Here is a 72089-nt window from a genome sequence, read left to right as displayed (position 1 = left end):
TTGTGTATGAGGCCATTGTATACGAAGCAAAGATAGCATCTCTCCGTAGACATCACCTTTACAGGCACAGAGAGGCCAATGTTCATGTCTAACAGCCCATGAATAGGAGCTCAGCAGCTGGCTGAAAACTCTGCAACCTCTGACAAATCTCTCAACTGTTTCTGTTTTTGTTCCCTTCCAGGCTTTCTCCTGAGTTTACAGTTTACAGCCCAATTAGCTTAAAAACAGCTGACCTCAACACATGCAGAGCCTTACCATGGAGCTCTCCAAATGATTTAATGTCCCTCTTTGCAAGTGAAATGTGCATTAGTTAACAGATTGAGATGCTGCAAATGCTGTAAAAGCAAAAAATTGTTAACATGGTAAATATTACAATGAAAAAGGTAACTAAACCAATGGAATTTGGGATGATTCCCATTTGTCCAGGCGAAAATACATTCTACCACTGAAAGTTCTTAGTTCAGACTGAGGTTTGTCTCTGTGTCATGCTTCAACGGTCTCCCTAATAGTGCATGAGTTTTCTCTGAGTCCTACTGGGTCTTCCATCTATCCAAAGAAATATATGTTATGTTGAATTTTGTTGTTGTTCTTTCAGCTGTTCCCTTGTGCAGGGGTTGCCAAAGCAAGCAAACTCACTCAAGAGATTAGGAATTGTTTTACACCAGATGCCTTTCCTGACACAACCTGGGCTCAAACCTGCTGCCTCAGGATTATGAGCCCTCTGCACTGACCACTAATCTACCAGGATGTCCATGCATTAGATTCAGTTATGCTTTTAAATTACCATAAGTGTGTACTATTTTTTATCTTTGTGTAAGCTTTTGGTGGTCTGTTGAGATGTGTAATGCATGCTCACCACTTGCTTATGTTAGCTGCAATAGGCTCTAGCCCCCACATGCGCCTGAACAGAATAAAGCAGGTACAGAGAAGAGAAGGGTGGATTAACCATGATAAGACATACTTGAAATTCTTCCTGTACAATGGGAGCACCTGACATGGATATTCATTTGTTTCCATGGAAACACCACCCTAGTCAGCTACAGGTCAGGAAAGATGTCTATTAAGATGTCATCGTAAGTGGATGGCAGCTGATGAGGCTGCTGCAGGTGGAAGGAGATGACTGACAAGTAATTTTGTTTGTCAGACTGAGTATACCTTTTTGTTGCTTTTGAGGCCTCTGCTGTGTCATCGAGTAACATAACTGATCATCAGTTTACTCAACAAAACAGTCTCTATATGCAGGAAAATGCACAACAAACAGATCTGAAAATTGATGGTTTGTTTCCCTTATTTCTATGTGAAACAGGGCTTTTAGAACTGGGGACACTGACTGAGATAGGATGCAAAAATGTATTACACTACCTATTTTCTTGTGTTTGATTTTCTTGAGATTTAGTACAAAATATTCTCTTGGCCCCATAAAAAAGTATTCTACAGTTTACTGTCTGTCAGAGCAGAAATGTTTACCCATTTTCTGCCATTCCTCTGGTAATTTCTGAGAATGAGCCCAGCTGTACTCCCCCCCGCCATCCACCCCCATCTTAGTACACTCAAATTACTGCATTCCTTCTCCCCATAACCTGTTTTTTAGAGTTTAAATTGGAATGAAAAAGATGTCTGGGAGAGACATACTATATTGCAGAGCAGTGAACAAACCGTGCACAGAACCACCTATACAAAAATGAAAGGTGTTTGAGATGAGGCGCAACAGCCTACAGATGAAATCTGACAATAAAGTCTTGGTGTAAGCAGGTTCAGTGAGTCACTTTACTGTTTAGACAGCTCACTTAAGTGTTGGCTACTGTATGTAATAGCTATAATACAAAACAAGCATTATTTATCAGAAACCTTGAAGCAGTGCATTGAGTTGTAAACTTAACAGACTGTTAACTTGGGACTTCAGCCCAAAAAAGAAGAACTTGAAGAATTCAGACATTATGATGATACATTTACTTTTATAGCTCAGTTATTTCTACAAATCCAACATATTTTATGTATTGTTTCATTTAGTAATTTTTTTTGTTTTTATTTTTTATATGTGCTGCAAGCTTACAACATTTCAGAACAAGATAGAATAGGTGGTATGACCCAACCCTTGGGTTGCTACCAAAAAAGAAGGGTAAACACACAAGTTAAAAAAAATGATTTATCACAAAACTAAACTATTTTTATAGTAAAAAAAAAAATTAATGAAGAGAAGCTGCAGGTGTAATTTCCCATTTGTGGCTCTAAGTCTATATTGCAGTGTTTGACAAAGTCTTCCCAGAGTAATTCCTTTGGCCGTGTCATTTTTAATAAAGAACTGCTCTGGTGCAATACTGTCTGGGGTCAGAGGTCACAGGTGTGCAGCTCAGGTTTGTAGCCTTGCCTTTTGCACATTAAAATCCTTCAGAATCCTTGAACTGTTTAATATTAATAGAGTGAAACAAGTAAATCCCTTCTAACTTCTCTTTGAGGAACATTGTGTGTGAATATTTCACATAAAATTGTCTCCCACATTTAATGACACACTAAAAGATTTAGCCCATTTTGCTTTTCAAAAAAATGTCCAATGTCAAGTATTTCTGATTGTAGGTATACATTTCTCCATATTATTACTACTTCAAACATGACACATGCTAGTCCAATGGTGTGGTCATTATTATCTTGGCTGGATGCTTTTAGTGTAGAGTTTGCATGTTTTTTTCTCTACGTGTGTAGATACTCTGATTTTGTCTCAAAGTCTGAAATCCTGAATGTCAGGTGAATTGGTGATTCCAAACTAAGTGTTCATGCTTGGTTTTCAGTCTTACCTGTATCTGTATTGGTCAAGGGATAAATTGGTGACCTGTCTAAAAATGTAACCCACCTCTCACCCAATGACTGTGAAAGTATTTTTAATATTAATTTATTGATTGAATATGCACATGGTTCTTTTTAAACTGAAAAAAGTTTGGGTCAAATTGTAATTTTGGCACATCGCATGAATAGGAATAAGGACCTACAACAGTTTCTGAAGAGTAAGATGAGGAACACCTGGCTGGAAAACAAAAAGCTTAAAAATAAGAGTGATGTAGCATCTGTGTCCTTTAGGACTGTTATTCTTCTGAAGACAAATGATCAGTGTGTTTGTGAGGATGAATCTTCTTACAAAGTCTTAAGACAAGTTCTTCACTGTACTTACAGAGGTCCATTGTGCTTTTTTTCTTTTGGCTCCAGTCAGTGTACTCATCTCTGCTAGTTTTTTTTTTTTCCAGGGAGAGTTCCTGTGGACACTTTGAGACTGGTGCAGTTGACAAAATTAAAATCACATACATTCATGCAAACCCAGCTGGACAAGCAGATGTGAAGTGCATGAATTTTCCCTTGAATGCTAAAAGTTTCACTGTGTTGATATTGATACCACATGATGTCATTCCAATAGTACAAAGTACAGGTTATCAGAAACATGAAATAATTAGCTCTTATGAGAGCAAACCATGTCTGCCACAGAGTATGTGATGTTATATCTGAGTATAGACCCACTCACAGATCTCTTATAGGTCCTAACTAAAGGAAGTGTTTTGTTGCTTAAACCTGATTTGAAACAGCATTGTGCAGGAATAAAGAAAAAGTTTTCCTCATTAAGAATAAAACAAATTATTTCTCCAGGATTTTACACACTGACAGCGTCTCTTAGATGGATTGCTCTAACTAATGTGGTTATCCTGTCCCTACCACTTTTATCTCCCATCCAATGTCAGCACACACACTTTTCATGAAAAACATCAACAATTCTGCCCTTCAAGTTTTTCCAGCACTGTGGGCAGCTCCCCGGGATTGAAAAAGGAAAGAGACAAACATCTTCCCCTCAGGAAACAGGATGTCCAGACTCAGACTAGTGCCTTCAGAAAACTTTGACACCCCCCTAAACATAATAAGGTTTTACCAAAACACAATATGCAGCAATCGGAAGCTCACAAGCCACCCAAAGCTTTTTCTTCCTTTTGATCATCCCCTCATCCATGTCTTTCAAATTATTTTAAAAGCCAGTCTTGTTCCAGTGTAAACAGGCTTTCATCAAACTCATTCAGAGCATCAGAGGAATTGTTCGTTGATTTAAAAAAATGTAGATTCTGAACTTCCCAGAATCAGTCTGGTAAAACCCCGAGACATTAAAGGACTTTTGTTTATTTTTTACGTTTCATTTCACATTTTGAACAAGCAAGGCGGAACAGTGCCACAGCTGGTTTGCAATGCTGCCTCACGATCCTCTGGTTTCCTCCCACAGTCCAAAAACACGCATGTCAGGTTAGCTGGTGATTCTAAATTGACTTTAGGTGTGAGTGTACATGGTTGGGTGTCTGTGTTGGTCCTGGATAGACTGACAACCAGTGCACGGTGTATCCACTTCTCACTCATTGACCGCTGGAGATAAACACCAGCAGACTGCAAACATGAACAGGATAAAGCAGGTTCAGAAAATGAATAGACATTATACAAGAGTGTGTATGATTACAAAGCGTATGTAATACTCAGACCAAATTAAAGTCTTGGTCAAAGAGATAAACTGGATTTTTGCAGTGGGTTTTTGTGGAGATGTTATTTGTGGTCAGTATCTTCCCTGCAGTAAACATCAGTCAGAACAATCTTAGTTTGGAGAATCAGGTAGAAATGTTCACGTAAGAGTCAAGCTGGCTCTTCACCCGTTGGCATTCATGTATATTAGTTGTTTTTTATATTGTTTTATATATATGTAAGCATTAAAATAATTTAATATTTACATTTGACACAAATTCAGGAAATTCATTATAATTCATCATGATCACAGTTTTCTTTAACACATCTTCAGTTTCCAATCTTAGTCGACGGACTACTTGGAATTAGGACTGCAAAACATGTCATAGTTAATAAAGCAAACAATTATTCCTATTAAAATGCCAATATTTTTTGTGACCATGATGACTTGATGAAAACCTTTGTGTTTAAAAAAGTGAGTAGACACAGGAAGCTGCCAAACTCTGAACCTTCTATACAGAGAAGCTTAAATGTACTAAAACAGTAAAAAGATGTTTTGTTTTTAAAAGATGAATGACTAAATTACTAATCAATACATTCCTGATTAGTATCCAGTTTGATGTTTATGTTATAAAATTGTTTATCCTTACTTTTTGGATTTCACAGCAAAAAAAAAAAAAAGAAAGAAAGAATTATCACAACCAATGTGAGGATAGATTGAGTAAATAAGACACACAGTTGGTGTTCTGGGGGCATCGTAAGGCTAAAGATTAAATTCAGTTCCCCCAGGCTTCCAAAGCCACATGATCCTTCAGTCCATAAAGGAATAAAGTCTGGTCCTTCATTTCCTCCCTGCTTCATTCTGTGTGCTGTAGATGCCTGATTGATTGTGTGAATATCTAAATGTGACTCACGGCTTGCAGATTCTGATCTGAAGCGGCAGGGACCTCTCACTGTCTGTTGTTTTAGCAGATTTGTTCTGCTTTCGAGATTAGGTAGGAAATGTTTTTTATTACCATAGAAGAAGAATAAATCGTAACTTTGTGTGATGGTTTTCATGGTTATTTTTTAGTTCCCTGCATGACCATCATTACAGCTAGCATCTCAAAACTATGTTTCTCTTATTCAGTGATTTTTCGCATTCATCATAAATTAAATAGGCAATCTTCTTTCTGCGCACCTTAGTCTTTTTTTCCTACCATACAAAGCAAGAAGTATGGGGTAGGACTGATGAAACTTTGATCCAGATGGAGCAAATTGAGAGTATGAGTAAAACCTGAGAGCCAATGTTCAACAAAGAATTCCCAGTCCTTCAGACCGGACATCCTTTTCTGATGAAGGAAGGAAAAAGTCTCCGCTTTCATCTCATTTAATGGAAGTACTCCCACTTGAATTGATATCACTCAGCAATAAATTCAAGATGATAGCTTCCTCTCACTGATGGTGTGATCACGTTTCCAGTGGCATTTTGATATGACGAGAAAGCTAAGAAGCTGATATTAAAAGAATAGTTGGACAGCAATCTTCTGAACGTTATGATAATGTTTAAAAATCAGATTAGTATTAGGATTTAAATACATTATTATGATAGCATCCATTTAATAGACATTTTTTTGACTTTCCACATGCACTTAATTCCACAACCATTAGAGAAAGCACAACCTTAAAGAATAATTAATGATCCTGGATACAAGCAGCTGAAATGAGCTACCTCTGTAGCTCTAAGGCTGGGCTCAGCCTTACAGATGAGGTGAAGAGCTTCATCATCTGGAGCCCCTGGAAGAACCAGAGTGTTCCTGGAGAAAGGAAGTCTGGGTTTTCCTCCTGGATCAGTTACCTGCACAACCCGACCAAAGAAAAACAGCAGAGAATGGATGAATGGATAATTAATGGTCATAATTCTCTGCACGAACAAGTTCTTTTCAGGACAAGCAATCAGTAAAGACTGAACAAAGTTATTGTGTTTGTCAGAAAAAGGTCTAGAGAACAAGCAATCTAACTCACATATTATTTTTTAGATCTGGGCTTTTAGACATGAGTAAATAAAATAGGACATTTTAATATAAAGAGAACTCTTTTATTGTTTCCAACTTTTATGATATTTTAAGCTAGCTAAGCTTCAAACATTAATCTCTTAACAGCAAAGCAAATGAACTTAAATTCCAAAATGGAGTACGGAGTAAAGTTTCTGTTGTGAAGAAAGGACAAAACAAAGATCCAAATGACATTTTTCACCTTCATACATACTTCAGTAGCTTTGAAACGTCATCGCTGGTCAGAGAGGTCACCGAGGCTTGACCTCTAGTTGTGGGAGGGGCTGTAGTATCCAGGGAAACTGCTTGAAGAAACACGATGGGTGCTGAGAGAGGTTAGAGGGAAACAAACAGACCCGAGGTTTAGTTTGTTTGAGATTCTTGAGCGGAGATAGTGGCTAACAAAGCCTTTCTAATGGGAACCAACTGAGCACTAATAAAGCTATAGCTAGGCTGGGGCTGTTGGGTTGGAACTGGAGCTTTGCGTTTGTTGTGAACTTTTTTTGAGAGGGGCTCGTGTTTATTGTGCTTTTCTTTCCCAAGACCTTCAGAAAGTGCAAGGGAAAATCATATAGGGTTAAGGTCACTCTAAATTTATGAGGTTGCTTTAAACAATGTTGAGTTTTCTCAACAGTTGTGCCACAAAATGAAAGCAATAAAATCCACCTGATAGGTTGAACTTGTTTTAAACTTTAAGTTTTAGCTTTTGCAGAAAGCTGAAATTGTTTGTGCTGTAACTTATTTAGCACACATCTTAAATTCATACAACAACAGCTTGATAACATCAGCTTGGTATGAAAAATGCTTTTAAAGCAATTTGCCTGCATTCATTTTTACCAAACGTTTTAACTGTGCTGGTTAAGAGTTGTCACAAAAATGCCTCCATAAAAGTTGAATTACCTTATCAGAACTGTAATGTTTTTTTAAATTAAAGATTGAAACTGCCCCTCATATGAAGCAGCTAACAAATAAGAGACTATTGTTAATATAGAAGTAGAAATACCACTCATACAAAGTTAGGAAAAGACTGCCAAACTATCTGGTATATAATTTTACACTTCCATGTTTTGCATATTATTCAAAATGAAAGACAGGTGAAAATATGAGGTTACACTGACAAAATCAGAATCCAAAGGGGTAAAAGATTTAGACAAGTTTTCAAAAATGTTTGTCATTAGTTTATGTGATATAAAACCTACATTAAGCTTAAGAAACTTATGTTAATAAAACCTCCTCACATGATGCTTGATGACGTGAACAACAGGGAAAGGCTGGAGAGTAGTTTTTCTGACTTTCTGCACAGTTTCCTTCTGACACATGCTTGGAAATCACAAAAGAGTGGAACTATGAGTCCAAGATGAAACTCTGAGAAAAAAGCATAACTTTTACTTTCTAGTTTGAAACATTAAAGGGTTTTAAACTTTAAATGTTCCTGATATATTTAGGGAAGTAAAGTAAGCAGCACAATAGGTTATGATCATCTGTACAAGACAAGTCAATTTGAAATTGCTCAGGTAATCTTGTTTAGATTCTTGTTCAGGCTATTTCAGTGTTTACCAATCAGCACTGCCATCCTCGGTAACCACAACAATGTGAAAGTACTAATACTTGTAATAAATCATGGTAAATAAATACAATATGTACTGGGATTTAGAGACAAAACCCAAGTTAAACTTTTTAAATGCTCCTAATGACTGACCAGAACCCACCACACAGTTTCAAACATAATCAAGGAGAATTTGGTATGAATATTCTCTAGCTGCCAAGAAAAAATAAACATCATTACAGTGTTTCTCTCAGACAATTCACTCACTTCACAAAACTTGGTATACGTCGGCAGTTTAAAGGATAAAAGCAAAATTTTCTGACATTTTGTAAGTGAAATTCTTATCAGATTTCTTGTGCTTCAGTCAATTTGGCTCTAACTATTCATTATACCTGAGCTCTAACCTTCAATAATTTGCCATTATTTATCACATAGTGCAGAATGTTTGTGTGGAAACCAGCCTGTGTTTCTTTTACCAACATTTTGGGAGAAAATCAGCAACGTCCTAACAGACCTGGAAACTAATGTTACATTTAACTTTGCTGCATCCTTCTTGGATGAACCAGGATTGTGTCTTTCACATGTCCAGTTGTAACACAGACTTGTTTTTATGTTGCCTGAAAAGCCTTCACAGTCTGTATGGGGTGAGCACTTCATGATTCAGACGTTTACCTTTCTGGGTGCTGTGTAGTTCCACTTCAAACCACAAAAAGGATTCCACAGGCAGGATGTATAGAGAGCGCTCTGTAGAGACCAGCAGAAAAATGTGCATGAAGTCGAGTATTTGTTTTTAGAAAGATGAAGGTTAAGCACTGAATAAGCCAACTATGAATATACATATATTAAAAACTTCAAAACCTTCTTTGTGAATACAGAATTATTTTAAGTCATTAATGATATTTGGCATTTTAAAAGGGTTACACTCTTTGATATTTTAACAAGATGAACAAAATCATCTATCAGATTTAATGTTGATTTTAAAAAAGTGCAATACCTACAATGACCACTAGGTGTAGACTCCAAAAGAGTCCTAGCTCTTTTCTTCTTCATCATCTTTTTTTTTTTTTGACATTCACCCTTCTGATGCATTATACAATCCAAATACTTTTATTTCTGGCTCAAAAAGAACCAGATGTTGACAACTAACTGTTGAACTTAAGGTAATAAATTACATTTTCAATTATGAGTCTTTCTGTCATTTTATTTACAGTACAGATACAATGCAATGTATCTAATTGTTTGAAGCCATCCATTCATCTACGTATTATCAGTACACAAACAATCAAACTCCACAGAGAAAGGCCCCACCAGAGTTTCAAGACACAACCAAAATATGACAAGACATTTTTGCTCACTGCTTCTGTTTTCAGACTAAATTTCACAGTCTGGTTGTATTTAAAAATACCATAAGATTTAAGATTCTAGACAGCAGACAGCAACTATCCAGAAAACAAAAACTTCAGGGTTTTTTTTTAACATAGAAAATAATTTCAGCACCTGCAGATGTAATCAGCCAACCACACAACTGATCCTTGTCAAGATGCAGCTGAGATGGGTCACAAAAAGCTGCCTTATTTTCATTATTACAAATTTTTAGTCTCAAGTGTAACAGATTATTTAAGCACAACAGCATCAACAATTCATGCAGACTTCACAAGTTGCTGTCTATTATGTCAAATGTATGAACAAAATAGTTTAAAATAAAAACAGAGTTATTTATACAAAAAAACGAAAGAAATAGGGGGAAACTGATGAATCTACATTTTGCCAGTGGCCAACCGTCTAATTTTTTTAATAGTTATGATTTTTGTCTAATAAAACAAATTCATGTTACAAAACGCCATTTGAATGCAGCCAGTGATGGTTTATTTTCATGACCAGAAGTACAACCCACGTCGAACTAACTCCATCAGAATTTGCTGTTTTAGGAAGTGCCTCTGCAAGGAGTCAGTCAATTAAAATAAAGGAATTTGACTCCACACTCTCACAATAAACCAACAGTTATGTTTAATTTTCTGAAATAAAGACAAAATGATCACAACTGGCACTCTTCAGCTGTACTTCCCTCTGTTTCATTGTTTGAAACCATAATGTGAGAAGGATATTTCTGTCATCGCTTCACTCAAGTTTTCCTTTTCCTCCCTTTGAGGAGATGTGAAAATGACCCAGATAAAATCAAAACTGGGACTTTACTAATGCAGAATGTCAGCTGAAGCTCAAACATCCACATCTTTCCTGAATATCATCCATCAGAATAAGTCCTGCACAAAAATAAGTTTTCAGTAGTCTGCTAATGAAAACACTCACATGGCCAGAGGCTGCAGAGATAAATCCTTTATTTGTTCTACTCTTCAAATAAAACTGTTTGTTGGTGGAGCTGCTCTGCTGTAGCTTGACAATTGAAAGATAATAAACCTTGTTAGTTATTGAATTAGTCAACCATAATGAAAATGGCATGTCAACCTACAGACAATAAGGTGAGGGAACACAGTAAGCAACTAAAGGGCATTTATCTGATGCTAAAATTAGTTACAATTAATAATTTAATGTGACTGTATTATAGTTTCTGTATTTTCCCCTTTAATATCAGTGTTTGGTACAGTATGTTTTTGTGCATGTAAACGATTAAGCAAATTACAAAACCTAGTTTTCACCACGGGGAGTTTTTCCTATTCCCCAACAAAACATACTTTTTCCTTCATTTCTATTATAATATATATATATATATGCCTGATGACTGTAGTTGGGACCTGTTACTCTAGAAACAAGTCAAAACTCTGTCTTATTAGAAATCAAGATCAAAATTATGTTTGTTATGATTAGGTTTGCATGTAAAACTAATTTGCTGTAGTGTAAAATGGAAGTTTATTTGTTATCTTTATGACTGAATTAAGAATGTTTTTGTCTGATTTTTTTCAGGTTCTTGTTGGTTTAAACCAGACCTAGAACTGTTCTTTGAGACCACAGTTTAGATTTAAAAGATTGCCTTAGTATTTAAAAGAAAAATCGACAGATATTTTCATCAACAGTCTCTCTGCAACACATTCTTTGTAGAAGAAAGTCCATATTTCTGACCAAAATGGCTATTGAGGACTTTTTTTAGAAAGGTTTATTTACAATAAATGGCAGACTATAATCAGTTAAAGAGCTGATGATATTTTGCTGAGCAAGTTAAAATGTATTTTTTTACCCAACAGAGCATTTGAATGTTTGCAGTCTCACACCCTTCCTCCTCTTTACAGTTCATTACAGATTGTTTTTTAAATTCATGCTAAACACCCACACCCACACACATCCACGGTTTATCGCAAAGCAGATAGACTTCCTTCAAGTAAATTTGAATTACTCTCTTATGCATTAATAGAAACATCAGGTTTCACTTTTTTCATTCCTCAGCTTTCCTTTTTAAAACTGATTCATGAACACAAACACACATTATAAATAACACCAGCCACAAGTCAAATATGCCATGGTATGGTTGGTTTTGCTTTTATCTATTTAGGAGTTATCATAACCATATGCACAGAGCCCAAACTTTGGCTCATCCAGAACACTGTTCTTTTGTCCACCCCTGCAGGTAGTCCTCTCATTTGGCCTAATTTTAATCATAAATCAGTAAAGGAATGCCCAATTCCATTTTGCCCTCTGTCCTCACCATATAGATTTTCACATCAAGTGCTAGGCATATGCAGCTACAATGCCAACATTAATGCAGATGTACAGTTATAAGTAAATATATGATTAAAAAATTCATTTGTTTTTCTAGTTTTATTTGAAGAATGTTTTTCAAATCCAGTATGTTGGATAATCATTAAATACTTAGATTAATATCACAAAGATATATTGTAACTAAATGGGCCTCATTGTCAAGCCTCACTCTTAAATCCCTATCCATTACCTAAACTGAGCCTTTCCCTCCCCAAAACTCATTTTCCTGTCTCTTTTCCACAGGTCTGCCATCTCTCAGCATTCCTCAAGTGCACCACACAGAGCCCCTTTGTATCAGAACATCAGGGAGGGAGCACGGAGTCCAACCTCTTACCGTGTGCTGCTGCTGGACTCACCTTAGGAGACCACAAACCACTGAGCAGGTTTTTCATACACACACATACTGCCTCTTTCTATCTTCATTTCCTCCCTCGTTCCATTCTCCTTCGTCACCCTGCGTCCACTTTTCCTTCTCCCTCACTTCCACTGCTTTTTGGAAACCAGCCATCATCAACAGCTTCCCCCTTCTTTTTTTAAACTCATGTTTGTAACCAAACAAACCTGTTCAAAAAGCCCATTGATGAAATTCTAGGGTTTCAAAGCAGAAGCAGAGGAGAAGGAGGGATTAAAGGAAAGAGGGGAGAGAAGCTGTAGTCTGAGGGGCCATGCAGTCCTGTATAAATTACCTGTGGTGCCAGAATACAAACCTCCACCCTGTCTGTTCATTGGGAGGTTCAGAGCTCTTCAAACAGCGAAGGAATGAAAGGAGCCAAATGAAGGAGGTTCAGATGATTAAAGGATAAACTGTACAGCGATCAGGCTGGCAAATTCTTTAAATTCTAGTACAGTTCAGGTCCTGAAGTTCAATCTAACTTCTCACCTAAAATCAGTCTAAAGTAAAGTTTCTCTCAGTGCGTACTGCTGTTTTTCTGAACACACTTGTCTTTAAAAACCTATTTTCCAACTCATAAATGGAATGTTGGACATGTTTTGGTCAAATTACAACACGACTGAAGTATTTTATATCCCACCACATGCAATCATGTTGTATGTCATGTTTTCTAACAAAAAAAACTACAAAACATTTCAAATCCCAGCTGGCATGGGATGCAGTTTGGAAGTAATAGTTTGACTAAAAACACTGATTTGCAGCTTCAGTTAATTCATTTTTCACTACAAGCAGCATATTGCTGAACTCATAATGATGAAGAAACAAAATAAACAAAATAAGAATTAAGTATTCTTAAAAAGTGAAATTTTAACTAACTGTTAATTTACTGTCACTGATTATTATTTTATTATTTTCATAAATATTGTTTTTCTAATTCCACAGTGAAACTGAAGCTTGTGCAAAGGTTTTGTGTTGAAGGTTTTGACCTACTTTACCAGCCTTGAGGTTAATGAGTTCAAATGGACTCATTGGAAACATTATCACGTGTGACACAATTCTGTAAGACTCTGGGGGTTCAGAAGGGACTGAATTTTGAACATAAATGTTGTTTTAAACCAAACCAAAGGGTTTATACAGTATGTCACACACACAGCCAAATGTATTTATTTCTCTTGTGGATTACAAGAGGTGTACAATCTGAAATCATGTCTGCGTTTCTGTGATTTCAGCCTCAATATTTCATTAAAAGCATTATTATAAATAAGCTTTACATAATTATAAAAATGTCATGAGCATTATATTAAATCCTGAAATAGCTCTGGCAGATACAAGCTATGGCATAAACTCTAATGGTGCACATGCATATTTTGTCTTAGTCTGAGAGTTCAACATTCCTGAGAGACTTAGATGCCGACTGAAAAGAATGAGCAGCCACACAGAGGGATCTCCTCACGAGATTGAAAGCCATGTGGCCTGTTTTCAGACAGATTACAGAGTCAGCTAGAGCCCTGCCCTGACCTGAGGACTGGGGAGACAGAGCAGAAATAGAAACAAGAGAGCAAACAATAGTCAGTCCACAGCTACATCATGACGTTGTGTTTCTCATGCTTGCTTTAATGTTCTGCTTACAGCTGAAACTGAAGAACATAGTTCTCAACGAACTGACTTAAAAGATGTTTAGGCAATTTTAACACATTTAAACTGCCAATGCAAAATCGAAACATAACGTGAAACATCCTAAATGAACATGAAAATGCACACAACAAAGTCACAAATCCTTTTGGTTGATTAAGTTTCCTCTAAATTTTGGAGAAAAGCCATAGTTCAAGTGTGGAATTTACCTCTTGTTTAACTGCCCACCATTTTCTGCATAGTGACGCTGATATCCAAACGTCTTAAATCCAGACTGACTTTCAGTCTATGGCCTTGTAGTTAAAGCCTCCTTTCTAGTGGCTTTTGACTTTTCTTTTTTTATTTTCATCTTTTGGCACACTACTGGTCTTAAAATAAACTTTGATTTCCATTATTAGACTGTAACACCTCATTTAAAAATTCCAACCTAAAAACTTTAATAATTACTTACTTGTTTATCAATTTATTTGGTATTTTAATTTAGATAGTTTCAGCTTCTGCCACTTCAAAAATCCCAAGACGCTCAGTATAAAAGCTATATTATGTATGGTAACAAAAAAAGAAAATATATGAATACACAATACCTATTTCTATGAATTTGAAAGAGTGTCTGAACCTATAAACTGGTATTGTATGTTCATCCTTTGCTTTTAGTTTGTACCACATTAATGGAATATATATACTTTTGTAGCAGGAAGATACAAAGGCTTTCTAAGATAAATATATATATATATATATAAATTAGCTTTTTTTGTTTTGTGTAACAGTAAACATAAATGCTACTGCTTTACATTCTGCAGAGAGGCTATGAAAACAGCATAACGTCATCTAACAGTTTTCAAAGAAAAGGTGATTGGACTCACATAAAAAACCTGTGGATGAGTGACGGGGCACTGAGCCGAGAAAAGAGTTGAGGATTTCATTTGGGTGTGAGGAATGTAAGTGTTTGGAAAACGTCTGGTGTCTCGGATGTGTGCGTGTGTAACAGTGTCTGTGCAGCAGTGCTTGCCTGTATGACTAAGCGAATATCTGTGTGTATTTGTGAAGTTGTGTGTGTGCGTCGGTGTGCATGTCTGTGAGTGGGTCGGGGTCAGGAGTGCACCATTGTGACAGTGCAGGTTTTTATTGATTCAGCTGGAAAGCTGCAAATCTCCGAAATGCAACAAGCCAGTGTCCAAATATTGTCCGTTTACTACAATACTTAGTCCTAGGCAAACACACTCTATCACCCAAATAGTGATATTGGCCAATATCTTGTTTAACAGGAAATAAGAAATGACACATAACTAGGGAAACTGTTAATGTGACTGTATAACATCCTTGCTCAGTAGTAATTTATTGATATGACAACCATTCAGCCAATGAAGCTTACATTGTAAAGGATCATTTCAACTCTTTTCAGACAGCTTGTTTTAACAAAACCATTCTGGCTCAATGGGTCATGCTAACTTTGCACTGTCAGTCCCCGCCGCAGACATTTAAGCACAAATGAGGCAACAAGAATGAGCTTCCAGAGGGTTTCTGAACAACTAGGTCTCTTTTGAGTGTGACTAAAAACAAGCACAGAAATATACGTTTTCAAATTTACATTTACAGTGATTCAATGATTCAGATCAGGCTCAAGTGACAGTTTTTTTTTTTTTTACAGTAACTTTGGCATTTATTGTATTTACAATACATCGATACAGTACATTTAAGAGTATTAGTGCATTGAAATGAAGACAAAACCTTTTTCTGCTTATCCAAGGTTGGGTCATGGAGATAATAGGTCCAGGAGGGAAACCCAGACATCCCTCTCCTCATAGGCACTCACCACCTCATCCTGGGAAAACCCAAAGTGTTCCCAGGCTAAATATGATATATAATTTTACCTGCAAGTTCTTGGTCTGCACCAGGGTCTTCTCCCAGTGGCAAGTGCCTGGAAAACCTCAAGATGGATGGATCCAGGCGGCAACAGATGCCCAAACCACCTCAGCTGACTTCTTTGGATGCGGAGGAGCAGCAGCTTTCAAGAAGAGATTAGACCAACCAATTATTTTGTGCTGTGCTGCTCACATTCTCTGGGAGGACATTTCTGACTGCTCTCATTTTTTAAGGCTGTTTTAACAATTGTGACTTTTAACCTGTAATGTATTGTCAATCCTGAGTCAACAGTTTTGCCCTTTTCCTTTTTTGTTGTACTTATTGATTGCTTTTTTTGTTGTTTTTCCTCAGATCTACAGGGGTACTGCAGCTGTGCTGACAGAAGCAGAGTTAACAGATTGGCTGAGCTGAATTTATTTTAAGAGAATAACTCCAGATGGAGACAACAAAGAGTTGGACTGAGGGGAAATCTTCAAAGCTTTCCAAGATGCATGATAGCTCAGAGTTAAACAGTCCATTTTAAAAGGCTATGAGTATAGACTAAAAAGCAAACTTTTTGTTGTTGTTCTAATTGCGAAGTACTTGCAGGAAATTTGGTGCAAAAACAGATTTCACAAAAAGATAAACAGATCTTGGAACTTTTTTTGTTAACTCTTGAGGTTACTATTTTTCTGTTTTTCACATGAAACACCAGAAACCAGCTCATCTTTCCAGGCCCAAGCACAGCATATTCTCAGAGTATCTTTGTTTTCCAAAGGGAAGTCAGCCTGCTTTTCCCTTCAAATACAAATGTGTTTCTTTTGGACCACTTCACTGTAAAACTCCACTGAGAATCAAAGTCGTCGTGGATGCATCGGAGCCAAAAGTTGATCTCTTTTTCCACAACACCTGTCCCCTCTCTTATTGATGCCTTTTCTTCTTTCCAGTTTGAATTTTTCTTAGCCTTTTATTTCTTCCTGGGTTTGCATCACGCTCATGATTCATGGGTTTTGGCCGAAGGGGGCTGCAGCATGCAGCGGAACATTCCATTTTCAGCAACACATATTTTTGTCCTGAAATTATGTAACTCTGTTGAATTAGACAAAACAGCTTAAAGCAAAATAAAAAAATAAATAAATGTTTTGTATTCCTGACAATTTGGCACAAGTCTACGTGTATTAGTGAGTTTGCTGCAAATGGACAAAAAGTTGCATGAAGCTTTTTGTAGCTCCAGGGGGAGCTCTATAAAGTGAGATAAAGTGACTCATGCTGTTGGACAGAGTCAGTGCAGATCTTTATCTTTGCTTAAGGCGAGTAAATTGAGATTCACAGCTATTAACCTGTTACTCCCAAATTCTGGAAGACACCAATTTAGCGTATTTCCTTAAAGGGTCAAAGTGTTAATTTAAAATCCACAGTAAGAAGTTTCCTATTATCAGGAAACTAACCTTTTTACATCAAAACTGCCTCTGTTTCTAATCTACACAGTTAACAAGAGACAAAACTGTATTTAAAGCTGCTCCTTTTTTTTGGGGGGGGGGGCTCTCAAAGACTGTTAGTTTTAGGTTTTTTGTTGTTGTTTTTTTACCTCTCTTACTTTCATACTTTTACTATAATCTGGCAAAGAAGTAGACATCTGACTCTGGCCAGAGGTCACAGTCTTGCTCAGACCTGCAGCTGGTTCTCTACAAACACAGGAGAAACCAGGCTGGTCTTCTTTGGAGTTTTGATGGTAAAAATGTATGAGCCTATAGAATAAAAGTCCCCAACTGTGTTCCTCAGAGCCTACTGTCCTGCATGTCTGAGATGTTATCCTGCTCCACAACACCTGATTCAAATACTGAATCACTTTCTCTGTATGTTATTAAAATCTGCAGAAGCCTGTTATTGATCCATTGTTTTAACCCAGGTGCGTTAAAGCAGGGAAACATCTAGAAAATATAAAACAGGCTTTGACAGCTGAAGCCCGGGACGTCTGGTACGTATATAAAGCTGGTTTTCTGATGCTGAACGAGTAATAGTCCCTGATTATAGGTTCCAGTCTTTCCTTGTGTGCAGTTTTGATATCTAACTGCAGAGCTGAAATAAATAAATGGTGAAACTGTTAGAAATTCCCAGCTACAAGACTATTTATGTTAGATTTAGATGAGTTTAGATATCGTTAACTTTTCACAAGGGTGTATCTAAAAGTTGCACAGAATAACTGGCAGATCAATCCATAATTTTTGATCCCATGTGTCTCCTTAAACACAGATTCTGTGATTGTAATTCCCTGAATGGGCAAGAAACCCATCAAACTGTGGCACTCCTTCAGATCATAAATCTGTATAGCCTACTGACATGTTCAAACTAGAATATTAAGAAATACGTACATGTACTCAACACTTAACGGCTTCTTCAGGGCAGATTTCTTTTCTACATTTGTCTTTTTAAATTTAACCTACTCTTTCTTTTGAATATGAGAACTCATTGAGCAATAGGTGACCAAGTTTTAGAGCCCAGAGTCTAAAATTTCTTCTGCCCACTAAGGTTAAACATACAAATTACTTTTAATTTCCTTTCAATCTTCACAAAAAAAAGAACAAAGAAAAGAACTTAACATCCTGCTCTTTGGAAACTTGTCCATATACTTCTCATGCAGACATTACTTTTATTATTGTCGCCTGGGAACTCACTGTCCACCCTCATACTGACAAACCTAAAGTTATTTTTTTCTTTTCTCCACCCTGGAGACCACCTTCTGGTTTCATCCACAAGACTTCTCAAGCCTCCATAAAGAGCTTCATTCATGTGCCTAACTTTGACTGATCTGCTACAGGAAATGAGCTCCATACGTACAGACGACACCCAACTCTCCTCTCACACATGGCCTCCAATGTTTTCACTATGTCCCAACCATCAATTATAAAACCAACACCATCCAGGGCATGTTTTTTGATTAAATTTATTCTAATTAAAGATAATACCGAGGAGGTGGAAGCTTGGAAGCTGTGACTAGCTCTTTTTATTTATGTTATAAATCAACATATTACCCTAATTCTATCTGATTGTGTGAAAACACATTTTCAGTTACCAGTTTGTTTGAGAAGAACAATCGTAAAATTATTTCACTGTTTTGTTGTACAGTAAACAACCTAAATTTGCACAGAAAGAACCATTTATGAAGTATTATGATACAATAATAACAGCATTTAGTAACAAAAATAAAGAAGAAGAAACAAAGAGCCACATTTCCAACATCCATTTAAATCAGAAAGAGAAAATCCTTCCCAGATGACATAGAGGAAGTTTGTTATGCTCCTGTCATTGTTCTGATTGTTTATTTTTGGTGATTATAACACATCTTTGCTTGGCTCCCCCTGATTTCACTTGAAACCTACAGAATATATTCCCAGTGTGAGAAAAGTGATCGAGCATAAGGAACTTTGGTAAAATCACCCGTTCAAGTTTGCATTAAGTCATTGAAATCTTTCGTCACCTCTTTTGGATTTGCAGCATGTTCTTTGGAGAACTGAATAAGCAGATTCACTGGTCAATCGGGGACAAACAAAATTAGCAGAGCAAAAAACGTTCAATGTCACACAACTGTTTGTCATAAATGCTATTGTTTGACCATACATATATTACTAAAATAAATCAGAATCCAATTGTTGTTGTATTAATGAGTAAATGGTAAAAGAAACTGCATTTTTAAAGCACTTTTGGAATATATCTGATGACTCAAAGTACTTTTACACTACAGGTTATCCATTCACATAAACACTAACACATGGATTCACAGATGAAGGGAAACCTAAGATTTAATGTCTTACCTAAAGACACTTCAACATGTGGCGGGGGGAACTGCTTTTCCTCCTGAGCCACAGGTGCCTTTATTACTGCAGGTTCACATCTTTTCTTTCTTACTGCGGGTTTACAAATTTTGCAGTTACCTCATATATGAGGTGTTGACCAAATGTTGTTTTTCTAAATCAACTATTATCTACAGTTTTACATTAATTTTTGTCTATAAAAACAAACAAAAAAATGAATGAAGATCACAATTGTTTTTTAAAGGAATCACAACAAATGTTTTTTTCAATTATTAAACTGCCTTTAAGACATAATAATTAAAGCTGAGTGCCATTAAACCCTTCCAGAAGACTGTACACGAAGGGCAACATGAAACTCATTTTTGTTGGTTTCATTTAATCTTTTGAAGAACATCTCAGACTTGTTATCATGTATAACAAAACAATATTTTTTGACAGTTAAAACTGTCATTATGCCAGCAGCTTGATCCAATACAACACTGCGAGCTCCAGGATAAGAAATCTGTCAAAGAGAAAAATGTTGGCCAGTGGCTGGTTTACAGTTCAGGTAAATACCAACTCTTCTTACTGAGGCTGTTGGAAATCTGAAGAGGGCATGGAAAGCAGAAGAAAGAATATAGGAGAGCTGTAAGAAAATTGATCTTTATGGATATTTAACGGTTTAGAAAGATTTCAGCCACAGGATACAGTGTTTAGAAAACTTCAAGATGAAAAATGCAGGGGAGAATTTTTTGGATGTCTTTAAAATATTTAAGAGAACTCAAAACCTCACAGACCTGCAGAGGGGAAAACTTTCCCAGCTTTCAAAAATGTGGGAACGCTGATCACCCTGATAGACAAACCAGATACATTCAGCAGCAAGAGGGGGAAAAAGAGAGCCAGGAAAAGAGAAATAAAATGAATTTTAGAAAAGACCTGTCAAGAGAAAAAAGGACTCAGAAAAGTTTTCTTTCAGCTGAAACTGTATTTTTTTCTTAAATCTGAAAATATTTCTATATACAAAATCTTTAATATTCCATAAATATCACTCAGCTGCTCTATTTGCTGGATTTCCTCCAATGAAATACGTTTAAAATGCATTATTTGGAAAAATAAAGTATGTGAAGCAGGTCAGTAATGTGCACTTCAGTGTTTCCACTTCTTCTCCCAAATCCCTGTCCCTCATCATCCTCACTGCTCCACTCTCTCTCTGACATTCTCTGCGTGACGGAGTCTCAAAAACACATGCTTCACCCAGTAAAACTGAGCTCCTCCAGAAGTCTGGACAACTCTGCAGCCCTCCTCGTCCCACCATCCCCGACCACTTCAATAGATTTCCACTGACTGTGCCACATTCTGCTGCTTTTCTCTATTTTCTTCTCATTATCTGGCTTTGTCTCTCCAAATCGTCTCAACTGTTAATGTGGTCAATATCAAGAATCTGGTAATTCTTAAAAAAATATTGTCTTTTTTTACTTTAAAGCCTGAATCTTGCAGACTTCTTTTAAGAAAAGTGATCTATTCTTTATAAGGTGAGTTCACATGTTAGTGTCAACAACTGCTGATTGATTTTGTGCAAGACAAGCACTGACTTCTGCAAAAATAATTGTATTGGGTTTTTGACTCGTGAGCTTTAATTCTAGGTGCCTGAGTCTGAATCATCAGCTGAACCAAGCTCCACATTCAAACGACCCACAAAATCTTGTGAGCATGTGGTACAATTAATGGACTAGCATTTCTTGAAAGATTGCATATCGCCCGCTGCCATTCCTACCAGTTTTAGACAAAGATCATCCTATGAGTCATTTTGTCAAACCTTCTAAATGAACTTATACGTGATCTCATGTGATATTGTGAGATGTCTTGATATGTGATAGCGCTCAGAACGGCTCTCAGCTACTATAAGGATAATTAGCTGCAGTGGCCATCTTTAACTGAGCTGGCTCCAAATGTTAATGAGTTGTTGAGGTACATCCGATGATCACTTTATGAAAGTTTCATTAAAATCCATCCAGTGGTTCATGAGCTACTTTGCTAACGCTACAGACAAACGAACACACATGCACATACATAGATGCACACAGACGTGCAAAAACAATATTGCTGCTTCACTTTGGCAGCAAGTAATAAATATCTTACATAACATGCATGGATGTTGATTTTTTTTGCACCATTATTTTTATCTTGTAATGAGGGAGAAAAGTTGGAGGGATTATATTTGAGTCAAAGATATTGTTTCTCTGTTTAAACCAAAGACTTTACTTTAAACCAAAGTGAGAATTTGGGGCTCATTAAGAAACTTTAAACTGTTCATTTCCTGATATGCAGAAGCACGGATACACTCTGATGTTGATATCAAAGCAGATTTCTACACAATGTCTACAACAAAACATCACCAAACAAATAACTCAAATAATCCAAACTCAACCAGCAACTCTGAGTCTATTGTTTCTACATCAAGGTCAAAAATCAATAAACCACACTTTGTTTAGTTTGCTTAGCAGTTTATTTGGTCAAGATGGAAATTCATTTGAGCACAAGTTCCCAGCCTCTTTTTGAGTCCCATCAATAAATACTGAAGTTTATGCGACAAGACTGCAGATTTTGCTTTTATTGAAGAATTTATGGGGCAGATGTTGTCCTGAAATGTTCAGAAAGAGTATGGAGTCCTTTGATGTTCTACATTATTCTAATTTTTTTACAAATTCCCCGGGAATACTAATAGCTAATAGAACTAATAGAAAGAACATCTCAGCAACCTGACTGTTTTGGTTATTTAGAGACACGTTCTTGAAATGGGTGATTCGGTCCTTCCTTAGCAGACACCATAATCAGTTCTCAGTCCCAAACACACCTACAGTTTAATGATTACTTTCTGCTGAGCTGCAGAATAAGGCAATGACCTTATAGACTGCACTCTTTGAGAGAAACAGTTGCTTTTATTCATTTAAAAGGATGACAGAAACAAAGTCACAGTAACAAGAGTAATAACTCAGAAATTTGGAAAACTCTGTTAATTTTAAATTATATGAGAGCTAAACAGTGTAACAAGGCAAAAAGTGAGTCCTGGATGTACCCTTGGACAAGAAACCAGGCTACTAGAGAGGACGTCATCATGCCTAAAGGTCGTCTTACAGTGCCAACCCAGTCAGTGAGGTCATGGCTTTTTGTTATTTCTGCAGTAAACTCACATGGCTTCAGTTAAAGCTCTTTGTGTTTGTGCTCCTCATCCTCCTTCCCACTCCCTGCGTCCCACCTTCTCTCCGTCTCAGTTGTCTCCTCCCTCCCTTGCCTCTGCATTCCAACTTTCCCACCCACCTCACCTCTTACTCTCTTTTACGTTTTTGACTTTCCTGCACCTCCTTTCACTGTCTGTCCCCATCCCTGTCTCTCTTTTCCTCCTTGCCTTTTCTCTTTCCCAGACTTTTTGATTGTCTTTCCAGACAGACTTCATTCCTAAACTGCTACGAAGCTTTATACTTCCCAACTATTTGCAACACTTTTTGCATTTTTAAAGGAGCTCAACTTTTGAAAAGCATAGCATAATTAACATGTTGCAGGTGTAATTTGTCATCAAATAATTTATCAGAATGCTTATTGGGATCTATGTTTGCTGAAATGATTCTTGATTCTTAGCACAGGTGATCTCATTTGGCTTATTTTCTCATCCATTATAAAGCTCTGTGGTAACCCTCAATCCATCACATTGTTTGAGGAAAAATAGGTCTTTGAAGAATTATACTCCAGCTGCAGCAGATCTAACATAAAACATTGTCTTCTGGTAATTGACTTTCAACAAATCTTGATATTTAAGTCATTTGGGGGCACACAAGTGGAGCAGGTAATATAAATCCTTTTAGGCAGCTACAGTCAGCTCTTTGTGTGAGGATCATCTTCAAAAATAATTACTGAAAAAGGCATGAGGGGTCTTAGTTAAACATAACATATATACACATAATACCTATCATTCATGTCCTGAGACCATAAAGCAGCACATGTACTTTTGCTCATGTAAAACCTTTTATATGGATGAAAAAAAAGTACATTTGACGACAGCAGCTAAATGAGACGCTGCTGCTTATTTTAGGTCTCCAGCCTATGAAGAGATAATTGACAGTTTTGTGATGTACTGCCTTTGATCCCTGGGCTGAACAGAGTTTACAGCCACCAGAACAGCCGAAAGAAAACAAGAACAACATGAGATGGACAAGAATTTTTTCATAGTTGTTAGGATGAAATGCCAAAATTATGTCTGAAAATAAGACAGCGTAAGTTGTTCTAATTTGAATCACTTTGTGGAGAAGAGGAAACATAGAAGAACAACTGCAAAAAACAAAAACAATTCAAAGTGAAAAAAAAGTTTGATCCGTGCCATAACTTGTGGTTCAAGTTTGTTTTTAACCCAAAGATGCATACCACTAATTATGTTAAAGCTTCTTCACCTGCAGCTGATTGAAGATCAGTGATTTGATCCACTTGTTCAGGGTTCAATAAATGACTCTCATCTAATGAAGCATATTTATTTATTGGCCCATCCTCTGCCCCACCGGACAACAACAGTTCTCTTTAGACAGCTAGGAGTCAGAGAATAGAACTACCTCTGCATGCTCAGGACGCACCAGCTGCTCTTGGCTCCAGTAAAGTGTCAGGTGGTCAAAGGTCAAAGCTCCCAGGTCACAACATGCAAAGAGCTGACATCCCTGAGTAAATAATGCAATAAACTGTCTTCTGCCAGTAACAAATGGCTCTTAATAAAACTGTTGCAACAAGTGAGTGTGGGGACATTTCAAACTACAAGCTCTGTCTGGTAAATACTGGGTAAATACTGGGTAAGTCAATATGTTCTGAAGTTAAACAAGTGTTTTTGGTGTCAAGTTATAAAAACATAAAAGAAAGAAATTACCATTCCTTGAAGAACTCATATTGTCCTCTGCCTTGCATGACAAAGTTTTAAACAAAGATTTTTCATCATCTGAGTATGTGTTTTGGGTGAGTTTGGTTAAAATCCATCCATTGGTTCATGAGACGTTTTGCTCCCAGAGTTAATGACACTTAATGACAATATTTTATTGCACAAAAACTTTTTCATGATCTGTTACTACTTGGAGCACGGGTTTAGTATCATTCCCAGCTACTACCACATCAATTTTTAGCTCAAACGTTCATTTAGTAAGCTATATATTGTTCATATGTTACTCAGCTATAAGATAAAATAAAGAACAAAACGCATTTTCCGCGTAACCAGGCAGGGTGAAAGGGGACAGACATCCAAATTGGGGATATAAAAAAAAACGCTTCAGCCTATTTGGGCTCATTTCAGCACGTGGGGAAAGGAGTGGTCTGGGACTGGGATAAAGGAACCTGGGAGACAGAATGGGAGGGAATCGGGGGATCAGATTTCAGCCTGACAGGGGGTAAGAGAGGGCCGGGCTGATATTTGAGGGGAATAAACGAAGATTCATTGAAGGCAGCGGGGTCATAAAACTGCAGCGTCTGGCCTGAAGCGCTTGGTGCTGAGTTTGAGCTGCAGGTCCGGGTCCTGCCGCTGGATTCCCCCCATCGACTCTTTTTGGGAAGGGTGAATGTCGAATGGTCCGGCTTCTGTAACTGGGGACATAAATCACTAAAGACTGAGAGAACCCTTCGCTCCCCTCGCACCTTTTCATCTCCCAAAGGGCCGTGCATGTCTAATATTTAGACATGTTCAGCTTGCTGGATTCAAGGACTGTACTGCTACTTGCAGCAACCCAAGTTTGTCTATTAGCCGTTGTGAGATGTCAGGATTATGGCCGTAAGTGACTATTTCAATTCTCTAAAGAAGCAAATATAACTTTGTGACAGTGTGCACTGAATTTCCTCTGATATCTGCTTACCTTTACGCACAGCCTGAACTTGAAATATTTTTGAATGTGGAGTGATGTGATCTCGGTGCAACTTTTACGCACAGATCATTTAAAATTGTTTGGATGCTTTATTCTATAAAAAAAGTTGTCAGACTAATGATAGCCGAATTACTGCTTTTGTTTGGAATACTTAACTCAGCTGTTCCCAGATGCGGCCGCGCAAATGAAAGATGGAGATGTTGGGTACGTTTACGCAAAAAAAAAAAAAACCCTCAAAGTTCGATCCATTTGTCTTATTGTTGGAATATCACCTGGCCCTTTGAGGTTTTTTTTATTATTTATGAGACATATTAATTAGTTTATTTGTCAAAAGTTAGTCACCTTCACTTTTAAACTAAAAACGAACCACAAGATAAGTTTTCTTTTTAGTTCCCTGCAGCCCGAGGCTTTTTCCTACCTGTCTCCCGTTTCTTTCTTAAAATTGAAGCGCCTGACACCTGTGGGTGCTTTAGGGGCCTTGACAGCCTTTTAAACTGCATATTCACATAATATAGATGAGTGGAGGGGGAAGGGACTGGCAAAAAGTGAAAGGTGGTCAGGCTCAAGGGCCTTTGGTGAAAAGTGTTCACATTCCATCACTGTCAGAGGGCATCCAAGCAAATCTTAGCTTGTTGAGGCATCAAGATTGTTAAAATGTGCTAGAAATGACTTTCAGACATCTTATGTTGATTTTGTTGTTTTTTGATTAACAAATTAATGAAGTTTCCCATCTAACTAAAGGTGTTCTGATATATCTTGATGTGAATAAAGCTGGAGTGGAAATCTTCATCAGTATTGCTCTTTTAAGTTTTGCAAAAGACAAATGGTTAAAACTGTTGTTCCATGTGATTTCAGTATTTCTATCTGATACATTACACATAAACTGTGAAAGTAAAGAGAGAGAGAAAGTGTGTGTGTTAGAGAGAGAGGGATGAAAAGATGTGATTAGAAAAAAAAAACAGAGACTTGATACCTGAATTCTGAGAAGCAAAAGATTTTTACTGCACAAGTCAAACTTACTGAGCTTTTAAAGCAAATGAAAGGTGTATTTTCCCAAAGGAAAAAAAGGAAAAATGAGGGAAAATAGCTGTGCCAAAGCAATTTGAAGTGTCAGGTTACCCTCTCAGAGACACAGGAACCTAGATATAATGCAAGCCCTTCTTTCCCAACTGGAAGAAGAATTTTCTTTGGGGTTTTTTTGTGGCTGGGGGCTTGGTGGGGTGGGTGGAGGAGTAGTAAAGAGGTTTTATTGTGACCTCAGCACAGTAGCTTCACTGCCCTTGAGTCTTTATCAGTTAGTTAAGAGGTCACTGATTTATGGTTCACATAAGTCATGAGTAGAGCAGAATCAAAGCCTAAAAGTCTCATAAAAACAGTCAAACCTGATCCAACTCTAATTCTCCAAAGTAACACGTTGGTTTCCTTTACCACTTTGTGTTTGATTCACCTAAAAAACAGAGCTGAGGGGAGGAGATTTTCAGATCAACATCAGTCATGACATATGCTCAGTTCTCAAATAGATACAGGAGCAAATACTGGAGCCCTTGTCCAAAAACATCCCATATAAGGCAAATCATTTGTGTCATTTAGTGATAGGACAGGTGCAGGTCTTTGATTGTTCACTCAGGTCTGTAAAACTGTACACCAAAACTGCCAGGAATGTGCCTGAAAGCTTGCAGTTTTCTTCTCTCCAGTGTGTTTGAACTGGCATCAGACAGAGCCATGGCCCCCGCATGAGGTTTAAAACGCACCCCATGTTTATACAAGGACATAGCTTGTGAATTGTCCACTCTGTCCCCTACCAGAAAGACCCCATTCATTGCTGCTAAGGTCCAGTAGGTTATCTAGACCTAAGTTTTACTCAAAGGTAAATATAGTTACTGTGCTTGCTTCTCCTCTCCCCCTCTCAGCAGTGTACCTTTAGGCCTTTCCTTTGCAGGATCAGCTGCTCTCACCCGTCTGCACAGGTTCAGGGAACTCCAGTCAGAGCATTTCTTTCAGCAGGTGTCAGGCCTTCTGTTTCAGACAGATTGGAAAATTCAGTTAGGTATAGCTAATCACCTCTGTGTCTATTATCAGACTTGCCTGCATGATGTAATTTACACCATGTACAGTAGCTGCATTCAAAAAGGACCCAGCTCCATCACATTCCCTTGTGCTTTTTATTTCAGGCTGTGGTCCAAGAAAAAAAACAAACAAATGTTTTCATTTACTGAATGCAAAGCCTGTCTCCTAAGCTGCAGGTTAGAGTGTCTCTGCAATGTGAACTAGCTTTATGTTAAAGCATCAAAGAGTTTGGGAAGATAGTCTCCAGATAGTGGACTCACTTACGTTATTGAAGGTTTCTTGGAGCTCCTACACAGCTTGATCTGGATTTTGTGATGATACACTGCCATCATGTGGTCACAGAAGAGAATGCATGTGAAGAATTATTTATTTGACTTTGTGTAGAGAAGCTGCAGCTTTTGAAGGCAAGAGATTCAACTCTTAGCTAAGGCCTTTCTTTTCAACATATAGAATCTTGATCAAAGAATGTCTCAACAAGCGGTTAATTTTTTCATTTTTAAACAAAATGACACTCATTTTGTTGTGTATCCTTTCAAAGTAAAATATTAGAATATTTATCCGTTAAAATATTGGGTAAAATTTTACACATTTGATCAGACTTGTGATGATTTGACTAGATAGTTGTCAATGCCTTTTTGAAAATTTGTCTCTATGAGTAAAGATCTGTTTTCCATCCTAGCCCATTGATTTGGTGGAATTAAGATAGACAAGAGAATCTACCTATAATTTCTGTTGAACCAGTTCAGTTAATTATCTAATTAGGTTTAAAAATCAAGTTATTTTTTGTTTTTGCCTCCATTTTGCACTCCATGTTTGTCTCCAGGGTGAAAAAAAACAATATTCTGCACTTTTTTTTGTTTTCAAATGAAGCAGGGACTGTCAGTAAGCCTGTTGTGTATGAGTTGTGTATTAAAGTGACTGATTTCAATATCTGATACCTAATCTCCTTTTTCCTTCCTAACTGTGTGGTCCTCTGTGTGCCCCTCACTGTGTTCTCAAACACAGAAGAGGATGATTTTAGCTGTGTACAAGATGGACAGCAATATGGCAACCAGGACATATGGAAACCAGAGCCTTGTCGCATCTGTGTGTGTGACACTGGGACAATCCTGTGTGATGAAATTGTCTGCGAGGAGCTAAGAGACTGCCCCAAACCTGAAATCCCATTCGGAGAGTGTTGCCCCATCTGTGCTGCTGACCCATCTACACCTTCTGGTTGTAATTTATTTATCTCACACCTTTCATAAATAAATTACTGTACAGGATGATGTTGTTTATTTTGGGGTAGGGAAAAAAAACCAGCACATTTTGGTTCAAATCAAAGTCTGTGCAGCTGCTGTTTAACTCATGTCAGCCTTTGATTTGAATGCAGTTTTCAGTCCCCAAAGCAAACAACTGATGAGATTCACACAACAGCAGTGACACATCTGACAAGGTTTCAGTGAAATGCTAATCTCACCGGCGTTTTTCCACTGCTGACGCACCTTGGCCCCCATCTTGTTTAAATACTCTCCGTCCCGGAGTATCATGAAAACATGTGGGAGTGATTAAGGAAATACCTCAGTCGAGCAGACACGGCCTCACATTTCTACTCTATATCCTCTCTGTGGATTTCTGCAGATCTGATGGCAAGAAAATAGCCCGACTCTCTACTGAGAGTTCAGATGATTTGAAGGCTATTCACCACCTCATCTGTTGCTCTTTCCCCATTTGAAGTGCCATGGCTTCCTGATAAACAAAGGCCCTCAGTATCCCGACTCTGGTATTCAACTTTGGAAATGTAAATAAAATAGGCCAAGGAGCATCAATGAAATCAGAGGTGTCACTGTTTTTGCTTGTGAATTTAACTGCTGGAAAATATACCAATTTTAAAGGCAAAATTGGGTGCTTTTAAGAAATATGTTAGTATGTAGAGAGTCATTTATTAGCAGGATACAAATAGGGCTGGCTTTTGCTACTGTATATTTAATCATAGCCTACTGACTGCAAAATAACTCAGTGAAAAGGTAATGAACTTGAATTCTTGGTTTAAAATTCACGATGGGATCATTCTTGACCTACATGAACAGTTTCATCCATTCTTAGTTTACGACTGTAACATTTGACACTTGTCATTTGGGTCCATTGTGTTAGATAAAAAAATGTAGACAAGTAAATCTTTCATGAAACATTACTTATAACCAGCTCTATTTCAAAAATTACTAAATTAAACCCATAAATGTGCTAAGTTAACATAGCTCAGATATATTCAGGCTGTATTTGAACTAACTAGACGCAAAAAAAACTGTAATAACCTTAAAACATGGCAAAATCCAACTCTGACATGCGCAAAGTGGGATTTTATCTTAGTCTACATTGACCTTTTTGCTTTCTGCTATTTTCTTTCTTTAATGCACTTGTTGTGCTTTTGCTTTTAGGCTCAGATGGTGAGTTAACCAACAGTGGTTTTATCCTAATGGGCTCTATTTATAACAACTCTGGAATGTGGTGGTGGGCTTTAGAAAAGTCTCTTTTTAGGAAATTACAAAAAGTAGATTTACTTTATTTAAATTCAAAGCTGTTATACCCTCATTGGTTGCTTTTTTGGAGTAATTTGTTCACTAACTGTGTTTTGTTTCTATCTGCAATCTTGCACCAACACATAACAGGAGTACCTGGAGTTAAGGTGAGACTTCTAAGATACTTGGAGCAGTTTTATATGTCTGCATGTTGATGATGACTTGTGTCTGAGAGTCTATGAAGTCAACCACCCCAGCAATTATAACCAGGTCTGCCCCAGACTCATATCAGGGCTGCACAACGACCCTGTAGTTTATGGATTTAGATGAGTCTTTGATGTAAAAAAGGTCTTGTCAGAGGAATAATAGTAATTTCCTGTTCACACTGAGCGCCATATTTATCTGTTAAATGACACTGCAGGGGACATATTCTGCCAACACTTTTAATATCAAGAATGCAAATTTAACATCAAAACACTTCATTAAGTTGACTTTTAGTGGCACAGTTTCAAAAGGTGAATGACTGTCAGTTTCATCAAGGTTTTTCTGCTTTTTCTTTATCAGGGTCAGAAGGGTGAACCGGGAGACATTACAGATGTAAGCTGACACTTCACAGTGTTCAAAACTAATCCTTTGATTTTAAAAAGCTTGTTTGCTAGCTGTCTTTGAGAGTTTCATAATGTACATGAAACCTAGTAGACTCTTCTTGGTATCCAATGGAGGGCAACGTGTTTCTGCAGCATAAAAAACACTGGAAAACATCATCACTTACATAAAGTGATTTATAATTTTTTTTAATTTTATGACCAGATTCATAAAATAGTTCTAATACTTTCATGTGCCATTTTTATGTACATCCTCTGGTTGTAGAAGTTTAGTCTGATGAGAAACTAGTGTCAAACTTACACCTTAAAATGCCCAAATATTTTCAATTCCTTGACGTTTCTAACTTTAATCTTATAAAAACTACACTATGAAACCACCAAAGGAATACAAAGCTCAAGTACCATCAGCTTAGAAAAGAAATTGGGAGAGAAAAAGACAAAAAGGAGGCAGTTAACTCGCTCACGAGGAGGACAGCCAAGCACCATAAGGTTTCCATATCGCCCATTAAGATCAGGCCATCAAAAAGCAGCAGAGGGAGAGTAAACTCACTGCTGCCGCCGCTGCACCTGGAAACACTTTGCTCCTCTGAGGAACACAAGTTCATTGCAGGAAATAAAGGAGCATTGTTTACTGTAAGTTTCTGATTATGCTTTGCCTAAAGACATTGGTAATTAACAAGTCTGCACTGATGGAGAAAAGATAACTTTTTTTAAAACATTGTGTGAAAATACATCTGGTAAATGGAAGCATTTATTAGCTGATTTTTTTTCCCCTTTTTTATATACAGGTTGTAGGACCAAGAGGACCATCTGGCCCAACGGTATGCAACAGTTTCTGCACAGATACCTTTTCATACAGCTTCTACTAGAGGGCTTTTACAGCTTGGTGTTTTCGTTGTCTGATTTTTTTTCACGATAAAGAGCCATGTGAGGAATTGATGTAACAGCTGCTTCTTTATATCACATTTATTAAAGCTAGTGTCCCCTTTCTTCTGCTCCCCCAGGGCCCACCAGGAGAGCAAGGACCCCGCGGACCGAGAGGAGAGAAAGGAGAGAAGGTTGGATTCATAATATTAAAATTGAAAAAAAAAATCAATCCTTCTTGTTATGATTTTCTCGAGCTGACCCTTAAAAGACTAGAACCATATAATTCGCTCCATTAACAAGTACAGTATGTCCGACTGAATCTGATAGCTGTAGGTCCTGGAGGGTGGGTTGGGGGATGTGTTGCAGCGTGCAGGTTTGGATAATGGCAGCCTTTCATTGAGCGCCACAGTCTAACCAGTCATGTGTCCTTCCCATTAGGCTCTGTGGTCTGGGTTGTTTAACAGATGTGAGACTGTCAGAGACTCCGAATGTAAACGCTGGCTTCTCTCAGAGGCCTCACACTCAGTCAGTGTGGGAAATCTGCATCGCCGCATTCTCCACGCTTTGATCGTGTCATTAATGTAACAACACGGATTTGATCGTGGCTGCAGGCGAGGAGTTTATCTTGTTTATGCAGATTTAAACATGGGGCAGATTTAGTTTTGGCTACTAGTAGCTAAGCTCTGTCTTAGATGTTTAATAGATTCTGAGTTTTGGATCTGCTCACAGGGTAATTTGTCTCTACATGCACAGAGGTATGCACAGTAGTTTGATTTGACCTGAAAAATCATCAGCTTACACTACAACCTGTAATGACACACTGAGTTTTTTAAATGCTAAGCAACAGTCTTACATAATAGAGCTTATTGTCTTTTTTTAAACCAATAAACTTCTTGGTGTTGTTTAGTTTGAATGAAATATTTACATCCGGATGCCTCACCGTATCAAGTCAAGAAGTCAAGTTTTTTTTTGTTTTAGTTTTTTTTTATTTAGAAAAGTTTTTTGCTGCTGTCAACAGTAGCTCTTTAACATAGTTTCAGGTGTTTTCTCTACCAGTAACTGTGTAATGATTTATTTTATCTGCTCCTGAGCTTCATTATTAGCACACCATCTTAAAAACTAATGTACTGTTTATAGTATAATTGTTGTTTGAGATGCCTCTTTACTTTTATAACAAACTTAAAAGATTATTACTTAATAAGATGCCATTTTAACTGTATTTCAGTTAAGATTATTTACCTCAGTTGTCAGAAATATGCCACAACACAGCTGGAAAATAAAAATATATTTTCCACATTTGACAGCAATGCTGTAATGAAGCTGATATTTATCGCCTGATTATGCTTCCAAATTCTTGTTAGGGTTTTTATTTTTCTTATCATTTTGAGTTGTCCTTAAAATTATTTCAGCTTTCTAATTGACCTGCTATAAGACAATAAAAATAGCTTAATGTAGCTCAGTTTTTGACTAAATTCTGGACATTTTCTTTCGTTTTTAAGATTAATTTTACTTCTATCTTTGTTCGTCAGGGAAGCCCTGGTCCTCGTGGCAGAGATGGTGAACCTGGCACCCCTGGAAACCCCGGACCCCCTGGACCTCCCGGACCTAACGGACCCCCTGGCCTTGGTGGGGTATGTATCCCATAATTTTGAGGGCTGGTGGGCTTGGTTTCCCTGCGTACATAAGAACTGCCTGGTTGAACACTGATTCAAGGCCAAGAATAGATTTGACTGGTTGGGAAAAATGGGGTGAAACAGAGCAAAGAAATAGTCTAAGAACACAAAAGATGTGTGAAACCACAGGGGATGGGAGGAGACAGAGATTCAACAGCATGGATGCTGAGAGAAAATAGACTGAATGCCTTGCATTCTTCATAGGAGAAAAGAAGAGAGGAGGAGGATTGACACGAGGGAGGGAAGGTTGAAGGGCATGAGGTGCTATGACAGACCTAAGAAGAGGACGGGAAGAAGCTTTTTAGGGAACGGGGCAAGAAAAGTCTTTGTAAAAAGTTTTCACATGCCCCCTGTCTCTTCCTTGTCTGGCTCAGGATTCACATAATGCTCTGCAGCTGACAGCATCCTAAAAGCTGATTCTCTCTCCTGCCAAAATGATGCCATGTGTGTCAGTTCAATGAAAACCCTTTAGTGCCAAGATAAATATTTAAAGCTGATTTTCAAATGTGGTCCAATTTGAAGCATGTCTTACTTTTTTGGGTTTCTCAGGCTTTCATCTTTTTTTGTGTGTTTTCAAGCCAAAGGTCAGACAGAGCAGAGCATCTTAAGTCTGCTAAGATTTTGAAAAGTGACATAAAACAACCTTTTTTCATTAAGAAATCCTGATGACGTTTTTGTCTTTCTGCTGTTCAGAGCTTTGCTGCTCAGATGGCCGGTGGTTTTGACGAGAAGGCTGGCGGCGCTCAGATGGGTGTGATGCAAGGACCAATGGTGAGGAAGCCATGATAAGACCTGCTGTCCCTCCCATGTTCTTCTTTGAAAGTCAATGAATGAGTATGCAGTGATTATACACTTTGAGAAACAAGTGATGAAAGAGGCTCCTGAACTGAGGACCCAGCTTGAAGATCTGCAGAATGACAGCGTCTGCTTTGAACCTTCTTCTTTGCAATTTCAAAACTAAAGTGAAGGAACATAAATAAAATCCTGACCGAGGACCACGTGGTTATCACTTGTGAAAAAAAGGAGATGGAAACATCATTCATGAACTTCATACTGGATTTCATCAAGGATCAGAAGAAACAACGACCAAAAATGAGATTTTTTTCTAATTTCTTTGCCCACTGCCAAAGCAAAAGGCGAGCAATCATGTAATTGCTCATGTCTATGTTTTTTATGTGTGCGGGGGAATTTGTCTGTCTGATACCAAATAGTATTTAATGAAAACTAGATGAATTTTAATGAAACTCTCAGAAAGTAATAAGTGGATGAAAAACTGTAGATAATTACTTTTTGGAGTTAACCAAATTCAAGATGGTAACCACAGCCAATTTACTTTACCAAACACAAAATGACTATTATTTGATGTATTTTATAGATATTGAGCTAAAACTTGATCTGGTAGTAGCTGAGAGTCATTCCCAACACACACTGCAACTATTAATAAAATGCACAAGATTTTGCTGTATTGTGTGGGATCAAGCTTAATGTTGTTTTCAGTGTTTGACAAAAAAAAATAATGATGTTAGTTTTAAGCTCTGGCCTGGAAGGCGAACAGGGATTTGCATTCCTTAACCCCTTAGTCCCTAGGCCTATATCATCCCCCCGGTACAGGGGCTGCTAGTGATGTAGGCGTTAAAGGAACACTAGCTTTTTAAGCATTTCTTTCAGTAATGTCGATTGGGCAGGGTAAAGACTGGCGAAGTCCTGGTGGAAAATTAAAACCTCACCAGGAGTACAGATGGGTCATTTTATAAAGTGATGATTGATCATCATTAAAGCTGATGTTCATGAAAAGCTACTGCTGCCAGCAGTGAAGAAAGGAGCATTCTGGGAGCTACTCAAAGAGCCGCGGAGCAGCTGGGTGGTGATTCAGCCCAGCAGAGGTTTGAGACGCCTGGACGAGAGGGAGGAGATGACTGGAGACGGTCAGATCCCAGCTTTTAGAATCAGTCCTAATGACGGTCCCACCACACGTCTGTCTGAGAGCTCAACACTGTACTCGGCCCTTCTGAAGTCATCCCACGTTTACTTTGTCCGTCTGCTGGAGGGGAAGCAGCTGGACTCCACTGATGTTTTATCTCAAGTCAAACTTAGAGACCCCTCATCATTTCCTCCAACATATATTCAACACAAGCATAACAAACACTCAAATAGTGCTTTTATTGAAATGTTTGCATGCACAGACACATATTCAAACATTTTAAACACGGAGTCTCATTGATAAGCTGGTGGAAGCTTCCCACACCCACTGAAAGGTGACTTTCATTGGTTTCTGAGGACCACTGTACCCTCCTGTGACATTTTCTTTGGCTGCATTCCCTCATTTTTGATTGGGGATTTATGAAAACAAGACTAATGAAAGGGATATGTTTTCAACATGGAAAACAGCTGTCACAAGTAATCCAAATTCAGATTTTTTTTATAAATATATTTTGGAGAAACAACTTTGGATTTTCAAAAGCTGACAAAAACTTAATGCTTCTTTTTCTTTGAGTGTATTTGTTTTTTGTGTTGGAGAAGAAACTCACGTCTCACTCCCGCAGAACCTAATTTTTTCTTGTTAAGCGCTGAGGCATGAAGGTGAAGTAAAACTTATTTTGGCATGTGAGTCCAGCCAGAAGCTCTCGCTGAGCAGATTAAGTTTCAGTCTGAAGGCATCCAGTAGAAAAATGTAACCCACTTCTGAGTTGAAACCCAAAACTTTGCAAAACTTTTCTTTAAAAACAAACCTATTCTTATTTAAGGTTCTTTTGTCTTTTGTAAGATTTAACAAATCCCTCCTAGGAATACAGCAGTACAGCTGATGACCTTTGAACTGCAGAAAAATGTAGGCAAAAAAAGCTAAAAAAAAAAAAAAAGAAGAGGGGAGGGGTGTTTAAAATAGGTGACAGAAAGGATTGGATGATCGAAGATAAGTTTGAAATGCCACTGAGGAATTCCTAAAGATTTATGTTTTTGACAAGTAAAGCTGTTGAGTATTACAGTAGCTTAAAGGCAAAGCAGGTGAAGTGATTTATATCTTCTGACTGAAGTGGATTGAAATGTAGATTTTCCCACTTAAACGGATGAAATCTATCAAATGTAAAATCTTATTGTGTTCCCATGTAATTATGATGTTTACGTTTGTTTTGATGAAGGATGGAGTTATCTGTCTTTATCCTGATATTGTGTCTCTGGTTTCTCTTCTTTCCTTCAGGGCCCCATGGGACCCAGAGGACCACCTGGGCCCTCCGGATCACCTGTAAGTACCTTCTTTACTTCTAACACAACACGCGATCTGAGCTCAGCTGTAGGCGAGATCACCGACAGAATAAATCCAATAATTATCAGAGGCTTGTTGCAGTGCACATGTGCCACACTGTCTGCCCTCCCACTCCCCCTTTAGTGTTAATACGTATGATAAACCTTTATTTGACCGCTGACTTTGAACTCCAGGAAGGATTAGATCTCAGAGCCGCCACAGGTAAAAGTTTCCACTCGGCCCTCTCTCGGTGTCGTCTGCAGGCGGCACATAAAGGATACTTTCGTCTTCCAGCTGCAGCCTCCGAGGCGTTTTCCTGTGCCACGACCCAGACACAATGTTGGGCACCTGACAATTTACCTTTCGCGCTTCCTTACTGGGCTTACACCCTACACACAAACACACCCTGTCCTTTTCCCGCTTCAAGCTGTAACCGCCCTTTACACATGGCAATTTCCAGCCTTCCTGCAGCCTTCAAATTAAAGAACTGCATCTGATGTCCCCTGACCTGCCTTTGATCGATGATCCATTCGCACTAATACTTTCACATCGGATTCACAAAAATTGTAAATTCTATCAAAAACAATTTTTGACATACAACTGAGAAATGTTTAAATGTAGCAATGCATGGATTTATTTTCTGGACTGTGTATGTTCTCCAGGCATACTTTTTCCAATTCTACTTATTTAAAATTTCAATTAAGGGTCACATGAACCTTTTTATTTTCACATTTTTCTTTTTTGGTTTATTGTTTGGTCAAAGAAATGTGAAAAAGGGTGCAAAAGAGAAGCTGATACTATCTCAGAGAACAGGTTAACAAACGATATTCATTTTTTATTTATTTGAGGCAATCAAAAGAAATTAAGGAAAACTTTATTTCAGAACCTCAAAGCAGATAGGAATAGGAAAAATAATATTTCTGTTAACAAGTAATTCATTGATGAAATCATGGTTTCTGCAGTTTGTATCTCCTGTCTCAGTATGTATATCCGTTTTTTTGCTCAGCCAGGATATCTTTCTCTTCTCTCCACACTTTAGGGTCCACAAGGTTTCCAAGGCAGCCCAGGAGAGGCTGGAGAGCCCGGACAATCTGTAAGTATCCCACAATGTCCACCTCGTTTGGTGTTTTCTTGTTAGTTCTTGTAATAATCTGTTTGAGTTTTTCACCTCCCATTCAGGCTCCTATAAGCGTCTCTTTTTTTCTCTTATTGCTGATAAAAATACTTCAAAAGAAGACGTTCTGAATACCTAAGCAGACTATAAGTTACTCAGTATTTAATGTTTTCACACTTTTAACTTCCTGTGCCTACTCAGTTGTTACTTTTATAACATTCCCAATACGTTTTAGTTATTTCCTGACACTTCTTGTTTTGGTTTTATAATCTGTGACCCAAAACTGTCAACTAATGGTACAAAGGAGGGCACAGAACTGGACTAGTTTCCATTTTAAGATTTTTTTTTTCCAATGAAAAGATAATATTCTTTTTCCCTGTTAGTTTTTTTATATTCTACAGTGAGTTAGGTTTTTTTTTTTTTTTTTGGCCCAAGCCTTCATCTTCTCTTCAGAAGCTTCCCTTCCTTTCCTGTCCTCCCCGATCCCTCAGCAGGTAGACAGGATAAAGTCTCCCCACTGCTGTGATAATCCACTCATGTGGAGTTCAGAGAATCACACAGAGATGCTTTCTCTTTTAAAAAATGTGCCAGTGCATCATTAAGTGTGATTAAAATCAAATTTAGATCCAGAAAATAATTGGGAGAGTTGCAGCGTTGGCGATGCAAAGTCCAGAGAAAGATTTAGTTTAGTAAGAGACAATATTTCCCATCAGAAAATGATGCTTTATTACATTAAAAAAATCATAGACTATAAATAAGTAAGATTCTATTAAGATATTAACACAGTGTCACTCATGTTGTTGTTGTCATCCAACAAACTTTGGTATCTGGTGTTAGCTGACCGAACTAAGAAATAATAACAGAAAACACATAATTTCTGACTGGGCTGACAGCACTTATAAAGTAAGAAACTTAAAACAAAAAGATCTGTTTTTTGAGACAAATGTTGAAGTTGTTCCTGTCTAATCTAGTCTGTAAAGTCTTACATCCTATTTTGAGCTTATGAAGTTTTTTACTCAAAAAACATCTCACATTTTTGTGACTTTATAGTGATTTATGTGCTCGATTTCTACATTATCACAAATATTATGACATAGATGTTGACTGATGTAAATGTCTCTGATTAATGCAGCAGTGAACAGCACCAACAATAGATTTGCCAGCGAGTTTAACAGGTCAAACGATAAATGTTGTCATGAGTTCAACTGTCTTGTTTGGTTTGTCAGAGCTGATCGGAAAGGGAAAGGCAGCAGGACTTGACCATAAATTAAGATGAAACCTGTTAGTCGTCAGTGCCCTCTGTTGGTTATCAGAAGGAACTTTGACTCACCTTTGTTTTATTTTTATTTTTAACAGGGCCCCATGGGTCCCCGCGGCCCCCCAGGACCTCCTGGAAAATCTGGAGATGATGTAAGTGTGACTGTCACATTTATAAAAGTTAAAAATTTACATTTAATAGGTTTTTTTTTTTAATTCAAAATATTGAGTTTCGTTGTTGCAAATTATAGACTCTTTGCAACAACATTTGATGTAGGATCATTAATTTTTTAAAAATGGGGGGCGACAAAGACCAAAATAAGCCTTAACTATTTTTGTTTGTGACTCCTCTTAGTGAAATTCACAATCCTGTCATATTAATCACTATAGAAATATTTCCAAACTTTTTTCAAAATGCAGCAATTTTTGTATAAATGCAGAAAACTTTAATGTCAGAATATTGCAAAATAATTTTTCATTTTTTGTTAACTTTAATTTTTGTAACCTATAAATGCAGGTTTGCTTTATATCTATATATTTCCTCTTTTTACTTTTTTAGTTAAATTTATTTATTTATTTCATACACTAAAAAAAAAACTTAATGCAACCTAGATCAAATCTATAGGTATTTAAACATTTTACCTAAAGATGGGAATCATTGAAAAATACACATTTTATGCTATTTTGTCATTCTGACTACACACCTCATAAAGCAGATCTTCTGTAATATGAAATAAAAATGTAATACGCATCTTTGTCCACCAGATGGCAGCAAATAAGACTCTTTGCACACTTTTGTTGGGGCTTTTTCTTAACGTGTCCAGTTGGAGTGCCTGTCCTAAAATCAAGAACAGAATGTGTGAAGGCTTGCACAGAAAACAAACAAAAAAAAAATTAAAACATCTTTTTGCCTTTGTTTTAGGGCGAGCCTGGCAAACCAGGAAAAGGAGGTGAGCGTGGACCTCCTGGACCTCAGGTGAGCTACTTCAGTCTGCTGACTCTTTCTAACAAATCCTGATGGTACACAGTGTGTAATTTCTTAGAGGTACTTTGATTGAGAAATTGCTAACTTTTAAGCTAATAATTTTATTATGAAATAATTAAGAAAATCAAAACAAGTTTGTGATACCAAGAGTGAAATAGTTTGACAATAAACAAATAAATAATTGTTCTTTTCTTCCGCACTAGTGTCATAAATTACACAGTCAGTAGTTTTGCAATTCATTATAAAGAGTGAGAGTGAGCTTTAATCTATATCTTTAAAATCTGGGTAAGATTTGAAATTATGTTGTTCTTATTATTTATATGTAGCCAGTCTTTTAAATCAAAGCTCAAAGCAGTTTGTGAGTTTGTTTGATTCACATTCAAACACAAACTGGACTTTAATTCTCCAAAAAACATCTAAAGAAACGGATTTGTTTGGATGAATTTTTATCTTTCATTCATATCTTATTCAATCTACATCTTCATTACATACAGATAAGACAAACTTAAAAGAAAAGATTTTGTTATCTTTTTTCCTTTCTCTGTTTTATACTGATCTCCATCTTGTCCCCTCTTCTTGTCTCACAGGGAGCTCGTGGATTCCCAGGAACTCCTGGGCTGCCCGGCATCAAGGGACACAGAGTGAGTCTGTCAAAACGATTTCTGCTACAGATATGTGTGCACCATCGTCCTCAGATTTCTGATTGTTCTCTCATCTCCTTTTAGGGTTACTCAGGTCTTGATGGTGCAAAGGGAGAGACTGGTTCTGTTGGTTCTAAGGTAGGATGTTGGATCCTTTTTGGGCCTTTTAGTGTTGATTTATTGCCTCTGCCTCAAAATACGTCAGCAAAGGTCATGTGCTTTTTCCTTACTGTACATTTTGAAATGTGTCTAGATGTATATTACCCACCTGAAACTGAGAATGAGCTGACCAGAAAGAGCAGCTGTTGTTAAAACAATGAAAAGTGATCAGTTATTTTGGCATAATTAAGTTGCCTCGTCATGCTAAGAACTGAATTTTTCTTTTTGTTCAGGGCGAGGCTGGTGCTCCTGGAGAGAGCGGCGCACCTGGACCCATGGTGAGTATTTAATGATAATTGTACAGCAACAAAACAAACAGACAATGTTTATGCATAACGCAGAAGATAAATCAGCGGTAAAAGCGTCTTCTCTTCTCTCTTGCTTGCATGTAGGGACCTCGTGGTTTACCTGGTGAGAGAGGACGTCCTGGACCCTCTGGAGCTGCTGTAGGTGCAATCTTCCTTTAAAAATACCTTCTTTGGATGCATATTTAATACACGAAAGATGGTTTTGTTGCTTGAATTATGTCATAATTCACTGTTTGCTTTGATCAGGGAGCCCGTGGAAATGACGGCTTGTCTGGTCCTGCTGGTCCTCCTGTGAGTATCGTGTCATTTATCTGACTTTAAGTATAGAAGAATTGCAGCATTCTGTTTGAAATTCATCTCATTTTATGGCTAACTTCTCCACCTCTCCCCCTGCAGTATGATAGCAGAGTCTGAACCTTCTCACCTGAACATGTCCCGTGTTTTTATTTTCCTTCTCTGTAGGGTCCTGTTGGTCCAGCTGGAGCTCCAGGCTTCCCTGGCTCTCCTGGTGCAAAGGTAGGCCACAGGTTTACCTAAGTGGTGCCTCCACTTCCTTTACAAGTTTACTTCTTCTTTTCCAACAACACTGTGTGTCTCGTGTGTCAGTGGTTGCCCATTACTTCAGGGCTTCCAGGACTTGCCAACATTTAAAGGACTTCCAATGAATTATTTTTGTTTTTTCATCATCAGGAAAGTCTTGAATTTAAGAAGCTGAAGAAGAATTTCTTTATATAAATGAAAAAGTAAATCTTTTGGAAAATACCTTCATGGTTGGTTCAGGGAGGTTCAGGTTCAGGCTTTGGGAATAAAAGAAGAGATGCTTTGGTGAAACTGAAGAACATTGCTCTGCTTCCATGTGTGTAGAAATAAAATACAGAGACCAGTATTTTTTAGGTGTTCTTCATCTTTCAGTCCCCATGTGCTGTCTTCTTCTTCCTTGTGACTTATCCTTGCAGCTTGGTAACAGATTGAGCTCTGTTGATGGTTTGCTTTATTCTATGAGAGACTTTAATGTTTGGAAAATCCTTTAGGAATTGCAGATGGAGTATTTAATTTAAAAAAAAAACGGAAGAAATAGTCTGGGTAAAGTGTGTGTGTTTATGCATTTTATAGTAACAAATATGCTAAAGACCATGGTGTCTTTAGTTCTGCAGAAGAGTATTTGTTTCTGTGTGAAAATCTGCATGACTGCATATTTTAAAAAGCGTCCCCATAGGAAAACAAAAGCTCTTCTGCTGCTCCTTCAAGATTCTGCTCACTTGTCCTTTTTTCTTCGACCTGCTTTTGAGTGTTTCTTTATTACAGTTTAGTTTCTCCTGTCTTCTTCTTTAAGCCTTATGAGTACAGATTTACTCTGTAAAATGGACCCGGCTTCAGCACAGTAAAGGCTTGGCAACAACAAGGTTATCTGAACCTCGGCTGAATAAACTGGGCTCCTAAAATGAACACATCTATGAGGGAAAAGCTTGACTCAGCTCCAGCATTCACTGAACTGTATTTAGTAACAGTGAAAACTCTAAAATGCTTAAAATATTTCACCAATTTCAAAGCCGTCCAACTTTTATTCAGGTTCTCACGCTGGTTTCAGTGCCTAGATGCTGACAATAGATTCATCAAGGTGAAAAATTCCATCTTTGTGGCTATATCAGCATTTTTGCACATTGTCAAGAAACTCTATTGTTATTTATAAAAATCTATTTGTAATGTTAAGTTTGCAAAATCCTTTTACATTTCCTCAGCTGTTGCTGCAGCAGGAATTCCATTCAGCACCAGGAAGCTGCGTACCAGCAGTAAAACGTCTGGCTTGGGTCCCGATTGTGGCTTCTCAGAATAGTTCCTTTTGAATAGAGGCCCAAGTTCTTCTTCAGCTCTGACTCAAAACATCTGCTAAATGTTATGTAATTTGGTTTGAATAACATTCTTGAAAATGCACTGAAAGAAAGGGAAGTCAGTATTTTTCTTTCCACTTTAATTATATTAATTGTAAGTATTATAAAACAAAAACTATAAAACACTTTAGAACTTTTTCCTCTGGATAAATATAGTAATACAGCTTGCTTTCCAGAGTTCAGATATGGCGTCTACACTGTGTGTTTTTAAAATTTTATTTTAACTCTTCCTGACTTGCTAAGCAAAGTTAAATGTGATTGAACTAATTACTACTCGTCAATTTGCTTCATTTGTTCACTGCTGAGTTTCCCATGGGGGCTTTTCCTCTGACAGACAAGTTTTTTGGTTTTCTTGACGTTTTTGGAGTTCTCAGTTTGTTCCTGTATTATGTAGTATTTTAGATGAACTAGTTGTTTTTTCCTGCTTTTGAATTCTCCAACCAGTGACAGACAGAACATAAAGAAACAGACAAACCAATCATTTCATCTGTATTTACAGTACAGTCTTTGCTCCTTATATCAGGGTTGTTGACTTTTATAGGTGAAATGATGAGTTAATACCATACTTCTATTGTTGCTGTCTCACTCTTTTGGAAATTAGGCAAAAAATCCATATCAGTCGGCTCCACTTTTGTCAAAATGATAATTGTAACTGTGTATTATATCACAGATTTATAGCACCAGTTCGCTGTGTTTTGTATATGGTGGTATGGTTCTATTTTTGGGACCTTGTCAGAGAGAAAGAGTCCAACAGCAACACACTTCAGAACAGATAAAACAGAGCTGCAATAATGACAAAAATGACATTTATGAAGGTAAATTAAAAAGAGGGGAAATAGGGTTGAAGTGGGTTTCGCAGCTTGAAGGGGAAGCGATGGCGGAGCGCTTTGATTGAAGAACCCTGGTGAATGAGATTTATCAGGACTGGCACTGAGTGTGGCTGATGGACTGACATGTGGCCTGATGGCCTGACAGAACCACCGCTTACTTCATCAAGGACTTCCTGTCATGATCTGTGCACAGTTAAGCTCCTTATTTTTAATGCAAAGTTTTTCCATTTCTGCAGACATGTTTTATAGATTGTATTTTAAATAGATGAGAATGACAGAACATCTCTTGGTAATGAAGCAATTTTCTTGAATTCTTTATTTGTCAAATCTGAAACAAGGGGAAATTGTTGGATTTTTGATACATAAGCAGAAATTATTTAAGCTTGCTGTCAGGTTTTCATCAGCTTAAACTGACTTAAACACATAATACATATTTAAGCAACACCAGCCTTTCTTTTATATTTGTTTTAATTTTTTCCTTTTAGTATGTTCAGCAGATGCTGTATATAGGAGAACAAAGTTGCACACAGGTTAAAAAATACAGCCAAAGACATTCTGAGTTTCAGAGGCTTGTTGGATGTGCTGCAGAGTTATAGATTAATGTGTAAATAGAAGATGAATCAAATGTTGCTTGAAATGTTTCAATTTCATCATTGAATTGTGTATTTTATTAATGTGCCCTACTTATCCTGTCATCATCCCCTCCCTCCTGAGGGTCATTAGGGTTTTTGTCAGCCTTGTCCACACGAGAGATGCTTTGGTAACAAACATAAAGTAAAATGTTGTGAAGCTGTCAGGAGATTATAGATTCAAAACTGCATTACAGGAAAGTTGGCATCTGACAGCTCCTGTTTAGTATTGTTTTTTTTTTCCTCTCAAACCATCAACTGTATCTTCTCTGTCCAAAATATGAACATTACTGTCCTCAGAGTAGTGTCCTTTGTCCTCAAGCTGTAAGTGGACAGCTGAATTTTAGCCTTAAGAGTTGTTATAGGTTGTTTAGTTTCCCTCATCTTTTCTTTCTTTTTACTGACTTTGAAAGGTTTTTGTTTAGATTTTCATGAATTGAGCTGTGTGAACTGAATTAAAATTAATTGGACTCAAGTGGATTTGAAGTAACTGGTTTTCCTTTGTCCTGGTTGGGAAAGAATTTATGTTGTTTATTGACTTTTTATACATAAACGTAAGTGAAGTAAAATCATAATTTGATAGTATTGTAAAGTCAGTTTAATTATGTTTTGCTTATTTGTCTTGTAAGCAGCCTATGTTAATTTATACATAAAGGCAACATGTAATATTTTAATAAGACTTATTAAATTCCAGTTGTATTTTTTTGTATATTGGAAAAAAAAAATTGTGTATTTTAGGTAAAGCTCGTTGATTACTAATTATCCTCTTGGTTTAACTGGTTGTGTCCTGTTGTGGTTAGGGAGAAGCTGGACCTACTGGTGCTCGTGGACCAGAGGGAGCTCAGGGACCCCGTGGAGAGTCTGGTACCCCTGGATCACCCGGACCATCTGGCGCCTCTGTAAGTGATGCCAAAAGTACAATTTATTAAAGAAAAACATATGCATTTCCAACTGGATATGTTTTTCAGATAGGTTTTATTCATAGGTTTGGTTAACATCTGTAATTTTGTTATTTTGTCAAAAAAAACTGAAGTCAGCACTTTCTTTAATAAACACAAAAAACTGATGTTTATTAGTCCATATTTTCTAACAGTTCTGATTAGTCCAGTCCATATTAAATAAATACCAATCATAAGAATAATTTATTTATTCTATTTACTTGTTTCCTTTTTCATTATAGGGTAACCCTGGTACTGATGGTATCCCTGGAGCTAAAGGGTCTGCTGTAAGTTTTTGTTTGCTTGTTTGTCCAGATTTATTATATTTTGATTTTATACCAGTGATACATAGACTGTAAATGTGCAAAGATCATGTTAAGTTTTGCTTTACAATTTACAAAATAAGGCCTGCATATCATTTAGTTTGCTGTATCCACTCTCATATTTGATTCTTTGATAGTGAAGAAACTAACCTTTACATTGTTTTCTTCATTACATCTGCAGCTAATACCAGTTAATACTACCACTGTAAAAGACGGATCAGCTCTTAACTTGCAGAAAAATTATGAAGCAACTTATTGTTTAAGTTTACATCCAGGAAGCTGGATTGTTGTATAATCAGCCAGCTGACCTACTTCACATTTCTCACTCTGTAGGGAGCTCCAGGTATCGCCGGTGCTCCTGGCTTCCCTGGACCTCGTGGGCCTCCTGGGCCTCAAGGAGCCACTGGACCTCTTGGGCCAAAAGGAACAGCTGTGCGTACTCCATAACTCACTTAATAGTTGGTAATTTCAGATCAAGGTTTAAGCAACACTAGTGGAATTCATTGTTTTTCCTCCTTTCTTTCTGTTTCTGTGTTTAGGGAGATCTCGGTATTCCAGGGTTTAAAGGAGAGGCTGGGCCTAAAGGAGAAATTGTGAGTTTGTTATTTTTTACTTTTCTTCATTTAATTTGCTTACTTTCCTCTTTTTTTGTCTGATGGTTCATCTGTGTCACTATATTCAGACTAGGACACAATATTGTTGAAAATTAACATTTAAAACCATTTCTTATTACTCCTGGAGATTAATGCTCCCCTCTCAGACAGACGTCTTACCTTTTTACGTGTATAAACTCATCGAATGTCTCTGGTTTTGTACCAACACATTCTGCCAACAGGGACCACTTGGTCTTCAGGGAGCTCCTGGCCCACAAGGAGAAGAAGGCAAGCGAGGACCCCGGGGTGAGCCTGGTGCTGCTGGACCGCTTGGACCTCCTGGAGAGAGAGTAAGCATCATGGAATCATTGTTTTTTGGAGAGCATCTCAAAATACAAATGACACTTTGCTGATTAGGTTTTACTCTTTTTCAGCTTTATAAGTAGTGTACTGGTCACCATATCTTACTTTTAAATGTTTGAATTTTAAAAAGTAAAGTTTCTTGTTTTATAGCGTGTTACCTGTAGTGATTAGATGCTGCTGTGATGAAACCAAAGCTGAAATTATGTGCTTTTTTTTAGGGAGCTCCTGGTAATCGTGGTTTCCCTGGTCAAGATGGTCTGGCTGGCCCTAAGGTGAGGATTATAATGTTAAAATAAGCTTTCATTCAGATCTATTTAGGAAATTAGACAAATCTGATCAGATATGTCAGCTTTATATTCACATTCAAGAATAAAGAGTTAAAAAATAATAATAAAAGAAAGACTTAGTTCTTCTGTTAAAAATTGTTTGCTTTCCACAAGTTTTCATTTTGTGATCTGACTGCTGCTTATTATTTCCATTTAGGATGAGGTTTGTTTATTTATTTACAAAATGTCAGGAAAAAAAAATTAAGAAAATGATAATAGAGTAAGTAACCAAAAACAAACAGTGTTCCCATTAAACCGCAATCAACATAGACGAAAGCAGTCCTGAGTTAATGATCCCATAGACAAAACAACCAGTAACAGCGGCTAAACTGAATTAAAGTCTTTGACAACTTACTAAATATTTGATAATATTTTTTAAAGAAGAATTTAATTATTGGGAGGTCTGATGGTATCACAAAGGAGGAGATTTACAAGAAATAAAAAGCAAAAAGATTCCTTTTCAGGCTCATGAAGGGAAGTAAGATAATAGTTCAATAGGACATCTTTATGTAGAAGCTTTTGGAAATTAATAAAGCTGTAGTTTAACTCACTAATCCAGTCAGCCTAGTTTAAGTGATTCTTCTGTAAACATATACGTCAAAATTAATGAGAGAACTTTGTAAAACCCAGATTCTCACTCTGTCAATTATTCTTTTTTCTATCAAGAGTCTAAAATAAAGTAGAACATTAGGAAAACAAACATTACAAAATCAGTTGATTTTCTAAATGTCTTTATTTGAAACTGCTGAAACTAAATAAATAGAAGACAAAATGATAATAACCAATTATGAAGAAAAGAATCAGACTGTTTGAACCAGACTCTCAAGAGAAAAGATTAATACAAAACAAATAGTCTGAACATGGTGAAATAACAGCTCATAAATGCCCACATTTCTTACCAAACATCTTCTTATCATTTTCATCAGTAAATCATACCTAATGGGTTTGTTCCTTATTATAGCTGGAGAGTTTAATATCATATTAATACAGATATTTGTCACTTTAAAGTACAACATTGATTTGAAGGTTTTCTTCCATACTTGTACAATATTTATTAGGACTTAAATGTCATTAACAATTGCACTAAAGTAATAGCATATAAAAAGATAATAAATAAAGCAGACAAAAATAATACTGACTTGCTAATTCTTATCATTTAATTCACTCAGGTGTCCCTGTAGACATTTTAAAAGATAGTTTTTCACATCACATACTCATTATAATTCTCAAATCAAATTAAGTAGCACCAAGCATGTTATAAATAAATAACACGGTTAGCAGTGTGTGTAATGAGCCTCCATGCTCCTCACAGTTTATTCCAAGCTCAGATCACTGCCTACCTAATGATGTATTCAAGGGATTTTTTTTTTATAAAGCAACATTGGCCAGGACTCCTATTTTCTATGAATTTATGTGAAACTCCTTAATTTCAGCAGTGATCCATGTAATTCCACTCCTTGAACACATGGTGGCAGCATAGCTCACAGCCCAATCATGCACCACTGACCTACTTGTCCCGTATCAGCAGGTCCAACATCTCATTTAACATTATCTCCCCACAGACAGCTTCGTTTTAAACGAAATGAACTCGTCAGAATTTAATCTTCTCATTTCCAGCAGGTCAATGAAGCTCCTGCACACTTTTAACACAGAAACTGGTTTCCTTTGGATAAGAAAACTGTGTCACTAAATCAGTGATTGACCCTCCCGTTTTATTATTTCCCTCCTTACTCAGGGAGCCCCCGGTGAGCGTGGACCCTCTGGAGCCAGTGGTCCCAAAGGGGCCACAGGTGACCCCGGCCGTCCTGGAGAGTCTGGTCTTCCTGGAGCCAGGGTAGGATTTGTTTGGGAATCGTAACTTTTTTTTACTGAACCTGCCATTAATAATATCACACATGCAGTTAGAAATTTCATCCCCTCTTTGAAATATTGCTGATTGCAGTTAAAGATAAATGCTTATCATTTTACACAGTATTATTTAGCTGAGTTCTTATTATGTCACCTTTATCCTGTGAAAACCATGTTTTTTAAATCCACATTTTGACAAAACATGGGAAACTTTCTGCAAACAGGACAGTGTTTTATCAGTTTCAGTAATTTGCATGAGATGAGTTGCTAAAACTCTGAATTTTATCATCTTCCAACATAAAACTAAACTTTTCAGTTTCAAAATATTTTCTATGTTCTAACCTACATATCAAATGCGGCAAACCAATTAAATCTGGCTGCATCTTATCATTTCCTGCTGCCTGTTTTCAGTATGTTTCCCTGATCCACAGTTCTCTGAGCAGCAAATGATGTCTGACCATAAACAACCCTGAGCCCCAGCAACATCAAATACTTCTTTTTACATCAAACTTCACTCCACTAACGCTTAAAGATATAAAAGCAAGACAGTTTAAAGTATAAAAGTCTGTCTGCTTGTCTTCTTGACACCAACTTTAAAACTGTTTGTTTGAAATTTTGGTCTTTTATTGATAGAAGTTAATTTAACACATATAATGTAGTACTAGCTCCAGATATTATATATACATGCATCTTTAAACTTGTTTTTGACCTAGATGGGATTAAATCAAGTGATATCATCCAAGGCAGGTTTTATATCTAATCCAATTCCTCAGCTTGAAAAGTTTTTTCAGATTATTTCTTCATGTATGAACTTTTACAGGATCTAAACAGTTAAAGTTGGTAAACCTGAACATCTCTCCAAAAGCTTTATCAGAACAATAAAATGCATTTTATCACACATTTTGTGGGTGTGTGCTGTCACTGATGATTAATTCATCTTTCATGTGTGAAATCAAACATTTTGCTTTCAACTGAACAGTGTCTGTAGTAAATGTGTTTATTTTACTATTGCACAACCGGTTATCATTATTTGTTTACACTCCGCATCAGTGTTCTCATTCATGTGTCGGTTTTTAGTCATTTCCATCAGATGTTGATCTGCTACCTGTTACACACAGATAATCAGAGGTGTAAATGATTTTACACATTGCCATATGTTCTGCGCTCCGGTCCCTCTTCAGAACATTTCTTCTTGGACTAAACGATCCACTGATTCACCCGGGTTTCAGTTCCGTTTCTGTTCCTCCTCTCTGTCAGGGCCTGACTGGTCGTCCTGGTGATGCTGGACCTCAGGGCAAAGTTGGACCCTCTGTAAGTGCTCTTTTTCATGGCATAACTACAGTTTATTGTCAATTATACGGCCAATGTGAGTTTAGGCTTTTTGTCTTCTCCTTCACTTTAACTTTGGTTCGCAGCCACTCTAAACCTCTAGACTAAATCAAGAGTGCACAACATTTATCGTGATATAATCACATTTACTGTACATTACTGGAGTCAATGCTGGATGTTTGTTACTGAACTGATTTGCCTTCATCAGGGAGCTCCTGGTGAGGATGGCCGTCCAGGACCCCCAGGCCCTCAGGGAGCCCGTGGACAGCCTGGTGTCATGGGATTTCCTGGACCCAAAGGAGCAACTGTAAGTACTCGTGTCAAAGCAAGAATTTTCTTCTGTTTGACATATTATTTCAAGACAGTTCTGATATTTTAAATCTTATTTGCTCTGTAAAAATAATATTACACCTGATCAATACTACCTGCCATTCTCTTAAGGACCTTCATTTTGTGTCTCTTTAATTAGGGGGAACCTGGCAAGTCGGGTGAGAAAGGACTGGCTGGAGCTCATGGTCTAAGAGTAAGTAGACTTTATTTGCTAAAAGTAGCACACATCATCCATATAGATTTGAATTGGACTGCAGTCATAAATCATGTGGCCGATAATGAGCTTGTTTAAATTTTTAATGTATAATTTACCTAATATATCCATTCCCTGATTGCTTCTTGTGAATTCTGCTCTGCAAAAAATATAAATACCTATTTAAAATATGAGTTAATCAGGTACATAAAAATAGATCAGAAGCTTTATATTCTCTGGTGTTTGAAAGTCAGACAAATATAGCATGTGAAAGAAGCTCAGAAAAATAATATCTATTACGGTGAGTAATTTTAAACTTGTTGAAACAGAGTCTTGTAACTGCGACACATTCGAGTTCAGCGTCCACATTAGGGATTGTGTTGAAAAAGCCCTGAGATGTTTGTGCGGCTAATAGCATCGCCTTTGGTTCTGCCTTAACGCCTGATATTTATCTGTCCCCGCTCCTCAGGGTCTGCCTGGCAAAGATGGAGAAACCGGCGCCGCTGGACCCCCTGGCCCTGCTGTACGTATCTCCATCTTCCCCCCTCCGACTCGGTATAGCTTCAACGCTGATTTTATCTCCTTTTCTAAGTCTGCACTTAGAACCACCCTTCAGTATCTTGATTTCCCAGATGGCCTCTACAATAGCTTTGTCTGGGGGAAAAAAGTCCTTGACGCTCATGTCTGGACATTATGAGGTTGGATAGCAGACTCAAAGGCACTCAGCCCGTTTGAGGGTTTGTGTTTCAGTGCACTGAAAAAATCTAACTAGCATAAAAATCAGATGATAAATTATTCATGATTAATGATAATAGAGTTGCATCATTTAAAAATATTTTCATAATTTTCTATTATTGTATCTATTAAATTGAATTCAGCGAAAATGCCTTGCCAATAAAACGTGATGATAATGGACTGTGGATTATCTGTTCAGGGCCCTGCCGGGGAGAGAGGAGAGCAAGGGCAGCCCGGTCCGTCCGGCTTCCAGGTAAGTCTGTGTACATTTACTTTAAAAGGCTTCTTAGACTATAAAAATAGTTGTTTTCTCTTAGCTTGAAAGAGTATCAACAACTGTGCAGCAATTTAAACATTTTTACAAATAAGAATGTCTCTCAGTTTTCCCCAGTATTCTTTTATTTTGGCCAAAAATTGATGGTTAAAGTTAAGAGGATTTTCAGGGGATAGTTCTGTGAACACTTACGAGCAAGAGCATGAGTTTCTAGAGATCCGCTGTTTGTGGTGCAACAGAAACATGCATCGTTTTTTTTTATAATTAAACATATTGTTGTAAATCTACATGTTTGTGTTTGATGCCTTCATGGATCATTCTTCTGTCCTTCTTCTGCAGGGTCTTCCTGGACCTCCTGGACCTCCTGGAGAGGGAGGCAAACCTGGAGACCAGGTTGGTGCGCTTCTTTTATGATAAAATATGACTGCAAAGCTCACATCATGTCAGCAGAAAGAGTCGCAGCATTAACACAACCATTAGTACTTTTCCTGTTTTTATTCCACAGCTGTTTTAAATTTCTGTATAATGAGCTCTAAAGGCATACACACTTTATATGTCCTTACCATTTATGAGTTGATAATTATTTCCACACTTATTAGTCATTGTGTCAGATTAAAGAGGAAGAGGCTACAGAACGGATGATCCCTTTTATGCTTCTGTAGCTTATATTTAGTTTCTCTTCTGACTGAGTTTAATTCTTCATGTCTGTTGCTGTGAGACAGTCAAGAACATACCTACATTTTTCAAATGGTAGTTTGTTTTCTTGAACGTTCAAACACCTTGATATTATTCTAACTTTTCTACGTTGCTTGTCTTGTCAGGGTGTTCCTGGAGAGGGTGGGCCTGCTGGTGCCACTGGACCCAGAGTAAGTTTACAGACCTCAGTGGATTTCCCTAAGTTCTGGTCTGATGATTATTAGATATGCTGTTAATTATTGCTGTGACCTTTTTTTTTTTTTTTTTTTTTGGAGAGAGAGCGTGGTTTCCCTGGAGAGAGAGGAGCTGCTGGCCCTCAAGGTCTGCAGGGACCCCGAGGCCTGCCTGGAACTCCCGGAACCGACGGACCCAAAGTGAGTCCAGCAACCAGCGGACAGCGTTCGAATTATTAAACAATGTTCCGTGAAGGGTACTCACTAGAAAATAACTTTTTGAATGCAACAGCACACACACAACTGACTGATAATTACCTCAGGGATCTGGAAGTTGATTTGTGCAGATTTTGTGTTCTTTATTAGAAATATGTTGTAGTAAAAAATAAAAATGATCATTCTAACAACCAAGGATGTTAAAAACTCAAATCTATTGCTTGTGATTTATCAATGATTGCCTCGTAGAAGTCTGTATTACATTTGGGCCATGAAATAGCACTCCGTTCAGTGCTTTTGATGATGAACATTTCATCATATAGCAGGGAATTAAGTTTGGAGTGCCTCTGTGGCTCAGAGGCAGCAATTCCCAAATTAAAGTTATTGGGTCTGAAACGATTAACAGGAGAGCAAAATAGAAATTGTGTTTCTGATTTATGAAGTTCTGCTTGTTTTTTGTTTTGTTTTGTTTTTTTTTTAACGTCGAGATTCAGAGAATAATTCAGTTTAGATGTGACAAAGGGTCAAAATCCTCCTAACTTCTTTTTATTTTATTTTCAAAAGCCCAAACTTTCTTTTATTCTTTTAAAGTGGTCTCAGTAAATAGTTCTCCAGTCTTTCTGAAGGCTTTTCAAAGTGTTTTTTTGGACTGTGGCTGCTTTTGTATTCTTTTTCTGTCCAACAAAAGTAACAGTGCAAAGTGTATGCTTAAAAAAAATGAAGGAAGTGAACACTGGGAAGTCAATTTAGTGATTGCTACAGCACATGAACAATATCTGAAAATTCTATCTTTAAAAATTAATAAAAAAAATTAAACAAAATCTTGTCACAGGTTTTCTGCAAGTAGCTTTTAGGGAATCCACTTGTTGGTGCTAAAATATCATTTTATGTGTCAAACTCTGATATATTTGCTATTTTTCATAGTTTCAAGCTGAAGAAATTGGAACAGATTATAACTTTGTGACAAGATGCTGGTAACAGAGTTCCCATTTAATCTAATTTTTTATGCCTGAATGGTTCATGGGTCAGAGTTGAGTGGTCAGTTGTTGAACTGAAAATGAGTGAAAAAAGCATCCAGATTTCATAGAAAAAAACTCAAAGACATTTAGAAAACCTGAAGAAACATTGCTCAAGACCACTTTAAATTATAAAAAGAAATGCCTGGATCCTTAGAATATGAAATATGTATAAAGTAAAATATAAAGAAATTAAGATTTGCTTCAAGACTTTTGCACACAATATGTCACTCCCAGTTCATCACCCTGTATTTTTCCTAAATCTATACAATCTAAAATCCATCCCCTTTATTCAAATCTTACATTTTAAAATCATAAAGCCTTTGTGTTTTAAAAAGAATATCCTTACATTTCCAGTAAAGTCCTTCACTTCCTTGTCATGATTTCCAGACACAGCAGTAATTTGTCCCCACTGCACAGTGAGCAGAGGAAGAGCTCAAAGCAATGACGATTCACATTTTTAGTTTATCAGCTCAGATTTTAATCCCACGTTATAGATTTTTTTCCCCCGTAAGGTCAAACCAGAGCGGATAGAGAGGATGAGGATTAGAGCCAGCATGTATGTGATGGGGATTGACTGAGGGGGGTGGGAGGCTGAACAGACAGTCTGTAGGTTGGTATTAAAGCAGAATCATTTGCTGCACAAGCCTCACAGCTTTGCACATCAGTCATCTGCCCCTTTGCGTTAGAATAAACAGCAGTTTCTAAGTACCAACAGCCTAAAAATGACTGTTGCATGAGTCCTGCTGTTAGCCATAATGACTCCAGATAGGAAGCAGATGCCGTGTCGCTGTGTTTTTGTATCTCAGGCTGCAGCAAAAAGCACTGATGACAAGTCTTTCTAGTCATGATCAGGAGTGGGTCTGGTGGAGCCACTTAAAAAAATCAAAGTCTGCTTTTGCTTTCATTTTCTTAGCTTTGATCTGCAGAATAGATTATGTTCTGATAAAAGTTTCTTGTCTTTGGTAAATACAGAATTAAAGGTACGCCTATATAAAATAATGTTTTTGATTAATGAATAGCTCTCGTTCTGCTTTTGCAGAATTAGAATCATCAAAAGATGCAACTTGTTATTTTCTTTCAGTCTTTTGATAGCTTTGAACACAACCTGCTCTTTTGTCAACATTTTTACATTTTTGACATTTACCAAAAAAAAAAAAAGCAAATTCTTAGCAAAATCCATCTTAAAAGTGTCAAAACATTTAATATTCTTGTTTCAAACCATTTGGCAACACCTGCTATACGTGCTTAAACACTTAGACTAAAATATAAACTTTAGGGTTTTATATGTGTCACAACTCTCTGCTGCAGTTGCAGTAACTCGTCTCGTTTTATTTCTGATCTCTGTAACAGGGAGCCATTGGACCTGCTGGTACTGCAGGAGCTCAGGGACCCCCGGGCCTGCAGGGAATGCCCGGAGAGAGAGGAGGTGCTGGCATTCCTGGACCCAAAGGAGACAGAGTAAGCTAGAATGGAAACTGAGCCTTTCAAAAAATGAATATGTATATGTTAAATATGTAGATTTTTTTTTATCTGCTCGAGTTTCACACATATTCTCTATTCCTGACTGTTTTCTTTTGTTAATCCCTGTAGGGCGACATTGGAGAGAAAGGACCTGAAGGCGCTTCAGGCAAAGATGGTGGCAGAGTGCGTGACTGCCATTTATTGTAGATTTTTATGAAAAAAATAAGGCTGAACTCTTTTAATTTGTTCTAAATGTTTAATTGTTGCAAATTTTTCAATTTTATTGTAGGGTCTCACTGGTCCCATCGGTCCTCCTGGACCTTCAGGTCCAAACGGTGAGAAGGTGAGTGTTATTTATTTTCCTCTGGAAATTGCATCATAACTGCAATATGTCAGTATTTCAGTGTAAGAGTGTCACCAACTGCATGTGAAACTGCTATTTATAGATTGACATTTATCCCCGATGATGGTTCTGTGCTTCTTGTAGGGTGAATCTGGGCCCGCTGGACCATCTGGACCTGCTGGTGTTCGCGGTGCTCCTGTAAGTGTTGCAGTTTTGCTGATATCAGTTTATTTTAAAAGTGAAGTTTATTTCTAAGTTCGGCTTAGAAATAAGAATATTTTGTTATCAGAATTGTACCTGGTAAAATACACAAATAGATTTTAGGCACTTACTGTGGAACTTTATTCAATTTTAAAGTTAGAGATTTATTTTTGTCACCAAAGGGTCATAATTGTACTTTTAATAAAATTAAGGTATAGGCTGATAGAGGCACAGTGGTGTGGTGATTTGTACTGTTGCCTCAAAGTAAAAACAGATTCTGGTTCAGGTCTTTGTTGAAGCCTTTCTGAGTGGAGGGTGTGTGTTTTCTCTGCTCCTCGGTGGGTTTTATTGAGAATAAAATCTCCTTCTGTCTCTAAACATCTATTTAAACTGGTGACTATATTGACTGTAAGTGTGTGCAGTTGTTTTTTACAGGTATATTTTTTGAATAAAGTATATTTTTAACAAGTGCAGCATTGCTCTTTTAAGGATACAGACAAGACGGTACAAAAACAAGGATCTAATGTACAGTAATTAGTCATTTGCTTGTGCAACAAAAGTGACAAATCATATGTACTTTAGAGTAACAATTCTTATATTTAGATTTTTAATGTTAAATGAAAAAGTGCAGAAGATCCTTTTTTTTAAATTAAAATTAATAATCAATTCTGCTACAGAAACATTTTAAGGGAGTAGAGATGGTGGTGTTAAGCAGATGTTTTCTGGGTTGAAGTTAGACTTTTATGACTCAACCTAAGCTCTGTGTTTTTAATTTCTTTATTTATCCTCCAGGGTGACAGAGGAGAGACTGGACCTCCTGGACCTGCTGGGTTTGCTGGATCTCCTGTAAGTTTTACAACAAAACAATCATGAACATGACAATTATATTGTATTTCTGAAAAAGAAAAACGTGACCCTAGAGTTACAGATTATTAAACAAGAGATACTGTGACTTGAAAACTATCTTCAGTTTATTCATTTCAGTCGAATCATAAATAATCATTATTGCAAGGATCTAACCAAATGTGTAACTTTATTTTATTAATGCACAAAGTGTATAGACTACCTATAAAATGTTGCAAGTGAAAAAGCAAATGCATTATGAAAAAAAGTAAGACCATTCTTGAAAGACTTTTGAAATACTAAAAATTAGTGAAAATGCTTACAATAACCAAAGAAAAACTGAAAGATCTTCAGAAAACTTCAATAATCGTTGATCAAGAGCACTTTAGAAGATCACAAGAAACGATTCTTGGAAGAAAGACCCGAAGAAATGAGGGAGGACTCGGGACTTTCTCACAGCACTGTTCTGTTTCTTTTAAACTCGCTCGACAACAAAGTATCCTTGCAGACAGTTTATTTCAGAAGTGCTCTGATTTGCGCAGCGGAAATTACTGTTTGTTTTGCATTCCTGCCTGAGGGCCTGAAGATAACAGAGATTCAGTATAGATTTGCCATTCGCCGTGTCAGTCCTTGTGCACAGAGACTTTTCCATATAATTTGACTCGTTTGATGATTTTATGTGCTGTTGATAAGACGCTCAGTTTTTGTCCACACAGTCTTTCACAGAGTGCTAAACTCGCCTCGGTATTTTCTTATCGTTTCTTGCTTTGGCCCCAGCTGTTTTGAAATGTGTTGCTGGTAGAAATTCAAAGCAATTATTTTTGCTGTAATCAAAAGTTGACATTTAAAATGTTTTCAGTCAAATTTCCTGTTCAAATGATTCACTAATGATCTTGTTTTATTTACACTTTTTCCAACTTCTTAAAAATTCTCCTGACTACCAGTAGTTCAAATCTGTCCTCTGTGGAGGACATTTGTAACCCTGAATATCTTCCACCCACTGCGTACTCCTGAATTAACACCTTTTGCTATCTTTAGAGGACATTTAGGGCATTTCAATGATCCCATGTGACGGGGTAAGGTTAATTACCTTACAAAGATAGGGGAATTTAAAAAAAAAAATGTGATTGGACAATATTTTTTTCCAGATAGTCAGGAGGATAACAATCAGTTTAGAATTTGTAATGAAAATATAAAATGTGCCTTATTTAAAGGACTCCTGCAGAGATATTATATTAAAATATTTAGTTCAATTTCCTTGTTATAGATCTTAAAATATACTTCATTGTCAAAAACTTTAAGTTGCCATAGTAAATAAATTAAAGCATTTTAAGTTTGAGCTGATTTTCGTGTCACCACAGACATGTTTCTGCAGATCATGTAGTTCTGAACCATGGATTGCTCACATGTGATCAGTTTCATAAAATGTTTTAACCTCTAACTTAAGTTTAGCTCCAATTTTCCTACAGAAAGGAGAGAAAATTGAAACAATGTCCTCAAAGTGTGTGCATACATATAGTTTTGTACAATAAAACATTCAAGAGAGAGAACATTTATCATTGTAACAAAACACATGAGAAATATGTCAATAAGGAAAAAAATTAGTTTAGTTTATTCACTACACTAAAGAGAAAATATTAGAAACCCTAACTATGTTTTTATTCATCTAAAAATCAGGTGCTATCTAGCTGGCTTTTGTTTTTCTATTTAAAATTGAAACTTAGACGTTTAGCTTCCTTTGTCACTGTTTATAACTTCCATCAGTTCTTTATTCTGTCATGTTTCCTTGGAGCGTAATTATGTGGAAAGATATTACTTTGCAGACTGTCAAATATCCTAGCATCTTTAGTTCAATTACTTTTTCCCCAAAGCCTCCCGACAGACATTAAACAGATGGTTTTCATAAACAGCAACCTTCCAAATGAGTTTCTTTGGTTTGTTTCTTACAATAAAATCCATCTCAGGGCTTTTTTTCCCCTTCAGGTTACACTATGATTAATTATAGATTTTGTGTCAAGGTGAACGCCACTACGGCGTCTATCAATATATATATACAAATATAAATAGCTCACAGCTTACATCACAGCTTGTCACGACTGATAACAAACATGTATGTCACTGAAATCATTCGCAGCTTTATTGAAGCCGGTGTTGGTTTTACTCTCGAGTTCATCAGAATATCAATCAAACCTATGCTACACCAAGCTGACTTCAAGTTGAAAATTATCATTCATAATTTTATTTTATAATTTCAGTACGATCAACTAGAAGTCTTACAGCTTTACACATACAGAGAGTTTAACTAATAAACACAATTAAAGCTGTAGAGGATATTCTGAGCTGGATTTGTTGGTTTATTGCCTCAGTCCAGCTCCTGTGTGTTAAAGTCAACCAACAATTACAAGAAAACACAGATGTTTGTGTTTTGTTTTTTTTCAGGGTGCTGATGGTCAGCCTGGAATCAAGGGAGAGCAGGGAGAGTCTGGACAGAAGGGAGACGCTGGTGCCCCTGGACCCCAAGGACCATCTGGTGCCCCTGGACCTGCAGTAAGTGTCCTTGTTGTATTTATCTGTGCTGCAAAGCTGCATAACATTTACTCTTTTTGTTATCATTGTCCAGATAGGGATGTTTGTGTTTTATTCAAAAGGAACATTTTAAATGAAAAAAAAAAAAAACATTGAATGACTGACATTTCACTGAAAAAAGATCATGTTTTTTATGCTCGGTTCAGCAGAAACTTCCTTTTTCATCTCTTTGTTGAACATTTATGGATTTAACAGCAGATCTCAGTGACAGTTAACCTTGTCAGTTTTTGTGCCACACAAGGCAAAATAAAAGACTTGCTGATGCACAAAAAAAAAACAGAAAACAAAAGCTCACATTGTAATGCACAGAATGCTTTCTGTTCCAGGGTCCTACAGGGGTTTTTGGACCTAAAGGTGCTCGTGGTGCTCAGGGACCTCCTGTAAGTCAACTTTGTGTCTCACATTTCATTATTTGAAGTTGCTGAACTGCTTTACATTGGGCTGGTGCTACAATGGATCCAATGCTTTGCAAATGAATTTCTGAATAAATCTTTTCTCTGTTAGGGTGCCACTGGTTTCCCTGGAGCTGCTGGCCGGGTTGGACCTCCTGGTCCCAACGTAAGTTCAACGTCAACTCGCATCCATCTTTCATCCATTTTTTTTTAATCTTTCAAAATTCATTCAATGTGTTTTAACCCAAAAACAATCATAAATAGTGTCTTGCAATAAAAGAAACATGAAAAAAACACATCAGGAGAAAAGCATTTGATTTATTTGGTGTGCAGCAGAAGAGGTCGCTTTTCTAAATGCCCCCTGATTTAAAGAAAATGTAAATCATTCTCTCTCACTGCGCCGGCACCCACACACTTCCAAAGCAATTTGTCCAACACAGTGGGGTGTTGTTTAGATTATTACTATTTAGCTTCAAAGAGGGACAGCATCTCAAAAGTCCAATGCTGGTAACCAGCATGTGTTAGATAGTGTTTGGAGCCATATGGATGACAAAAATATACCTCCTTGTTTTGTTAGTGCAGTCTATTTGTGTCCCTTTTAACAGAAATCTCCTATTATTTATTCTATATTTCTAATAATGCAGGATTTTCTATAAATTGTATTTGTGTCCAGGGTAATCCTGGACCCTCTGGTCCTGCCGGGCCTCCTGGTAAAGATGGACCCAAGGGTGTGAGAGGAGATTCTGGACCTCCAGGTAGACAGGGTGATGCTGGGCTTCGTGGTCCTGCAGGAACTCCAGGAGAGAAAGGCGACGCTGGAGAGGATGGTCCTCCTGTGAGTACCACAAAAAAACACCCAACACAGAGATTTTTTACATAATCTGGAACATTGTGGCCTTGTTAATCTTGACATATTTGGTTTCTGCAACACCCACATACCGAGACATATGGGTGTTTGTTTATCTTCTCTGAAATAAACCAAGTTTACTCAGAAGAAAAAAATAACTCTGGCCCCTTTTGTGTATTTGTTTCAACCAAGAGATCCAATTTTAGCAGTAATGGACCCAGTACACATTGATACACAGAGCTGTCAGTGTCCATCACGGACTCTAATAGCAGACTAAGACACATGACGTCACCGGGCAGTGCAATCCAGAGACAGTGTGATGATGGGACTCCAGGCTTTTACCTTCCGAGCACTCATAGTCGCACATACACACCAGTCATAAACACATGACGAGTTCTGTCAGGGTAATGACAGCCCATGTCACAGAGGATCGCCCTCTCATACACTGAGGCAGCTGCTGTGCCTCTCCTTCCTATAGATTTCATCCAGTATATAAAATCTTGAATCCTGTTTCATCACATCAAAGCCTTTGTCTGCCTCCTGGTGTGTCTCAGCCGTCACTTAGAGTCAGGTGTTCATTGCAAACATGGTTTCAGGGAGGTGCAAGACATTTTGACAGAGCAGCCTGTGGAGGTGAGGATGACACAGACCGGAGAGCTGATGGAGAAATTCAGTCTGATGCTGCGGCTGACAGAAAATATACAGCTGTTCCATGTTCATAGAGTAATTATTTTAAAATATGAACGTTTGTGGCTTCTTATCCAAATGCTCAATAGCCAAAATAAATGAATAACACCATGCTATCCTGGTAATTGTGTTGTCTGCTGTTTGTTTTCCCCCTCAGGGTCCACCAGGTCCCTCAGGTCCTCAGGGACTGGCTGGGCAGCGCGGCATTGTTGGTCTGCCTGGACAGCGCGGTGAAAGAGGTTTCTCTGGTCTGCCTGGGCCTTCTGTAAGTAACCTCAGGTTGTCCGTTCAAGTAAATAAACATTCAAATCCTCATTATTGGCCAGTTTGTCTAGTCTTGAATTCTAACATCTTGTTATGGTATCCTCACTTTTTCTTTTTTTTTTTTTGTACAAATTTATGAAATATTTAGTTTACATGAACAAAAATTAACACATAATTTTGAGATTTAATGGTAATCTGTCAACCCACAAAAGAAAATAGGAGTGAGTCCTTTGAGATCATGATTTTAGATGTGAGGATTTGGAGCTTTTTTTTTTAACCATATTTGATTATATTATTTTAAACAAAAACCCTTTATTTGTTGGTAAAGCAACACAACAAATTATCTTTCCTTGTAAACTGGGTCAAGAACTGCAACTAAAGAAAACACCATTATGCTGAGAGGCCTGTCTTTTTGTAAGGTTCACTTTTTCATACATTTTATGGTCTTTATGATTATTAGATTATTTATCAAACAAAAAATAGATTGAGACATAATTGATCACAAGTATGTTCTTAGTCTCAATCTGAAACTAATATTAAATATTAAATATTAAATATTTGTTATAAGTTAGAGCCTGTCTTTTTTAGTAGATTAGTTAAAATAATTCAAGATCAGGTTTCTTGCATATTAAATTTGTCAGTAGCTACTCAATCACTGCTCTAAGTAACATAGTTTCCCTTAACATTAAGTGAGAAAACAAACATGACGTGAAGTGATGTGTTTTGTTGGTGGGAAGAACCGAAATGCAGACCCAGGCACAGGCGCATCCAGTAAATAATAAACTTCATTTTAAACAAAGGATGCTGTGCTGGCAGGAAATCAAAACCAATGTGAACACCAAACACAACTGAATAAAAAACAGGACTTAACAAGGACAAACTAAAAGCTTGGGACTATACATACAGACTCAATTCAGCTGTGATAATTAGAAAACTAGAAACAACTGTGAGGAAATAAGAGGGAGATCATCAGAAATAAACCAGGGAGCAAAATAAAAACACAAAACTAGAACTAAGAACTAAAACTAAACATGATACTGTACAAAATTAGAGAACATTTTGGAATTTGATTATTTAATACACTCAATAGTAACTTTTACTCTACTTTCTGCAGCACATTTGTATTGTTTTGTGGCTGTCTTGTTCAAACTTTATACTATTGTTTTGATAATATACAAGGGCAAAATACGATGACATATAAATATGATCTGCTAACAGTGCTTTGGTTGACAGTTCATTTGTAAGAGCTGGAAGGAGGGGAACAATTCCGTGGTAGAAATAGCGTCTGATTGCAGCTTCTTTTTCCTGTAATTGTCTACTCCAAGACATAAAATTGGGTGCTTTGTGGACACACTTCCATTGTCTAAACTGAGGACAATAATTTATATATAAAAACACTGTATTTATTTTTATCCAACACTGTCAAACAAAATTGTAAAGTAGAAAGGTTACCTGTGTTGTATAGGGGTGAGCTTTTGTTTCTCCTGCTTATTTCAGCCATATTTCCACTTTTTGAGCTATAAATAAACTGAGCCCTCAGTTTTATTTAAGCAAACACTCATTTAGTTCTGTGACTGTTTCTGTCACAGTTGTGACAGAAACTGTTCAGACATATAAACACCTTTCCAAAAAAAACCAACAACTCAAAACCTCATTTGCAATAGCTTCTGAGTGTGTGTGTGTGTGTGTGGTGATGCCTTTTTGAACACATTTTGTCACAATGACACAAACACAAGCGGACAGGCAGATTCAGAAGGTGAAAACACAACCAACCCTGCTGTCGCTGCTCGTAATAAATATTCATGAATCTGCCATGTGAGCACAATGCCGACGGTTTTGTCACTCAGTAAAGTAAATGTGGACAACCAGCAGACATGCTCCGGACTGACATTCTGCCGTGTCCTCATTAAATCACAGTCAAAACACATCTCGCATTAAACCAGTGGTTTTCTCCTTGTGATCAAATATACATTACTGGATTAAAAAATACATTTTAAAGTTTTTTCTGCTTACATCTCACACTGTTTGATATGTGATATGACCATGTTCCCTGTTTACATCATGTCAGTAGGCATCAGTTATTCACAGAATGGATGAAGGAAATCAGCAGTGAAAATAAAACTCAACAAGAAATAAGATTTAAATAAATTTTTTTAACTGTAGATTCAATATCTGTAACAAGTAATCTGATTATTTTTTCTTTGAAATAATACAATCATGCTCTAAATACAAGTGACCAAGTATTTAATATAAATAAACACTGTGTAAAATAGTGTGTATGGATAAAAGCTGATTATCTGACAGTTTCTTGTCTCTTTTTGTCATCTGGCTTGGTCAAGCAGGATTTAATCATATAAGCTGATTAAATGGATGTGTGCTTAATAATAATTACTATGGACTGACAGTTGCTTTTGTTTTCTACAAACTACTAGAGATTTGTAGTTCAGACAGTTACAGAAACATACTGAAGTTATTTTCCACGGTACTTTGTGTTTAAAAGCTGGTATTTTAAGATGGAGACTGACTGCCCAAAGATGAGAACATATTAAATAAAATAAAACAAATAAAACTTTACTTTTAGTGTTTGAGAAACAAAAATATTTAGGCTTTGAATGTTCAGGTTGTTCTGTTTCATCTGCTGAAAACTTATTTTACTTTCAGCTGATTTTTAACAGCCACGTATGTCTGCAAATGTAATTATCCTGGATTTTAAAGTGAATATACGAAACAACCCTAGAAGCTGTAGTACATGTAAATCAAAGACTGATTCGTATCATTTTGTAAAAATCTAATAATGAGTTGTCTTCTTTCAATTCAGGGTGAGCCAGGAAAGCAGGGAGCTACTGGTGGTGCTGGAGACCGTGGACCCCCTGGACCTGTTGGACCTCCTGGACTCACTGGACCTGCAGGAGAACCCGGCAGAGAGGTCAGAACATGACTAACACGTATAATGTGTGGATTTAATTGGGCAACTGCCACATCTAGTCCAGTTTCATTCCCATGGCGGGCAATTAAAACGCACCACTGGTTTGCATCACATGTCCACTTTCATTGTGTTTGCACCGAATTATTAATGGGTTTGGTTGTAGCGGGCTTCATTATGCAGCTGATTTCTATTCAGTAGGACATCTGGCGATGTACAGGTGCATACAAGAAACGCTTCATGTTTGTCTGATGTCTGACAGGGCAACCCTGGATCTGACGGACCTCCTGGTAGAGATGGTTCTGCTGGAATCAAGGTGAGAAACATCAGTATCAAATCCATCCTGATATATCAAACGGATGTACACAGATCAGCCATAACATTATGACTCAGATGGGAAAAAGACCCCCTTTTACCTCCAAAATAAGTCTGACTAGTAAGAATATGGATAAAGAACCTGTTGAGAGTGTCCTGGAGATGAAATCCCTTAGGTCCTTTGAGTTGGGAGGTAGTATCTCTGTGGACTGGACTTGGTTCCCACAGATGCTATTATAAGATCCAAAAAGATCAGTATCTGGAAAATTAAGAGGTTTGACAATTTAGCTCAGCCCATTGCTGTCCTGCTGGTGGGACGGAGGGGGGCTGCTACTGTAGACAAGCAATTTGCTGCCATGTGGGGGGTGTGATTGGACATCATTTGAGCTGAAATAATATTTTAGTGGATGGAAAGTGTCCAAAAACATGAAGGGTTTTCAAGCAGATTGCTATGTTTTATTAAGAAGGGCAGCGTGGCTCAGTTCACCTGTCAGTGGTTTAATGTTTCAGCAGATCTGTGTAATTATACGTCATTGAATTTGGTCTATCAGCAGCTTTAAAACAATTCTCAGTTTATGTTAGATTTCCAAACTTCATCAGTATGAAACAATGCTCAGTGTTAAGAAATGTTGTGACATAAATCAATTTAAATGCTGGCAAAGAGGAGAGTAACATTTAGTTATCTTTTTTTTTTTTTGCTATTTGCTGCCAGGATTAACCATTGTTTTAACCATTTAGCAGTTACAAACCATGGTGCACAATAAACCCTTTTCTTGTTATTGTGTTTTAATGAAATATGTGGAATACATCACCTTAAAGGGAAAACATCAGTTCTTTTACTTTCTGCTTCATATCTTGAAATGTGTGCTTAACACTATGCAAACAGCAATGATTTTGTTAAATATACCTCCTCTTTTGTCTCTGTTGTGCTCTTTTTGCTGCAGGGTGATCGTGGTAACACTGGACCTGCAGGTGCTCCTGGTGCTCCAGGTGCTCCTGGTGCTTCAGGCCCAGTGGGACCCACCGGCAAACAGGGCGACAGAGGAGAGCCTGTGAGTAATGACTCCAACACAAGGGAGTATATCATTTTCACAGAACAGTAGTACAGAGAAGGATTTCTCTAGTGTTTTATCCCTAACAGATTGTTTGTTAGAAAGAAAATTAAACTGTGTAATTGCTTTTCCCATTTACATATCATATAGTCAGTGTATTTTATTAAAGGTTATCTACCATTTCAACATCATTTTCTTTTAAATATGTTTTAAAATATACTGACTTTTTAAGTATAGGTCTTATGCTGTATGTGAACAATCTGTTAAGAAAACCATAATTATTTATGTTTGCTGAATATGACCTCTCTTGTTTGTCTTGTTTTGTAGGGTGCACAAGGACCTTCTGGATCTCCAGGACCTGCTGGAGCCAGGGGAATGCCTGTATGTGAACACTGAATTGGTTTAACTATTATCGGGAGGACATCAAACTTTGAAAAGCTTTAACTTTGCAAACAACAGTCACTAGTCATTTAAAATGTTTTGCACATGTTTTCAGGGACCCCAAGGACCCCGTGGTGACAAGGGAGAGGCTGGAGAGTCTGGTGAGAGAGGACAGAAGGGACACAGAGGTTTCACTGGTCTGCAGGGTCTCCCTGGACCCCCAGTAAGTAGACAAGTTTTACTGGAAATATATCCTAATCCAGATCTCTGAGTTGCATTGGTTGAGTGTATTTTTCCCCATGTCAATAATATCTGACATTCACTGTCTTTTGTCTGCATTAGGGCCAGTCTGGAGACCAGGGTGCTACTGGACCTGCTGGACCTGCTGGACAAAGAGTGAGTAGAAACATCATCAAAATACTCAGCTGTAAATAAAAAATGACAACATTAATTTGAATTCTAAGCCAAATTGTGCATTTTTGTCATTCATCATCACAGTGATGGATTTTTAACTTGTCAGCTCATTAAATCTTGATTGTATTACATTTTTTTAACTACACGTTTCATTCTTGTTTCTATATTTTGACACTTTTATCTTTCATTTCCTGTTTTCTGTAGGGACCACCTGGACCTATTGGCCCTGCTGGAAAGGATGGTTCTTATGGTTCGCCAGGACCCATTGGTCCTCCAGGACCTCGTGGTCGCACTGGAGAAACTGGCCCTGCTGTGAGTACCTTAAATTGTTCCTTCTTTAAAACCAGACTAGAACCAATGCTGGTTGGTAGGTGTTTGCCAAAATATAACTGGAATTTGAACTCATCTAACAGTTTGACACAAGGATAAATATCTATAACTTGCTGACATTAAAGAGTGTCATCATGGCTTCAGAAATGAAGTTTGACTTTCCAGAAATAGCACCATGAATAAAAGGTTTGTTGTAAAATCATGCATGTCTAATTTGAGTTCTCTGTTTTGTCTCTCAGGGTCCTCCTGGAAACACTGGACCCCCTGGTCCCCCTGGTCCCCCTGGACCTGGTATTGACATGTCTGCCTTTGCTGTTCTGGGTCAAACCGAGAAGTCGCCCGATCCTATTAGGTACATGAGGGCCGACCAGGCCGCTGGAAATCTCCGTCAGCATGATGCCGAGGTCGACGCCACGCTCAAATCTCTCAACAACCAGATTGAAAACATCCGCAGCCCGGAGGGATCCAAAAAGAATCCTGCTCGCACCTGCAGAGATCTGAAGCTCTGCCACCCTGACTGGAAGAGCGGTGAGTGACAGCAAGAGGAATTGGTTGAATTGGGGTGAGATAATGAAGCAGACTGGGGCTAGACTGGGATTTCAAGTTTTAGAAAGTACATCAAACCTTGTTTGCATTGTCTGGGAATGTTTGGTTTGGGGGTATATATTTAAAATAATAAAAGAACATAGTGTGTCACAACATGCAAAACATCCTCACTGATTATCAATTTTTTTAAGCAGCTGAGGAGAAAGAGTGATTTGAAGGAACATTGTCATGTGTCTGTGTTTTGTTTTTTCCCATCCCTGTTTGTAGGTGAGTACTGGATTGATCCCAATCAGGGCTGCACCATAGATGCAATCAAGGTTTTCTGCAACATGGAGACCGGTGAGTCCTGCGTCCACCCCAAACCTGCAAAGATCCCTCGCAAGCACTGGTGGTCCAACAAGAGCAAAGACCGCAAACACATCTGGTTTGGAGAGACAATGAATGGAGGATTCCATGTGAGTTTTACTTTAGTTTTAGTTTTCTTTTTTTTGCATGTAAAATATTGCTTCTTAATTGACTCTTATCATTAGAATTTATTTTACTTTTTAAGGACTTTTCTGTACACCTTAGCTGAGGATTTTCTTTTAATATTAACTTGTCCTATTTGACTTTTGTGACTCTTCACAAAACTAATTCATATACATGTAAGGATTAAACTGTGCCCACTGTAAAATGCAAAGGAAGATAACTCCTTGCAAAAATATTAGCAAAATAACATAAAAAACACCTCAGAAATTGTTAAACACTCGTGACTCTCAAAAGTAGCAAAAATCAAAAACCTGTGACTTACATATAAATTATACATCCGGAAAGTCAAGTTAACCACATTATTATTATCATCTGTCCAATGCAGTTCGGTTATGGTGACGACAGCCTGGCGCCCAATACTGCTGCCATTCAGATGACGTTCCTGAGACTTCTGTCCACCGAGGCGTCTCAAAACCTCACCTACCACTGTAAGAACAGCGTGGCCTACATGGACGCCTCAACGGGCAACCTGAAGAAGGCCGTGCTGCTGCAGGGCTCTAATGACGTGGAGATCAGAGCCGAGGGCAACAGCCGCTTCACCTACAGTGTTATGGAGGATGGATGCACGGTAGGCAATCCTACTAACATGCGCTTAAAATAGTTTTAAAGCGCTTTTTCTGTCATTCCTGGTGGTTACATGGTAAATTCATTTAAATTTCTGCAGTTCTAAAAAGGTCAAAGGTCATCTAACTACCTGTGAAATGTTTTTCTTCTAAACAGAGACACACAGGACACTGGGGCAAGACAGTGATCGAATACAGGTCGCAGAAGACCTCTCGCCTGCCCCTCGTGGACATTGCTCCCATGGATATTGGTGGAGCAGACCAGGAGTTCGGACTCGACGTCGGGCCAGTCTGCTTCTTGTAAAACAATGAGTAATCAAACAGAGGAGAAAGAAGAAGTGGAAATTTTAGGAAAGAATAAATTTTTTTGAATGAGAAGCACGCTTCAGAAAAAAAGATGAGAGAGAAAAAAGAAAAATCAAGACACTTTTATTTTCAATGGGACTTTTTTTCTAAGTAAAAAGTGTTTTTATTTCAAGTCGAACTCCGTAGGATATCTGCACTGAATGGCACCAGCAACTGTCATTTGTGATTCATCCAGCATTGCCTTCAGTCTTCTATCCCTCCCCCATGGACTCCCTCCATTCCCTTAAAAGCCCCATTTTCTCTCAGCAGTCCCCCCTCCCATTTACCCTGTATCTTGTGAACAAAAAGGAAGAAGTATGAGGAGAATAAAGGAACATACCTGAGAACAAGAGGGAGTACAGTGTGATGGAGTTATTTATTTATTGTTTAGGTTTGGATATCAGGTATGAGAGGACTGAGTTTGTTGCGGAGTAATTAAAAAATAAACCTGCTTACATTTATTTAAGATGAAAAAAACTCATCTACCAACTTTTTCTCTTACTTCCTCCTCTTTACTAATCATCCCATCACTTCTGTGTCACATCCACTAAAGAAAACGTTTTTGTTTGAAACCAATCTATGTACTGTAGAGAGTGCAGGTATTCCTACTTCAGCAGCCACAATGTGTATCAAAAATTACTGTGTATTATAATAAAAATCAATGGTGCTATTGTTGTAAAACAGTTTGTATTTTTTTTTACCAAACAGATACACAAACAGTGACTTGTATATATGTATATATATGTATATGTGTGTATACATATATATACAGTTTCTTACAGATCATTTCGCCCTGGGATTTTGGCAAAAGTCCAAACTTGAACCCCTTCTGCTTTTATCACCTTTCTATGAATTAAAATGACCCTGAGTAGTGTCTACAATCAAGGCAATTAGGAACAAATTTACTTCTTTTTTTAACATTTTTTTTTAAATCTACCTCACAGTTTAAGAACAAAAAAGATATAGATCAATCAAATTTTTTATTATCTACCAATTTGTTTTTAAATTCCCTATTTTAGATCATAATGACATCTATGGTTGGTTGTGAAAGCCCGGTCTGCTGCCCCCAATTTGCTGTGACCCTCTCCCATCTGTCTCTATTCCCTTCCATCAGTCCCCTCACACAGCGCAGACCCTCTGTCCACACACACACACACACACACACACACACATACAGAAGTGATTTTTAAGGTGTGTTTGATTGATATTCCAAAGCCAGCAAAGAGGGCTCATTTGTGTGAGGTTGTGTATATTTTTTGTTATTAATAATAGTAATATTATTAATAATAATAGCATTATTATATTATTATTATTATGATCTTTACTTGTTTTTTGTTACGTTTTAATTAATGTAAATTGGAAATAAAAGACAAAAACCAAGTAACTTGTAGTTGTTTTCTTTATTGACTGGCTTGTTTCCCACTCAATGCTATAATAATTATTTGCATTATTCTATTTAAAAACACACACACATTTAAAAGGTTTCCTGTACCTAGATTCCACGTTATGTTTTGCTCAGATTGTAAAACAACAACAAAAAAGCAGAAAAGTGATATAAAAATGACTGGAAATCTTTGCTTTTGTTTTTATAATAAACCAAAAGTTAAAGAAGGAGGTAGTGAAAGTTTATAATGGAGAGTTTTATATGTAAGACAGATCTCTGACCCTTTTTTCTATGTTAATAAAATGTGACACACTGCCAAACAGTTAAATTAGTACACTGATCATGTCTTCCTGTTTTTTGTTGGGGTTTTTTTGCTTGTCTTTTTGCCTTTTCAAAGTGAACTTGGAAATTTCTTTTGTTAGTTTGTTTCTTCCCACTCCAAAATTTCTTTTTTATGTATTATTGCCCTCTGCCATGAAAGGTGGGCAATCATGCATGGTTTGTGTGTGTGTGTGTGTGTGTATACTCATTTGTCTGAAACTCTCAGAAAGTATTCACTGGGTGCACATCCATCTGATTAACTTTAGACTAACCCATTCAAAATGGCCACTACAGCTAATATATCTTATCAAACACAAAAATGGCTAAAATTTCGACAATAATACAGATAAAGAGCTAAAATTTGGTATGGTAGTCACTGTGAGTCATACCCAACACATACTCTAAGCACTAACAGATTCTATGAGATATCTGACTAAAACTTTGGCATTAATGTTAGAGTGTATGTCTGTAAAATATATGATTAACCACTGGACAAATTTTAATGAAACTCCCAGAAACCAATCTTTGGACATACATGTATATCTGGTTAACAACTGGAATTAGTTTGATTAAAGATAACCGCTATAGCTAATCATCCTTAGGAAACACAAAAATAGCTATATCTCAGTGGGTTAGAGAAAAAAATGAATTTGCTAGAATTTGGTGAGGTAGTAGCTGAAAGTCATCCCTAATATATACTCCGAGTGTTGCCTGATCTCATAAGATCTTTGTTTAAAACTGTAGAATGTAAGACAGTGGGCAATATGTTTAATTATATGTTTTTTAATCTCTAAATTGATCTTTATTTAAATCAATTGTGAAATCAAAATGTGTCACACAAGCATGCATAAATCTGACGATCCGACATCTTGTCCTATACAGAATAAGACGTCGGCTCGTCGGCTTTTCTAAGTTTTGGTTGTCAGAATCATCAGCAAACAAAATGGGGACCCAGACTCTATTAAAGCCAAAGATGTATGGAAACTGCAATGTGTTAGAAACAAATCCAGACATATAATTTGTGACAAACAGCGAACAGTCAGAAATTATTTATATTATGTAAATGTGTGACATTTATCCACAAAACGTTGTTTGATAGTCACAGAAGAGTGCATCTTCTTTTCCTTTAAGGCTGTGATTTAACAACATGAACCATGAAAATTTCATCCCTTAATTTACAGCATCTGAGTGACACATAATACCGCCTGTCTCCAACATTTACACAACACAGAACAGTTTACAGAGTTCATCTAATCCTAATCTAAATTGTGTTCTGCTCTTCTAGTACATACCACAATCACAGACAACTGTACACTATTTTATTACATGTTAAACATACAACAAAGTTGTGTTAGTAGCTCTGTGACAATATGATTTATTTCTTTTGACTTAGTGATGGCATTAGAGAAAAAATAATTAAATAATGTATTGCAGAATAACTGCTAACATTTGCAATTAGTTTTATGGCAAACAAATGTTGCTGACCATCCAATCATACAACATTGAATTGGGACCTATCACAACAAAGAAAGAGTGGTCCATTTGGTCCCCTGTAATTTCTACAAAAATCAAATATTTCTGTTGTTTTTTCTCATATCATAGTTACATCTAAGGGGATTTTTTTTTTTAATTCTCACCTGCTGCCATGAAAGGCTGGTAATCACCGAATAACCTTTGTTTGTCTAGCATCTGTTAGCAAAGTATCTCATGAACCACTGCGCAGATTTTATTGAAACTCTCCGAAAGTAATCATTAGATGTACATCTACAACTGTTTAACTATTTGAGTCAATCCAATTCAAGATGGCCACCACAACTAATTAAACTTAGCAAACCCAAAAATGTCTATAACTCAGTCATTTTTACAGATATTGAGCTACAGTTTGGTGTGGTAGTAGCTGATAGTCATCACCAACACACTCTAAACCTGCTAACAGATCACAT

The 72089-nt window shown here is 37.3% G+C and overlaps 2 protein-coding genes across 3 annotated transcripts in view; one reads left to right on the top strand and one right to left on the bottom strand.

The window, feature by feature from the left end:
- The first annotated feature begins 24879 nt into the window (after nucleotides 1–24879).
- col2a1b (collagen, type II, alpha 1b) lies at nucleotides 24880–69124 on the top strand. 2 transcript variants are annotated; one of them, XM_017408763.3, is made up of 54 exons: nucleotides 24880–25210; nucleotides 28374–28583; nucleotides 30017–30033; nucleotides 30431–30463; nucleotides 31260–31292; nucleotides 31476–31529; nucleotides 32868–32969; nucleotides 33705–33782; nucleotides 36208–36252; nucleotides 37292–37345; nucleotides 38723–38776; nucleotides 39546–39599; nucleotides 40196–40249; nucleotides 40334–40387; nucleotides 40642–40686; nucleotides 40801–40854; nucleotides 40963–41007; nucleotides 41179–41232; nucleotides 44865–44963; nucleotides 45245–45289; nucleotides 45659–45757; nucleotides 45865–45918; nucleotides 46161–46268; nucleotides 46500–46553; nucleotides 48343–48441; nucleotides 49713–49766; nucleotides 49993–50091; nucleotides 50254–50307; nucleotides 50777–50830; nucleotides 51242–51295; nucleotides 51656–51709; nucleotides 52138–52182; nucleotides 52288–52386; nucleotides 54771–54878; nucleotides 55011–55064; nucleotides 55171–55224; nucleotides 55369–55422; nucleotides 56218–56271; nucleotides 58708–58815; nucleotides 59181–59234; nucleotides 59359–59412; nucleotides 59920–60081; nucleotides 60938–61045; nucleotides 63863–63970; nucleotides 64230–64283; nucleotides 65227–65334; nucleotides 65662–65715; nucleotides 65831–65938; nucleotides 66058–66111; nucleotides 66334–66441; nucleotides 66699–66987; nucleotides 67273–67460; nucleotides 67859–68101; nucleotides 68254–69124. In XM_017408763.3, the coding sequence occupies exons 1-54, from the start codon at nucleotides 25120–25122 to the stop codon at nucleotides 68398–68400; spliced, it is 4473 nt and encodes a 1490-aa protein (XP_017264252.1). In that variant the 5' UTR covers nucleotides 24880–25119; the 3' UTR covers nucleotides 68401–69124. The 2 variants fall into 2 exon arrangements, with proteins under 2 accessions (XP_017264252.1, XP_017264254.1); XM_017408765.3 differs by lacking the exon at nucleotides 28374–28583.
- A 2903-nt stretch (nucleotides 69125–72027) lies between these two features.
- The window catches only part of LOC108231695 (leucine-rich repeat-containing protein 3), a 5770-nt gene continuing 5708 nt past the window's right edge, over nucleotides 72028–72089 (bottom strand). The window contains exon 2 of the mRNA XM_017408939.3: nucleotides 72028–72089. This exon is cut by the window's right edge and continues 2187 nt beyond it. The gene's annotated coding sequence lies outside the window, so the exon portion shown is untranslated.

Source organism: Kryptolebias marmoratus, linkage group LG4, assembly GCF_001649575.2.
Source record: "Kryptolebias marmoratus isolate JLee-2015 linkage group LG4, ASM164957v2, whole genome shotgun sequence".
Classification (NCBI taxonomy): Eukaryota; Metazoa; Chordata; class Actinopteri; order Cyprinodontiformes; family Rivulidae; genus Kryptolebias; species Kryptolebias marmoratus.
This window is presented reverse-complemented; position numbering and strand designations above follow the sequence as displayed.

Coding starts and splice junctions, on each gene's coding strand:
- col2a1b (XM_017408763.3), top strand. CDS start 25,120: ATGTTCAGCTTGCTGGATTCAAGGACTGTACTGCTACTTGCAGCAACC. Junction 55,225..55,368: donor CAGGTCCAAACGGTGAGAAG/GTGAGTGTTATT, acceptor TGCTTCTTGTAG/GGTGAATCTGGGCCCGCTGG. Junction 65,939..66,057: donor AGGGTCTCCCTGGACCCCCA/GTAAGTAGACAA, acceptor TGTCTGCATTAG/GGCCAGTCTGGAGACCAGGG.